This window comes from Dermacentor andersoni, chromosome 3 (assembly GCF_023375885.2).
Source record: "Dermacentor andersoni chromosome 3, qqDerAnde1_hic_scaffold, whole genome shotgun sequence".
Lineage (NCBI taxonomy): Eukaryota > Metazoa > Arthropoda > Arachnida > Ixodida > Ixodidae > Dermacentor > Dermacentor andersoni.
In genome coordinates this window covers 144,052,829-144,124,917 of record NC_092816.1, presented here as the reverse complement: position 1 = coordinate 144,124,917, position 72,089 = coordinate 144,052,829, and the positions used below count along the sequence as shown (strand labels likewise).

Genomic DNA, 72,089 nt, shown 5'->3' with positions numbered 1-72,089 from the left:
ATCTGGTGGAGGTGGACGTTCCCTGTACCTCGTCACGGAGCTTCGCAGTGGACGGTACGTCGAGCCTTCCTTCATGGCTCCCGGCAACGACAACCGGACTCCCCCGGCTCCGACACCTGCTGCCACTTCGACGACCTACATCACTCGCCCCGCTCCCCGTGATCCTGGCGTATTCTCGGGCAAAGATGGGGAAGGCGTCGATGACTGGATCAGCCTGTATGAACACGTCAGCGGCAATAAGCGGTGGGACCCTACTATTATGCTCACCAACGTAGTCTTTTACCTCGGTGGCCCACCGAGAGTTTGGTATCGCACGCACGAAGATGAGCTCACCAGTTGGGATTCACTTAAGACACATATTCGGGACTTGTTCGGCAACCCCTACGGTCACCAACTTTCCGCGCAGAAGGCGCTTTCCGGCCGTGTGCAGACGTCAACAGAGCCCTATGTCACGTACATTCAGGACGTCTTGGCTCTGTGCCGCAAAGTTGACACCCACATGACTGAGTCAGACAAGGTTGCCCACATCCTCAAAGGCATTGCCGATGACGCCTTCAACTTGCTCGTTTGCAACAACGTAGCGACGGTGGATGCTGTTATAAAAGAGTGCCGCCGCCTGGAACTCGCTAAAAGCCGACGTATTGACCAGCAGTTTGCCCGTCTGTCCAACACCCCAGCGACATCTTCCTGTGCCGACACTCCTCGTCCCAACAACACTGCCGATGTTACCAGGATCGTCCGGCGTGAGATCGAGGCCGCCTATCCGGCTGCCTTCGACTCCAGTCCCACCGACACATCTGCAGTCACGGTCTCACTGATCCAGGCAGTTGTCCGCCAAGAGTTCGAAAACATGGGTTTTCACACCATCTGCTCGGCCCATCGTCCTGAAACCCGGCCGGCTTCTTCGATTCCGCCCCGTCCCGCACCTTCTTACCCACCACGTTTCCGCAACCCATCTGAATGGCGCACTGCTGACGACAAGCCCATTTGTTTGCACTGCCATAGAATCGGGCACATTTCTCGGCACTGCCGCAGTCGCTGGAGTTCCCCGACCCGGTCTACTTATACCGCCTACTCTCGCCCCCCAGGTGGCCCTTCTCGTCCCTATGCCGCACGCTCCGATAACGCCGCCGCTGATTCTCCTGCACCGAACCGCTCCTATTCTCGTTCGCCTTCGGCCCAACAACGAGAATCTCGCTCTCCCCAGCCCCGTCGCTCCTATTCGCCGACTCCCTTCGGACGCCGCTCCCAGCCGGAAAACTAGACGTTGCAGCGCCTCGGGGTGACGCTGCATTGCTCCCTACGCCTCCGAATCCTCAACTGACGTTGCCCACTCATCTGAACCTTCTTGACGTGCACTCATAGACACTGGGGCGCATTTGTCCGTAATGAGCGCTGACCTTCGTAACCGGCTCAAGAAAATTCTCACGCCCGCCACGACGCCTGCTGTCCGTGTCGCCGATGGCGGAACAGCCCCCGTAATTGGTATGTGTACCGCCCGCGTCTCCTTCGCCGATCGCGCAACAATCGTGCTATTCACAGTCATCGCCCACTGTGACATCATCCTCGGCTTAGACTTCCTCTCCGCACATTCTGCTCTCATCGATTGTTCCGCCAGTACTCTCCGCCTTGACCTGCCTGTTCTGGATCCTGCTGAACCACACCCCAGTCACCTCAGTTCCGTCGACTTCGTTCGCTTGCCACCTTCGGCACTGACCTACGTTGACCTAATGTCTTCCCCACCAGTCCCCGACGGTCACTACATCGCGGCTCCTTACACACGGGATCACAGTACCTCATACAGTTTTATCTATTACGGCGAATAGCGTCTGCCTGCCAGTGGTCAACTTTGGCTTGATGACACAAGTGTTGCTACGCGGGATGTCTCTGGCCCAGCTTTGCTCATTCGCGGATCACTTGCAGTAGACGAGACTTCATCCGATGCTCCTCTACCATCGCAGTCGGCAAATTGTACCATCGCTGACTTACAGAAACTGATTGCGCCCGACTTGCCGTCCGAGCACGCTCGTGAACTCTACCGCGTTCTGTTTTGCTACCACGATATTTTTTATTTTAACGATCGCCCATTCGCCCAAACTACAGCTGTCAAACATCGAATTAATACTGGCGATGACCTTCCTATTCATCGCCGCCCGTATCGAGTGTCACCAGCTGAGCGTCAAGCTATTCCCGCTGAAGTTCGCAAAATGCTTGCCAAGAACATTATTGAACCATCATATGGTCCATGTGCGTCACCTGTTGTACTGGTCAAAAAGAAGGATGGCTCATGGCGCTTTTTCGTGGACTATCGGCACCTTAACAGGGTTACCAAAAAGGACGTGTATCCCCTACCTCGGATTGATGACGCCCTTGACTGCCTCCATGGTGCTCGCTATTTCTCCTCTATTGACCTTCGCTCCGGCTACTGGCAGATTGCCGTGGACGATCTCGACCGCGAGAAGACTGCTTTTGTAACACCCGATGGTCTTTATCAATTCAAAGTAATGCCGTTCGGTCTATATAACGCCCCTGCCACTTTTGAACGCATGATGGACTCCCTTCTTCACGGTTTCAAATGGTCCACGTGCCTGTGATACTTGGATGACGTTATCATATTCTCCCCAACGTTCGCTACGCACCTCGAGCGCCTCTCAGCAGTCCTGGACCTTTTTCGTCGAGCCGGTCTGGAACTCAACGCATCGAAGTGTCAATTCGGCCGTCGCCAGATTACCGTCCTTGGACATCTCGTTGACGCGAACGGAGTGCAACGGGACCCAGGCACGATCCATGCTGTTGCGCAATTCCCTGTTCCGAAGTGTGTCAAGCATGTGCGCAACTTCATCGGCCTTTATTCGTACTTCCGCTGTTTCGTGAGAAATTTCGCCGCCATAGCACGACTACTAACCGAGCTTTTGAGAAAAGACGCCCCTTTCCAGTAGGGCTATAACGAGGCCTCTGCATTCTCACATCTAATCGACATTCTCACAATGCCTCCCGTTCTGGCGCATTTCGATCCTTCTGCGCCTACCGAGGTCCGTACTGATGCCAGCGTTCACGGAATTGGCGCAGTGCTGGCACAACGCCAGCATGGCATGACCGTGTTATCGCTTACGCCAGCAGGCTCCTCTAACCCGCTGAGCGCAACTATTCCATCACTGAGCGTGAGTGTCTGGCCTTAGTTTGGGCGGTTGCGAAATTCCGCCCATACTTACATGGCCGACCCTTTTCCGTTGTCACAGACCATCACGCGCTTTGCTGGTTATGCTCACTGAAAGATCCTACAGGAAGACTTGGTCGCTGGGCCTTACTCCTCCAAGAATATTCGTATACTGTCACCTATAAATCTGGCCGTCTACACAAGGACGCTGACTGCCTGTCTCGCTACCCGGTCGACGAGCCTGACGACGCCGACAGTAGTAGCGCCAACGGCATTTTCTCTGTGTCTGCCTTCGCTAGCATCGCCGATGAGCAGTACCGATACCTATCGCTGCGAGCACTTATCGAGTGTCTGCGCTCAACACCTACCGACGCATCCGTTCGCCGATATGTCCACCAGGGCGGCATTCTGTATCGAAGGAACTTCCTCCCTGACGGCTCTGATCTTCTTCTTGTCGTTCCAAAACAGCTACGACAGACTGTGCTCTTTGAGATGCATGACGCACCCACTGCAGGACATCTTGGGGTAACCCGCACGTACGACCGCGTCCGCCGCCGCTTTTATTGGCCTGGTCTCGCTCGCTCCGTTCGACGCTATGTTGCTGCCTGTGATCCCTGCCAGCGTCGGAAAACACCTCAGGTGCTACCTGCCAGTCATCTCCAGCCTATCAACGTCCCTGTTGAACCGTTCTTTCGTGTTGGATTAGACTTCCTCGGTCCCTTTCCCACGTCATTCTCTGGGAACAAATAGGTGGCCGTCGCAACTGATAACACCACCCCATATGCTATCAGGCGGGCTCTCCCTACCAGCTGCGCCACTGGCTTTCTCTTGCGTGACATTATCTTGCTTCATGGCGGCCCGCGACAGCTGCTTACTGATCGTGGTCGAAACTTCCTCTGGAATGTTATCGCTGAGATTGTGCGTTCCTGCTCCATTCAACACAACCTGACTACCTCATACCATCCTCAAACCAATGGCCTGACAGAGCGGTTAAACCGTACTCTTACGGATATGCTGTCCAAGTACGTTTCCAAAGACCACCACCACTGGGACATTGCCCTTCCTTCCTAAATCGAGTGATGTTATTTTAGACACAATGTTAGCTCTGAACCTTGATCAAATTGTCTGTGAACCTACGTGCAACAGTGCTGTCTTGGACTTATTCTTTGTAAGCGATATGTTTTTAAATGGTGTTATTAGTACTGAACCTGGTGTGTCGGATCACAGCTTATTGTTTTTTTCTTGCTCTTGTCGACGGTCCGCAGGGCATTCGAGTACTCATTCAGTGTGCAATAATGACTTTGACCGCGCTGATGATACATCTATCACAGATTACATACACACTGCACTAAACCACACTACACATGATGATTTTCATGCCTTGTGGGCACAATTAAAAAAGGCAGTCATATTCTCCATTGAACAATATGTGCCATTCCGGAAGGTACGTAAGAACCGTAAAAACCCATAGATCTCTAGGGATATTATCCATATTAAACGTAGACTCAAGCGACTTAGAAAGCGTAGAGACGTAACACCCGAGAACTTTAAGGAACTGAAAAGAAATTTGGCAACTAAAGTAAATGAAGCGCAGACATATTCCTATCAAGTCACTCTCCCTGCATTCATTAGAGATGATCCTGCTAAATTTTGGAGATTTCTGGGGGAAGGCAATGAAGCGGTAAATGATATTAAACTGAACGGGAAATTCGAAACTGATGGCTTTATAATGTCGCAGGCTTTTAATATTTGTTTTCAGAGCGTTTCCTCTCCGCCAAGTGCTTACGTACACCAACCCGCTATGCTCGATGATGTGGACATTCCTATCGTGACAAGGGAAGGTGTCTTAGTTGTGTTAAGGAAGTTGAGCACCAGAAAGAGTATACGACTATAGGAGTGTAGGAAAATTGCACGCGTTATCCCCATCTTTAAAAGGGGAGATAGGTCAATAATTTCTAATTATAGGCCGATTTCTTTAACTTTTGTTTGTTGCAAGTTAGTAGAGCATATTGTGGCTCACAATATCCAGTGCTTTTTAGCAGATAATAACGTCTTATCTCCTTGCCAACTCGGCTTTCGGAAGGGAATGTCCACGACGACACAACTGGTAACAACTATTCACGGCTTTTTAGCAGCTCTAGATCATGCCGGGCAAATCGATATACTTCTGTTGGATTTTTCTAAAGCATTTGATAAGGTTCCGCACTGTAAACTACTTCTAAAATTAGATAACCTAGGATTGCCGCTATATCTTATTAAATGGGTTGAGGCATATTTAGCTAATAGAAAGCTGTTTGTTGAAATGAAATCTAGTGTATCTAGGATACTCAGCGTTACATCCGGTGTTCCCCAGGGGAGTGTTTTGGGGCCATTATTATTTCTTATATATGTAAATGATTTAGTGCAAGTAATCCCTGACTCAGTGTCTATTAAAATTTTGCGGACGATTGTATTGTGTTTAAAGAAATAACCTGTCATGAAGATCATAAGCTATTACAGTGAACTCTCAGCCACATTGAATGCTGGAGCGCAAAATGGGACATGGAACTAAACGTTAACAAAACAGTGTTATTAAATTTAACTCGGAAAACGAATCCTAGCGTGTTCACTTACACTATCCATGGCTCTAACATTATTATTATTATTATTATTTGTTTTGAACACATATACACATATACAAGGTATCAGGAAAGGGAAAGCGAGGAGCAGGCTGGCAACTGCCACCGGAAGGGGCACAACGCCTGCCTACTCCTCTGAAGGGAGGTGACAGAAACACATAAATGCAAGATAGGAAGGAGGGGAGGAAAAAGGAAAGAGGAAAGGAGAGCAACAGGACAAATCTAAAGACCAAAGTAGAACACTGCAACAGGTCAAATCTAAAGACTAAAGTAGAACTCTGCAGGCGGAGTTAAAGTGACGCCGCGTCGAACAGCCTCCACAATTATCAACCACATCCATGGCTAGTTCGCTATGCGGCTAATTGTGTTCTCCACGATGAGACGCCTAGTAAAGCTGCACGTAATCACCGTTTCACCGGTGGTCGGCCCACAATGTACACTATAAGGTGTTTGAACCCGCCACCTCCCATCTTCGAAAGAAGACGCGTTAGGGTACAGTATACTGATCACACACAGTAGACTCGGTCACTGAAGGTCACGCTACTACAGAATGTTGAATGTTCATGCTACAAACGTGAACAACGTGAAACAAACGTGAAACGAACACAGTAGAGTCGGTCACTGAAGGTCACGCTACTACAGAATGGTGAATGTTCATGCTACAAACGTGAACCTAAGTTAGTTAGTTCTATAAAGGTTAGTAGGGCGCGATGGGCCTGATCACGTTTAGATGCACAGCCACTGGGGTATAAACATTCCTCGAGTGTCGCACACCGCAGGCCAAGGAGATGATAGTTTCTCACTAGCGACATGCGCTGCGCACTGAAAGCGGGACACTCAAATATAAGGTGCTGAAGTGTCTCGCAGCAGCCACAAGACGTACACAATGGACTTTCCGCACGCCCTTGTCTGTATAAACGTTCGCGCACGTTCACGCAACCAACCCTCAGCTTGAGCAGTTGTGCTCTAGCGCGACGAGGCAAGCCTCGACCACGAACACGGGGCGGGAACGTTCCATTTGCGACGCGCTGATCTGGATGCCGCTTGAGTAGGTGGCGACGAATCAGCAGACGAGCGTCATCAAGCTTGCACAAGATTTCTGGGCAGTCACAGTTGTTATGAACGCAACTTGAAGCAAGCCGACCAGCCTCTTCATTTCCGGCGATTCCTACGTGTGAAGGTATCCATTGAGCAACGAGAGATACCCCACGTGATGTAATTTTGCTCGCAGAGTCATTAATGCTGCGCACAAGTGGACAATCAAGCTCACTGCGTTGTAACCTGCTAAGGGCAGCACGGGAGTCCGTAAAGATGACAACCTTCGATGTAATTAGCTCCTCTTGCACGTATTTCAGTGCAACATTAATCGCTGCTAGTTCCGCAGTTGTTGACGAAGTTGGATGAGGTATTTGAAAGATACGTCGTAGTTGAGTTGAAGGGCAGTAAAAAGCTGCAGAGGCGCCTTGACCGTCGTTGTGTACAGATGCATCTGTGAAAACTTGAAGATAATCTGGAAACTTTTCGAACAAATGATACTGAGCCAATTGGAATATTGCCGAAACAGCCATATCAGACTTTTTGTGCATGTCAGGGATTGTGAGGAAAATGGGGAATACGTGTTTCGTGATACCTTTTGGAGGCCGCGACGTATCTGAAGCAGCATGTTCAGAAATCGTAGTGATATCCATAAATAATGCCGCCATTTTTCCCATGCGAGATAATGGGCGGTGAGTCAGACGATCAAGGAGCGATTGACCATTCGATGTGCGGTGCAGACGCTCAATATGATATAGAGCTCTCTGATCTGCTTGCAGCCTCAGGGGTAACTGATGCGCTTCAGTAAGTAATGCAATAGATTGCGCCTCACGAGGTAATCCAAGCATTAGTCGAAGGGCAATGCGATGATCTCGCTCCAGTTGGGCCATCAAACTAGGTGGTATGTTCAAAATTGGTAATGCGTACAGTATGCCTGAGAGTACAGATGACTGGTACACCTGAAGAGCCGTTGTTTGGTCGCAACCAGCACCTCGAGCAGTCAAGGCGGCCACATACTTAAGAAGGGAGTGAGATTTGCGTCGTACAGATTTAACGGCAGGACGCCAAGAGATGCGATCATCCACAATTAACCCCAAATAACGGTGTTGACGCACCCAGTTTATAGGCGTTTCGTCAAGATACAGTCGGCTCATTGTTCGACGAGCGCGTTGTTTAGGGTGATATGCTATTGCAGCCGACTTAGCAGGTGATATGAGCAGGCCAACTTCACCCAAGTACTCCGAAGTAGCGTTGAGAGCTCTTTGCAAGCTTGCTCGAAGCCGCGGACCAAGGTGCGAAGGGCCGCTTATCCACAGAGCAATGTCGTCTGCGTAGACAGCTATGCTCACAGGGAAGTCAGTGTCTCGAGGCAAACGACTTGGAAGCGCGGCGAGTACCGCGTTAAACAAAAGCGGCAATAATACGCTGCCCTGTGGAACACCGCACTTCACATTTCGGTATTCACTAGTTACTCCTCCGACACGCACTTTCATCCGGCGCTCCGATAGAAAATTATGCACAAACTGGAGCAGACGACCCGAAATTCCCGCGGTTGCAAGAGCGAAAATAATCGCCTTATGCGGAACTGAATCGAAAGCTTGCTGTATGTCTAGGAAGAGCATGTAGGCGGAATACTTGTTTTCTTTAGCAAATTCGAGTGCTGAGACAAGGTCTGATATGCTGTCCAGAGCCGAACGGCGGCGACGAAAGCCACTCATAACATCAGGGAAAAAATTCAGCTCCTCTAGCCTGACATCTAAGCGAAACAAGACCATTCGCTCCTTTAACTTGATGATGTTTGAAGTTAGGGATATTGGTCGGTAGGACTTGAGGTGCCTTGTCGGACGCCCGGGCTTTAAAACTGGTATTACCACGGACGATTTCCACTCAGCAGGGATTACACCGGTTCTCCATACTTCATTATACTCGTCCAACATACGGTCATGAAAACTCTCATCAACGTTCCGCAATGCTTGGTACGTCACACCATCTGCGCCTGGAGCAGTGCGGCGTTTGGAGAGGCTCAGCGCGTGTCGCAGCTCCTCAAGAGTGAAATCTGCCTCGTCCATCTGGCAAGCTGGACCGTAGGAAGCGGTTACGGTGCTGTGACTTGTCAAAGAAGGAAGCTCGCTAATTGTGTGTGTCACTGGATGCAGAAGAGACGAAAATGTCTGCAAATGCCTCTGCTATTACTTTTGGTGACTGGCCAGTCGCTATGCTCAATGTAGCCGTAGGATTCTTGCAGATTTCAGGAGTGCGGACAGCCTTCAGTATGCGCCATACATTTCCAAAACCACTTCCAGTATGCAACGAACTACACAAAGCTTCCCAGCTCTTGCGACGAAGCTGTTTTGTATGCCGCCGTATGGCTGCATCAAGGCGATTGTGTATAGTCCAGTCGGTGCGTCGTTTAGAGCGCTGTGCCCAGTAACTAAATATAAGTATTTAGGGATTACTCTTTCTAGTGGTATGACATGGGAGGCGCACATCTCTGCAATTTGCGCAACAGCTTTTCGGAAACTATGTTTTTCAAGAAGGGAGCTTAGAAAGTCAACGGTGAATGTTGAACTTCAAGCCTACAATGCCCTTGTCAGACCTAAATTGGAGTATGCATCTGTTGTATGGGATCCCCACAGAAAAAAAGATATACACTGCTTAGAACGCCTGCAAAGGCAAGCAACCAAATTTATATTTAATAAATATAAAAGGCTGGATTTCCCAACTAAGCTCATGATTGCGCATAACATTCCCACACTAGCTGCACGCAGAAAAATCAGTCGACTATAATTCTTGCGTAAAATTTTGTCTGGAAAAATAAATATATCTGTACCCTGATATTGACAGTCCATCGCAAGAAGACCAACACGTAACACTCACAAACACTCCCTACAACCAATTTTTGCCAAAACAGAGGCTCTTAAACTGAGTTTCTTCCCACGCACAGTTTCGGATTGGAACAGTCTACCTGAGTTTTTTTTTTTGAGGCTGAAAACTTTGACGAAGCCCTTGAACTACACTTGTCTTAAATATCAACCTAGCCAAACTGTTATTATTTCTAGTGCAAGTGCTGCTGTAAATTATTTATGTGCTGTTCCTTTTACGTGTGTATGTGTGATAAATACCGTCCTAGTGAAACCGATGTATTATATTGTCGTGCAAATGTTGTTGGACATTATTTCTGTGCTGTTCTTTTCCCATTTCATTGTAATTCCACTCCTGCTTGGGCTTAATTGGCCTGCAGTATTGTGGAATAAATAAAAAAATATATATGTCACTTGACCAGCATATATATGACACCATAATGTGACCACGCCTTTATCTTCAAGCACAAATTGTTGACCGAGAAGTGCGTAATGTGGGTAATTTTACAACTTGAATACCAATTTCGTCACTTAACGTCGCTCCGTCCAATTCACCCTGTCTCACCATCACAGTATGCCTGACCCCGGTCCTAACATGACTGTATGAGCGCGATGGGATGCCAGCCTGAGAGTGGCCTTCTTGGCGTTTCCCAAGCGAGGTATTCAGCAGTCGGAACCACAGAGCTTCATACAATTGCTACTAGAGGTAACGGTGTTGCTAGCGTCCTCGGGAGCTGCACGCAGGGCAGTTCAGCCGCCATGGGAACGATGGGTAGTAGATGAATTTCCCCAAACTTCGTCCGTATTATTTTGGACGGATTCGTGACTTTGCAAAGTGATAATTGTAAATTATACAAATAAATTGTAAATAATTAAATAAACAATAACAACGTTGACGGACAGCAGGAAGCAGGATGGTGCTACAGAAGACCTGTATCACCAAATCTCGAAATGGGAACCTTTACGCCACGCACACACGGACAAGCGGAACCACTGCACTTAGCAGCGATTTTGCGTGCTCGTTGAGTTTTATTACCATCTCCTCTAAAAATGTATACCTTGCTTTGAAATGTATGCCCAACTTAGGCCCATAATAAAACGTACTCTAAACAAACTCACAAGAACAACTAAAGCCCCAAGCCCGAGGATCAGACAAATCATCCCTATGATGGCTGAACGAACGTAGAACCATAGTTCCCTCTAGTAATTGTAGGAAACTCTATGGTCGGAACATTTAAAACCATGTTGCGTTTCTAGACTGACACACAGTAAGACACACACACACACACACACACATATATATATATATATATATATATACTTTCAATATTTACAGAAAATGATTGATGACCTTAACAGAGAGAGCGCAAGAGAGGGGTTGAATATTAGTATGCAGAAAATAAAGATAATGATGGTGATCATCATCATCGTCAGCCTGTTTTATGTCCACTGCAGGACGAAGGCGTCTCCCCGCGTTCTCCAATTACCCCTGCACTGCGCCCACAGATTCCAACTAGCGTCCGCGAATTTGCTTATTTCATCGCTCCACCTTGTGTTCTGCCGTAGGTAATTTGCTACAAAGATCGTAATGAACCTGCCTGGAGGGAAGACTTGTCGCTCGTCACTCGCAATATGCTTCGGAATTGAACTAAGTATGAACAACGTATATATCGCTTTTCATGCAGGAGAGCGCTTATAACCAACTCTGCATCTCCTATGGTGCATGTAAGTTGGGGAAGGCGAGTTTTTCCTGAATTTTTTTACATCACTCAATTCATACAACAGCCTTCAAACTCCGGAAAGTGTCTCACAAAAAGCGGCCCCTGTTTCTACCTAAATCTCAAATATCTGCTATTTCATTTACATTTCTCAGGGAAGCAGGAAGCAGTCATTTTACATAAAGCTTCTGAACGAGCCGGGAAGGACGGTTTGAAATTTTATTTTTTATATAATTAAAAGGCACACCCTTCAATATTTTCTCTGCATATTGAACCTAACACACCCCACATTTTCTCAAAATATAAACTTCGTGAGTGACCTAGTGGTTTCAGAAACCGTGAAAAACGGGCATATAAAGTCACACATCGCTTATTGTCGCATTAGCTGCTTTCCTGTAATAACACATGGATGACACAATAGTAACAACTATGCACTACATTTTACGAGGCATGCGTTCGCAGAACAGTTCGAGAAACTGTTCAATTTCTTGCGCAACACAGTAAGACGATCAGACATACAGGGCACTGCTTTGAAGCCGATGCGTCAATAATGCTACGTGCAAGCAACCTTACGCATCCGCAGTAATGACTCTGGCAATACTTGAGAATTTTTATCAAATGTCGCATCAGCAATTTCGGTGACTGGTTCAAGAAGGAAAAGTAATACAGTATTTCTATCCCGAATTGGGTCTTTTAGTATAATAACATACTGTTTTAGTCGAGAGGCATGTAATTGAGTTTACGTTTGAAATATATCAGCCTTTGCTTAGACGGTTAAAACGTAGGGGCACACAATAAGAGCGCCAATGCGCCACGGAAGTTATGCTGCAATTGACTGATTCAATGTTTCGCACGACGGGCGATGCGTTTACAGCTAAAGCAAGGTAAACCGTTAGCTAGAACTTCTCGAACGATGTCGTACCTGTATGTGGGTGCGACATGTTTGCGCGGAGCAGCACGCCTGGCAACTGCTGCTACACAGAAGGAACACCGCCCAGGCAGCTGCCAGCGTCACGAGTGAGGGAAGGGGTGTAGCAGGGGTCGCGCTAGGAACAAGGAAGTTTAGCAACGGGAACGCGGCCGGTATAGTAAACAACATAGCAACAAAAAATGTTAACCTCAAGGTTATAGTGGTTGGGGACTATCACCTAGGTGGAGGCAGTGGAAAAGGAACAGGTCATGAACAATTAATTAAGAAATAAAAAGAAACTGAGAGAGAAACATTTTATGATATCTCAAGAGGACGCACTTTTCGGAGCAACGTCGGATTCCTTGCGCTAGAATTCCTTTGACGATGTTGTAACCGTACTTGAGGGGGAGACATGTTGGGGCTAAACAGCGCGCCTGGCAACTGGCGTTCGCAGAACGAACAAAACCCTGGCAGCTACCAACTTCGTGAGGGCTGCCAGGGGCGTAGCAGACAGAACTGGGCCGGTATAGTAAGCAGCACAGCAACGGAGAACGTTAACCACAGAGTGCGAGTGCCTGGGGACAATCTTTTTTGCGGAGGCAGTCATAAAGGCATGGGCCATGATAGACTAACTAAAAAAGACATATGAAAACAGGAGGGAAACATGTAATCATATCTCGCGGAGGAGCTCCATTCGAAGCAAGCTCAGGACGCCTTAGAATGCGCAGTTTTAAACAGAGATACACCAAGAAAGAAGAAGCATGCGCTTGCTGCGGCAAAGCAATGGAAGCGTTGGAACATGCTACATCAGAAAGTGATGATATTACACGATTGTAGGTTCAGGTACCACTGGCATTCTTGAAGGGCTGGGGTTCCGGTATAGCAGTTGGAAAGTAAACATGTCGGCCATAGAGATCAGCAAAAGGTGACTGGCGGTGTGCTGGCAGAGACGTCGGGAGACCACAAGAACGGTGGTGTACAAAAACAAGGTTGCCTATAATGGAACAGAAAGTTTGACGCTGGCCATATTTCTTGTCTTAAGATATGATATACGGAAAAATGAGATAAATTGATGTTTTGTACCAGTATTTACTTGTATCACTTCTTTAAAGGTGCCTTTCTAGCTATCAGAAATACTTTGTTTTGGCAAATCAGTTCAGCGCAAACCTGTAGGGTAGAGGACAGTAAAGATAAAATGGGGGATGACATTTTTTATTTTATTGAGTTTTCTAGTTTCATATTTCTTGATTACGGTGTTGCTGTGGAGGAATTCATTAGAAAATACTTCGGAAACTCCACTTATGTCCTAAATTAACCATTATAGACGTTGAATGTCTTTCTGTGCTTACGGTTTCCATACATTTTAATACGTGAACAATCTCGCACCAGTGGTTGAGGACATTTGTGTAACCACTTGGACAATAGTATCTTTCTTATATGTATGTTCATTATAACTAACTCTTTCAATTTCTTATTCCCTCTCCACTAGGCATCACCAAAAACATTAAAACTTACAAGATTTGAGAGCTTACTTTAGCATGGATCATGTACCAACACAAGCACGAACTCGAACGCATTTGCTTTGCCCGGATTCTTAAAACGACAGGTCGTATCAGCAAAGCCCTCATCGATATTCTCTTTCCTATCTTGTTTAGCTTCATCCTCATCTTATTCTGCCGCAGCGGGTCATGGTTCACAGCTTTCTTGCTCAGTGGCTACGACCTTGGGCTTCTAATCACGAGGCCACGGGATCGTATTCTGGCCACGGCGGCCGCATTTCGATAGGGTCCAAATGTCATAACAACCGTGTACTTAGATCTAGGTGCAGGTTAAAGAAGTCCAAGTGGTCAAAACTTCCGGAGTCCCCAATACGGCGTCCTTAATAATAGGATCGTGGCTTTGGTACGTAAAACCACGTAAATAAAAATTTTCTGACAGCTTTCTAAATTTTCAGTGGAGCGCTCAATCTTTCGCACTGTCGCCAAGATTGCAGCAAAACCAATAAATATGCGGTAAACGCTGGTGCGAGAAGGTATTCTGGTACGGCACCATGTTCTGCTTGAAGCCACGTTCCAGCTAATAATCCGTCTACGTGTTGTATGCTCACGTTGCGTAATCAGACCTTGAAGATGGCACTGTGTACAAAACCAAAATTTTCTACCTTGAGTTTGTACTCTTGTTACGTGGCAGTCGCATTAGCTGCTTTGCTGTAATAACACATTGATGACACAATATTAACAAATCTTCACTACTGCATACAAGGTATACGTTGGAGGAACGGCAATTTCTCGCCCCTACATAGTAACCCAATCATATCCCTACACCATTGCTGCTACCTTACCGAACCGCTGTAAGGACTCTGGGAATACTTAAGCATTTTTATCAAATGCCGCATAAGCAATTTCGGCGACTGGTTCAGGAAGTAAAACTAATACAGGATTTCTAATACAACATGGGTCTTTTAGTGTAAGACAATATTATTGCATTCGATGGAGATGTAACAGAGTTTGCGCTTGAAAGAGATCAGCCATTGCTTAGACGATAAAAACGTAAGGGCGCACAAAAAGTGGGACGGACAATCTGCCTTTGAAGTTATGCTGCAACTGATTTATTCAAAGTTTCAAACAACATTGCCCGGCGGGCGGTGCATTGGCACCAATAGCAAAGTCAAGCGTTTGCTAGAAGTTCCCTGATGATGTTGTACGTGTATGCAGGTGCGAAATGGTTGCGCGGAGCAGCACGCGTGGCAACTGGTGCTGGTCAGAAAGAACACCGCCCGGGCAGCTGCCAGCGTTGTGGGTGCCGAATGTGGCGTGGCAGGCGTCGCCTTAGAAACTAGGGAGCTTAGCAACCGGACCGCGGATGGTATAGTGAACAACATAGCAACAAAGAACTCTACCCCCAAGGTTAATTATAGTGGCTGGCGACAATCACCAAGGTGGAGGTCGTGGCAAAGGAACAGGTTATGAACAACTAATTAAGAATTAAAAGAGAATTCAAGAGAGAAACGTTTTATAATAACTCAAGAGAACGCTCTTTTCGGAGCGAGGTCAGGATGCGTTAGAACTCGCAGTTATAAATCGAGATACACCAAGATACAAGAAACATGGGCTTCCTGCGCTGAAGGTAGGGAAACGTTGAAACATGTAATGCTAGAAAGCGAAGATATCTACCCGGTTGTAGGTTTAGGTACGGCTGGCATTCCTGGTGGGCTGGGGTTCAAGGACAGCAGCGGGAAAGTAAACGTGTCGGCCATAGAGATCAGCAAAAGGCGATTGTAAGTTTGTTGGCAGAAACGCCGGGAGACCACAAGAACCATGGGTTACAAAAACTAAGTTCCCTATACTGCAAGATAAAGTTTGACACTGGCCATATTTGTCGTCTTACGATATTTGAGAAACGCGGCAAAATATAAAAAAATGACATTTACTACCAGTACTGAGATTTCCCACTTTTTTGTTTCTTTTTTTAATGGTGCCTTTCCGGCAATCAGAAACGCTTTATATTTTTCTAAATAAGTTCAGCGGAAACCCGTAAGATGGAGGATTACATTCTGGCTGAAATAGTGGATGACATTCTTTATTTTAGTGGGTTTTTTATTTTAATATTTCTTCATTACCATATTGCTGTGAAGAATTCATTAAAAATACTTCGGAAACTCCACTTCAGTCCTAAATTAACAATTATAGAAGTTAAGTGCTTTCCTCTGCTAAGGCTTTCCATTCATTTTAGTACGTGAACAATCCCGCATGAGTGGTTAAGGACATTTGTGTAACCGCGTGGACAACTGTTCGATGACGCTTCAAGTAGCCGTGGTAACACCCTTATCTTTCTTATATGTATGTTCATTATCACTAACTCTTTCAGTTTCTTCTTCCCTCTCCACTGGGCAACGCAAGAACATCAAAACTTACAAGATTTGTGAGTATACTTTAGCATGAAGCATGTACCAACACAAGCACAAACTCGAACGCATTTGGCTAGCCCAGATTCTTGAAAAGACAGGTCAAATCGTCAATGCACTCATCGATAGTCTCTTCCCTATCTTGTTAACTTTCCTCCTCATCCTATTTTGCCGGAGGGGGCCATGGTTCACAGCTTTCTTGCTCAGTGGCTATGGTGTTGTGCTGCTAATCAAGAGGTCACAGGATCGTATCCCGGCCACGGCGGCCGCAAGGTTTCGGCAGTTCGGCACTTCCCTCGTCCCGAAAACACCAAAGATTAGCGTAGTTTCCTACGCCTCGCTTCCTATTTTCGCCCATTCATACGAGGCTTCGCATCAATAGCGTCACCTCTGCACCAATTACTGGGTGCTAATGTTCCGTTTGTGTGGTCTCTCGAATGTGAATCTGCGTTGGCCCATCTGAAGCGCGTTCTCACATCTGAACCAGAACTACGCCATTCTGATGAAGCTGCTCCTACCCTCCGGCATACGAATGCTAGTGGTCACGGCATTGATGGAATTCTCCTACAGCGAGACCTTTAGGTGAGAGGGTCGTCGCATACGCAAGTCGCGTTCTGAGAAACGTCGAAAAGAATTACACTATCATGGAGCAGGAATCCCTAGCTATCATTTGGTCTGTGCAGAAGTTTCGACCTTATCTTCACGGCCGCCATCTTACGATCGTTACAGACCATCATGCATTATGCTGGCTTTCAACGCTGAAGAACTTGTCTGGACGACTTGGTCGGTGGATTCTTCGTCTGCAAGAATACGACTTTACTATTACCTACAAGTGCTGAAAAAAACACCAAGATGCAGACGCGCTTTCTCGCTGTCCCCTTCCTACGACACCATGCAATGAGCCTCCAACTACCATCCGTGAAAAGGTTTCGCATGATCCCTCCTCACATGCTTTGCTGTTGGCTGCAGTCGACGAGATGCCTCCACACGACAACAAATTCTTCCAAATCTCACCAACTTGCCGACTCTTACTGTCGGCACATCATAGACCACCTTGAAGGAGCTTCGCGTCCGCCTGACGCCCGCCTTCGTTGACAGTTGACGCAATTTAAGATTTTGAACTGCGTCCCGTACCATCATGTCTATCACCCTGACGGTCAACGCTGGGTTCCTGTCCTGCCACGCTCTATACGTGCTCATGTCCTGGAGGCTTCTCACTACGATATGACTGCTGGTCATATTGGTTTCCAGAAAACGTATGACCGCATCAAAGGTCACTTGTACTGGCCTGGATAATCGGCCAGTGTAGCGAGGTATGTCGCTTCCTGCACCCTATGTCAGCGTCGAAAGCTCCCTACATGAGCTCCAAGCGGACAACTGCAACCTGTTCCTTGTCCGTCGCAACAATTTGAAGTCGTTGGCATTGACCTGTATGGTCCTCTTCCTGTGACTCTCACCGGTAAACGATGGATTGTGACAGCCGTTGATCACTTGACACGCTACGCCGAAAAAACTTGTGTGAGTTCTGTCTCAGCCTCTGAAGTTGCTGCATTCATACTTCAATCCTTAATACTGCGTCACGGGGCGCCTCGCGTCCTCCTGAGCGACCGTGGAAAAGCATTCGTCTCGCAACTACTAGACAAAGTACTCAGAGCCTCCGGAACCACCCACAAGACTACCTCCAGTTACCATCCGCAAACCAACGGCCTCACAGAGCGATTTCATCGCACGCTGTGAGACATCCTAGCCATGTACATCGAACCGGATCACAGAAACTGGGACGCAATTTAGCCATTCGTGGCTTTTCCGTATAATACCACCGTTCAACGCATGACCGCTTACTCGCCATTCTACCTTGTCTACTATCGTTCGCCCTCTTCCTGTCTTGATGTCTTTTTCTTCGCGCCAACTGTCCATCAATGTCCATCCTTCTGTGAAGAATATGTGTCCTGCATTCTGCGTTGTCGCCAGCTCGCCCGCATCAACACCGAGCACGGCAACAGTACCGCAAGCAGCATTACGACACCTCTCTTCGCGTCCTGTGCTTCCGCCCTGGCGAGGAAGTGCTCCTCCGGACACCAGTTCGTGCTCCTGGCAGGTGTGACAAGTTTCAGCTTCGATTCATCGGCCCCTACAACATCTTGGAGCAGACTTCTCCGGTTATCTATCGCGTGGTACCAGTTATTGTTCCAAATGACCGCCGCTGCCGCGCCGCTGAGTTTGTCCGCGTTTCCCGTATGAAGCCTTTCACGAGGCGCTCGCCACCCCTTTGAATTGCGGCCAGGATGGCAGGTCTCGCGCAAGGCGACATTAGTGTGGAAATTTATCAGCTATTCTTTGTCATCTGTACATGATCATCATCATGTGGGGTTCATATGGGGTTCTTCTTCATCATCGCTTGTGGGACTGGCTATCGAGTGTGGTCCGTGCTGTGGGCGTGGTCGGTTCGTCGCATCTTTGACGCGGAATAAACGTCCTGATAACTGCTGCGTCACAATATATATATGTATATATATATATACTTGATCGGGCATTTCCCTCTTTCTCCTTCCCGCTTTCAATAATGTTTACTACCACCACCATAGTGGTGCTTTGTAGTTCGACAGCGTGGGGAGTGCGCTTGCCTGAAGCTTCCCCGCTTATACAATGCAGCTCACTAAAACAACCTGCCATGGGTGCACAGGTGGAATAAAAAAATTATGGGGTTTTACGTGCGACAACCACTTTCTGATTATGAGGCACGCCGTAGTGGAGGACTCCGGAAATTTTGACCACCTGGGGTTCTTTAACGTGCACCTAAATCTAAGCACACGGGTGTTTTCGCATTTCGCCCCCATGGAAATGTGGCCGCCGTGGCCGGGATTCGATCCCGCGATCTCGTGCTCAGCAGCCCAACACCATAGCCACTGAGCAACCACGGTGGGTCACAGGTGGAATAATTCAGTACAGTAATTAATACCAGCTCACTGCAGCCTGGTTGACGGCGCTTATATATTTGACAAAATTTTGGACTAGTTAACACACCTCGTGCAAATTTGACATTTTATGCGCTCATACTGTGGCAACGCATGGCGCCAAAATTATTACAGGAGGGTTGATGAGTCTACTTATGACGACATGTGTTGACGACGTGTGACTACAACACAGCGATGTCTCACAGCTTCGTCGTCTGATTCTGAAGGAATTCAAGCGATACCGCATTTTCCCGCAGTTAGCTTTCGCGTTAAGTATGCAGCCAGTTCTGATGTTTTTTATGAGCAACATTTTGCTTCAAGGAAAATCAAAATGGACAGCAGCTCAATGCAATATGAATCAATTAATCAAGTAAATTTTTATCATACATAATCAAAAAACAACCGCAAAAAAATCTTTGAATCCTTTCTCTTTAGTATCTGGCCCAACATAAAGTCTGACCATTATTCCTTATGATTGACCGTATGGCTAAATATATACAAATATGCCCTGTAAGGGACGCGCTTGCGCTGTACTTTTAGCAAGAAATTGGGGTAACACGGATTAGTTGGGGCACATAGCATAAGTTTCTATGTAGTTTCCACATTAGAGCACAAGTCCACCAGTATTTTTAAAAAACGTACACGTAAAAAAAAGTAGAAGTAGTTTGGCTTGCAATGCACGTTCTCGCTATGATTGCAATGATGAACACATCACTGTAAACACAGGATTCCTTCATTCAACCTTCATCTGACTTAGTTTTTCATTCAAAAGTCATATTACTCGTTAATTATTACGATAGCTATATTTTTCATTTCAAAGATGACGTAGTGCCATTTGGGGTTGTACATATGGCTGAGTAAACACATCCGTAGTATCAAGATGACAGGAAAAACTGCTCGCCATCCGTTCCTTCGCAATTCTCTACGATGCCGCTGTTGAGGATATGGACAGACATACTTTCTCTTACGAGCGCAAAGTGTGTATCATATAATTAGTGCAATAGGCGCACCATTGATCGCTATTATGAATAATGCATCCAAGGGATGGAAGCTTACCATTATATCTGATGAAGAGGCAAAACGCGAACTGTACCTTAACAATCTATTCTGCCTTCATTAAAACGGATGCCTTTTAGGGAAAGCGACATATACAATGATATTGGACAACTCACCCAGTGGGACAGTGAAGGAGACGGCAGAGGTTTCCATGTTCGGCCCTATGCTCAGACGGCGGAGTTGACGTCACATTCAATTGCATTGTCATCAAGGTTGACATATATATTGTCCTTTTGAAGCCACAGCCTCTTTGACGTTATCACATCTTTGATGTTCGAGACATAAATGTTTGACCAAAATATCACAGTTTCTCCATAACGGCGAAGCAATGAATGCAATAGCTACAAGTTAGAATATCAAACAGTGCAACACTCGTAGCTTCCACAGCAGTGCGAATTGAAGCCAACGTAAGCCGCCTAAGTAACTACAACGTGTTGTGCTAGGGGTCTTCGGTCTGACTCATGCCACCGGACAGTTTTATTCATGCTTATTAATTGAAGCCAGCATATTTGCTAGCTACTTTAGCACCACTTTTCCTATTCGGTTATGTTTCCAACCTCTTTCCTGGACCGATCGCGAAGGTAGTGTACAGGCGAGCCAGTAAAATTGCAGAATTTTTAGGTTCGAGCTCTGCTATTATTTTGAACTTTTAACATTTAGGTCTGAACATATTTAAGATCAAAAATATGCGCTGCCTAATCTTTGTTTCATGACATTTGTGGGCTGGCATTCTCAGATTTCTGAGGAATAACCTTATCAAGAATGTAAGACCTGGTATGAACAACTTCAGAGATAGAATGGTGTAGCAATAAAGCCGCATACGCGGCATGACATCTAGCATGGCATATAGAATACACATACGTAAATATATACGGAACTTCACGGCGAGAACTACGGCTAAAATTGGCTTTCTGTTTCCGTATAATTTCTGTCGCAAGCAAACAGAATAGTTTAGAGCTTCTTCATTATGCCCCGAAAAAAATGGAGAGTGCCGTACCTTCGAACATACTTGTGCAGTGTCCTTTGAAGCCTGTGAAGCTAAATTCGTGCATTTCAAATGAACTACTGATATGAATCGCAAGAGACAAATCACTCGATAAAAATTTAGCAGAGGCTATTATTACTGCTTAAGTTTGGGAATGCAAAGCGCTAGAGGCCTTTTGGTGAAACATATTTGATGGATGATTTCGACATGCATAAAAGTTCTTCTGCTGATTCGCTGTGCGCGTTTTTCTATATATTGGACGCACGCCTGCTCATCTGATATACTCATGACCGGCCATCGAGAGCCCATAGCAGTAGACAAAGCACCGGCTAAATGCGAAGCCCAAGTGACGCGCGGGTGGCAGCGCACTCATTTAGTACACTCAAAACGTGGCGCCACCTCCTCCCCTTTGGGTGCGCCGTCACGTGTCTAATGACGCGCGCACTACGCACACGTTAAGCCAACCAGAAGCCTGGACCACCATGGCGACAGGGAGCGCCCTCGTTACGCACCCGGAAGCCCGAGCTCGATTTCCACTTAGGCCGAAACATGCCAAATTTTGTTTTCAAAGCCGTTTATTTACTTTGTTTACAAGAACCTCTCTGAGAAAGCTGACGTCAATCGCAGTATTTTTGACGTGTTTTTATTCTTGACGCCTTCAGCCATTTTTGGTACCGTCGATCGGTCACGCCACCGACGCCGACGGATATTCGCGTAACGGGGCGAATACTGCTTTCGCATGAAAACAAGTACTGTGTGGAACACTGCCTGCGTTCTTATCAGTTTAATTTGTTCAAAACAAGCCCATAAGACAAAAAGTAAATACCCACCTAATCAATGCATTCCCTCACGAAACAAAGCGCACATGAAGTTGTGCTTTGGTTTTGAACAATTCGGTGCAATCATATTTCCCTCATATCAACAAAGAGCCTGAGCTCACACCATATTATATGCCATGGGATAATGCAGATAGCCTCAGCATAATAAATATCATTGTGTATTTGCTGACATTAAGCGCGGATTCTTTATTGTACTAGTTGCATCCAAAAAACAGCGCCAAATGTGAGCATAGCACAGAATATTTTAATAAAGGTTGCCACTCCTGATTTTTTGGTCATGCTTTCTCGTTCTTTAGTCGAACTGGTCAGCTTGTAGGAAAAAGAAAGCTTGACAGTACTTAACGGCCGGAAACGAAGGGCGTTACCAATAAGTGTGATAACAAAATTATGCAGATCTCGCGCACTGTAATAATCGATGTTAAGCGACAAATTTTGTAGTTAACTGACTCTAGCATCGTTATGGTTTCTGCAAAGCGCTACCAGATGCACTAATGCCTTAAAGCGTCACTTTTGTCCTAACTAGTTGCTCTATTTGGCGCTGTTCGTATCGCCCCCAATGAAGTAGTCCAGAGATGCACCAGAAGGTGGTTCAAATGGTAGAAGCACACGCAAAGCTGGTTGCGCTTTCATCATTGAGAGAGGGATGCAGGTGTTGGTACATAAACTTGCTTTTCTAAAGCAGCATCTGATGGTGTGGCACTCCGTGCATCACTAGTGCGAAATTAATTTAATAGAAATACTAAGCAACATCAATTAAAAGAAATGGTTCGCTAAAGTGCATAAATGTCGGTGCCTGAAAAGGGTGGATGCGGAATGGAGGATGAGATCAAGAAAGTTGACAAGTACAGTGTAATTGAAAGTCTAAATAGACAACCAGGGGTCATCAAAAACAAAGTGAGAGAAACAGTGACAAGGAATCGGATGCAATGAATGGAAACAAAAAATACACTGGAGCTTTACAAAAATGAAAAAAAAAAGAAATCAGGAGGGACACTTTGTATAATAGCGCAAGGGGCGGGTGCCTGGATATTTGAAGCCTGAGCTGGGAGTGTGAGGGCTAGAACACATCGTAAAATATATGTGCCACACGATAAGGTATGTATGTGCTACAAAAATGTCCGGGAACGACTTGACACGTAGTATTGGAATGCAAAGAAACTGAGTGAGCGATACCAGTAAGGTGTGTCCCCCTTGCAGAAGCGTTGGGATTCAAAGATGGAAGAATTAATTGTTCATCAATCGAAATGGCTAATAAACGATTAGATGTTTTTCTTCCTTTTGTTTGTGTCGCTTTGGCACTGTTACCAAGCGTACGATGAAAGTCATTTACGATTAACGTATTCGTGGAACAAAACCAGGGAAGAGAATGATAGAAACGGAGTCACTGCAAGTGTTGGGGTTAGTATAGTATAGGGATAAATATTATAAATGCGAAAGTTAAGATCGAGATCAGACAGGCAAAATAGTAGATAGCGATATATGTAGTAAAATATGAATCTGGGAAGGCGCATCGCTGTGGGCACGCCCCAATGCGTCCTTGCTTTCACAGTGCAATGCACTGAAGTAGGAAGGGGAATGCAGTGTTTGATTGCCAATAACTCGGCTTATGCTCAATGCATTCAAGTTCCCTTTGCGGCAAATTATTTCTTAAATAGCCTATTTTCACTTAAAATGCACTTCTCTACTTCAGTTTCAGTCATAGTGCTGGATTGACATGGACAAGAAAGACGACAGGATGTGCGCTATTTATCAACTTGATCGACGGAGCACTGACGTCACAGCTCCGTCGATTTCTCTGAGCCGAAAGGAAACGGCCTATCTGGAAAATGCTGGGTCGCGCGTGGGATGATATCTACTCCTGCGAGTCGGTATACGTACCATGCTTTTCTGAAATAAAATTCACTCGATAGCGCAAGTCCTGTCGTCTTTCTTGTCCGTGTCAATCCAGCGCTATACTTCAAGTGATGCAATAAACCAACTAGGCCAGAAATCTGTCCGTATGGATTTCTCCACAGCCATACAGAGTGGTTCAGGGCCCCTCTAAGAAGATGTGAGCCATTCATTGTCTTACGTGGCGACACATTTAATAACAAAGGTGATGTGCGAATGTGTGTGCGCCGCTATATCGCATGAAAGATGTGTCGGAGCGATGAACGCTGTTGCCCAAATGATGCATGTTGAAACGTCAGTGTATACGTATGAAGAAAAAAAAGTTAATACAATGAAAAATAAAAAAGTAAATAAAACAAATATACTAAAAGTAAGAAAAAAATACGAAACAAACAACCAACATGTGTTTTTGCCCTTATTGAATCAATACAGCGTAATCACTGTATGAAACTTTACATGGCTATTGAGCACAACAGGTTTAATGTCTTCCATCTTCACATGGTCGAAGGGCTCTGAATTTTTTATCTTTGCATCGACTGCGTTTACTATTTTTCGCGCACCACTGGGACCGTGGCCTTGCGTACAGTAGGGTTGTGTTTCGTGGGTTTCCTGTGGAAGCATCGTGATGCATTAAGATGAAGGTTTAGCTCGGGCCTATCTCCAATGCCAGCTGCTCAAACACATGTAAACCGTATGAATAGTTTGATGAGAAAACCGCTCGAGTAATTTCAATGAAAACTGTTGCACTTTCGAGAGAAAGTTAAAAGAAGAGACTGGCAGAAGAAGAAAGAAAGAAGTGACTGCAGCAAACAGAATTTTCATTTAGGCCATGAAATTTTTAGAAGAATTGCCGGGATTCGGTATATCAGAAAAAAAAATAGAAGTAGGAAGTTTACAAATGTGTAACTTAGCATCAAAGTCAACTATCGCATTTCTATAAGCTGCATTCATTGGAGCGTATAAGTCGGACAAATTTGGTGTATGAATTGGCGACTCATGTGAATTTCCTTATAATATCTGAAAATGTTTTACAAATGTCATTTTCGGAAGTTAGTGGTATATTTCAGGATGGCGTATAATATCATTTTTGTTCGCTCTAGATGAAATATTAGGTGCGGCTTACACAATTGCGATATCGTTTTTATTTGCTGAGGTACAGAGTTGTATACTTGAAGTTTTGTTTCTTAAAATTTCGCAATTTTGATGAATTTATGCAAACAAAGGTGCCAGCCTAAATAAAAAGAATTCTTTCTGAAATCATTACATTTTTATAGTTTCTGTAAGTTCAATATAACCCATCAATGTTGGTGGAGTGGTTGCTCACAAAAAAGGATTGCCTATCTCCTATATAGGAGCCTCCGAACAGAAGCTTCCCTTTAAGTGCGATGTATAATAATAAATGTGTCTTTGGGATATGTTTCTAAAACAGCTTGGGAAGGAAGAAGAGCAAGGAAAAGGAGCAGGCAAAGATGCTTATTAGAAGGGCGTCTGGTTGGCTAAACATCATTGAATGCTTACTTCTAGATTTCTATAACGATTCGAACAAATTTATTTAGTAAACGCTACTGCCGTGTGCACCAGAAACTTTCAAAGCGCTACGCTACAGAATGTCATACAGACGTGCTATTCTACTCTAATTATTCGAAATATACGGCCTAAATATATCAAGATATAACTTGACAATCTAAAAAACAACGCACACCCAGTGTGCTGCCTTACAGAATCCAGAAAAATTTTCAGCGAAGCTGACTCAGTCGAGCAATTGCAGTACGAATCTTAATTGCCTGTAATATTACCACACAGCCTAAAACTTTGCGCGCATATGATTTTGCAATGTATGCACGCTTGGACACGATGAAACCTAGTGTCACGTCTCGTTATCCAAAGACGCCTTAAAATATGAGTATAGCGCTTGCATAAAGGCATAAATAAAATATACTACTTACACTATTAAAAAAGCTTTAAGACTTTGCGGCTTATCTTGTCCAACAACAAAACTCGTCATCTGTCTTGCTTGCGTTTCCTTTGTTGGAAATGCAGCACTTGCTACTTTCGTGTAGACAATGCTGTGTCACGCTGATAACGCATAAGCCGTTCATTACTTCGAAGTACCGGGTTCGCAACGTTAAAGAAAGGATATGCGGGCAAAACATATGATTATTACTGTTGTGGGACAAGATACTAATCAAAGAGGGTAAACTTTTCTAAGGGTCTAAAATTTGCACGCGCGTAACCTGCACGATTTCTGAAGATATGAATTCGTTGCCTAGTTGAGCTTACCAAGGAAAATAAGGGTACCTACTACGTGCGTCGTATTACGTAGTAAAATAGAGAAAAAAGCAGTATTCGATCACTCTCTGCAGAGCTCATAATAAGCCCAGAGAATGTTGAGCTGGTGCTGCGGTGAAGCAACAATTAATTTTTTTCGTTATGCCAGTGTCGTCAGCTTCCGTCAATTGTACCAGTATCAAATCAGTGCATGATTAAAATTTAAAATAACCAGTATTTAAAGTATCTGTCAACGATTCCTTGTTCCAAAAACAAAAAGAGAAACGGCTGTAAGACGACGAAAGGCGAAACATGGTAAGTGCTAAGTGCCGGTTTAGCTTCTGAAGTCTCTTGAATTCTTACGAAGCTGCCTATTTTCTTATGTTTAACTGCGACTCAAGCAAGTTAGCCTTGAAGTTTGCAAGTGCGACACCACAGCGCGATAACGGAATAAATATTCAGCATTGATCTGTTCGCTGATCGTTGAGTTGTTTGTAGAGAAACGAAAAAAGGTGGCAAGGGTATTATTAAAGTCCTCTGTGACCTTGATGCCGGAACTAATTGGTGTAATGAAAGGCTCATGGAAATAAACGCTAACCGATGTAAATTTATACGCGTGTCATGAATTACTTGAACTTAATTTTTTATTCATTCATGAAGCACAGCACAATTAAGGCATTATTGTGTGCGGCAAACATCAACATCTTTTTGCGGTACACTACATCAGCAGGCAGTGAATTCATCAACGATTGTTCTTACAAAAAAAGAAAAGAACATGGAAAATGATGAGACCTGGAAACGCGTGGAAACATAATGCGGGGCCTTCTCATGAGCAGACTGCCGCATCATTATGAAAACATGTTAAGTCGTAACCTGTTTTGTCGTTAAAACAAAGGAATCACACGAAGCTCTTTTTTCTTTGCTGTTACACGTTCAAATCGGCCATATCTCCCCAGTACATTCCTTGACGCGACGGGCTGCGTTTTTCTAAGGCAATAATATGCACGCCAGAAAATGAATTCCACATGGGGAAAGCATACTCCAAAACTAGTAAAACACATGTTTTATCTGCGGTTTCTCGTAGCTAGGAATTATGTACACACTTTTTGGTACTTACGGCAATGCGGAGGCGTAATTGAATGGGAAAAATTTTAGAGAAATTACATTTCAAAATATGAGTCGAGGATCAACAAGCATCATCTGACTACGCCGAGAGTGTAGACCCTTGTAGCAACTTACGCGTTTATTGCACTTAGTCGGAACATTGGTGGTTAACACTCTCGGCGGGAATCGATTTAATCAATTCCAAAATGTTTAAGAGCACTGCGCACATGTCTAGTATATTTTTCTTTCATATCTTTCACCAATTATTATTATATGGAGTGGTGCTGTAGACTGCAAAATAGATGGGATAATTTCAGTACCAAAAAAAAAAAGGATCTTCCTCATCGCGCCGCCATTACCGTCCAATTTCCCTCACCAGTGTTAGTTCCATACTAATGGAGTATATAATTTATACTCATAATTATACCCCTATATTTTCATTCCTAATGAACATGATCTTCAGAAAGCCATGACCGGCGAGACTCAACTAACTCTCTTCGGCATTGACATCAGCTCACACTTGATCAAAACGTAACGATAAATGCCCTCTTCCTACATTTCCAAAAGGCTTTCGACAACGTTCGTCATGAACGGCTCTTCCTAAAACTATCGCGTCTTAATCTTAACCCTTGTGTTCTTCAATGGATTCCCAGCATTCTGACTCACCCTCAGCAGTTCGTCTACGCTAACCAATGCTCGTCTAATTGATTACCGCCCTTTCCGGCGCGCTGCAAGGCTCCTTCCTCGGGCTGCTACTGTTCTTAACATACATTACCGACTTACCAAGAGGCTGTTCTTCGAAAATTCGCTTATTCCCTGATTGCGTAATCTATCGTCCTATTACCAACGTCGCTGATTATCGTGCTCTCCACTCCGACCTTAATATCATTGAAACTTGGTGTAATAATTGACTAACGTCTCTCAACACCAATAAAAAGTTGCTATTTACTTTTCACCGTCGCCAATCATTTCAGCTAATTACATTATCACTGGTTCTGAAATATGTGCTGTGACTTCTTATAAGTACTTGGGTATTAACTTCTGCAGTAACATCTGTTGGTCCTCACACATTTGCAGCATTAGCAACCGTGCCATTCGTGCACAATGCTACATGCGCCGTAATATACGCCTCGTTCACCCTTTTGTAAAACTACCAGCATATTTAACAGTTTTTCGACCCAAATTGGAATACGCATGCTCAGCGTGGAACCTGGCAACTGCACTGGAATCGACACAGAATCGTGCGGCTAAGTTCATTCACTCCGACTACTCCTACCACACTAGCGTTACTAAATTTAGGTAACCTTAAATATTACCACAAAACAGCAAGACTGTGTGTTTTTCCAAGTTTTATCACTCGCTACTGCAACAGACCAACCTCACGCCTGCGCTTCGCATTTCATCCCAAAAAGACAAGTCCACCTGTGGAAACGTTGGCTCTCGCTTTTACATTGTTCTCGTTTTGCTCACCATCTTGATTTTCCATCTGCCGCCTTCCCCCTGTTTTCCCTCATCCCGTAATAGCCATTCAAAGGTTGTTTATCCCCCTCCATCTCGCACCGCCGCTCATCTGAACTTCGTTCGAACAGCGAGAGTGGAATCGTCTACCTGCTGAAGCGGTGCACCACTCCAGTCATTCATCGTTCAAGGCAATAATTCAAAGTATAACCAAGATATGGTTCCCCCTCACGAAAAACCCCAAATGGGGTATTTGAAGTATGAATAAATAAATCAATACTAAATGAAAATACACACTCATGCATGCCTTCCACCAAAGAGAGCAGTTTCTGGATCAAAAGTGAGTGATTCAAATGGAATGTCGTTCATTTCTAGTAGCAGGTATGACTCGCTGGCTGATAGCTCTAAGGGCTAGAAAAAAACATTGATATTTGTTAGGTGCTTTCTTTTAAAGCAGTGCAACTAACTGGCATCTGAATACGTATTCACAACACATCTGCACATGAGCTCGTCACTAAAAGACTTCGACTTCTGACCGAGAAAACAAGTGTGCAGGAGTTCACGAATTTATTCCGTGTGTCCTTTTCTGCAATAGTCAAGATTATGCAGAACGCACGACTGCAAAAACGCAGGTAAAGTGTTTGCACACAGTATAATCATTGTATGATGTAACGGCCTGGAACTGGCACATTGTTTTATGAAGTAACGTCATTTCTAATGTTGGACCTTCTCAACATATAGACGAGTTGCCACAAGAAAATGCTGTTGCAGATCTCCCAATGGAAAAGCAAGCAATTTGAAGTTTGAGGTAATGTGACAAAATTGCTAACATGAATTCAGCTGTGTGCACCCACTGTGTGGCTCCATTTACCATAAAAACAGGCTGTTCGCATTGTTCACGCTACATAAATGTAATTTGCCGCCTGAAAGATGACGTTGCTGTAAGACAAATCTTTCTGAGGGGTGTCTTTTGCTAATACCAATAGCATATTTAGACACGTAGGGTAAAATGATCACAGATCAACATCCAACACTCCTTCACTAAAAAACTGGGTAACACCACAAATACCTACACTTGGGAGAGATATGTGCAGCACTAGTACCTTTTCTCAGAATCTAGCTGAGACAGCAGTAAACCGATGGGTCTCAACATGCGACAAAAGTGATTTGAGCATTGCGCGCATGGTGTATTCGGTCCGCGCAGCAGAGAAACACTAAACACACACCACAGCAGCTATAAAAGCCGCATAAAACAAAAGGCAAGTTGGGCAAATAGTAATCCTAAACAAGCAGTTTCCCAAGCAGTCCAAGCTTCACGCGCTTCGACTTTGGGAAGACAGTGGGTAAGATTTTGTTAGCTACTTACATATTGTGGCGCACTGGAGAGTATCGCGAGCACTGCCGTGCGGAAAACCACAAAAGTGTATTGTAGTATAGCGATAACCAAAAGGCGATGACTTCAAGGTGGCCGATCACCGCTTTGCTGCGCACCAGCGCAGGTACCTCTTTTGTGTCGTGTAAAGGTACCTTACGCTACGAGAAACACTACGATGGTCGCCATAAGTCTCTCGCAAACACCATATAGACACACATGAGGGAGAACATGGAATAACCACGGAGAGCTGAAAATGAAAACGGGTGCCGTTACTCGTGCCGATGACAGTGGCGGTTCGCGGGCTTTGCCTACAGTTTCGTATTCAGTTGAGGGAAAACGAACAGAAAGGAAAACATGCTGCGGTCGAAACCACAAAGTCCTGCATGCTCCTGCTTCCGAAATAAAATGTTGGGGGCGTTCTCGCAGCGCGAAAGGACGTTTTGGTCGACGACACAAACGAACCGTCTATTATATAGCCTTGAAGGACTTCGCTGGCGTCCTATAAATGTATAATTTTGCAGGAAAAAAAAAGATTTTGACACTATATCTCTCAGTCCTAAATGCTTCTCACACAAGTACTCAATGTATGCTCGTTTACTTCCCACAGAGAGGGGAAATAAACTCAAAGAAAGTAACACAGAGAATTAGAAATAGAACTCTATTTACGCTAAGTGAGCGTTCTCGTAAACTCCCTCTTAAAATGATGTAAAATTGAGGCTCTCCCTACTTTTTAGTCCCCATTTTGCCAGTGGCAAGAATGGATGACGCTGAACATTTCTAGACCACTGTAAGGCAGCATGGTTGCATCCTTGTAGTCTCAAGTGAGGTCGTAGCCCTTAAAATTTTGGTTTACAGTGCACGGAAGGACACAACAGTCAGGACAAGGCTTTCCATTCTGTCTGGCATGCCATTTCGTGTTAGCAGCCTTACTCATATTCTCTTAGTGAATTACACGATGACCGAATGTAATAGTGTGGAACTACAGGCAACGCTACTCTGCTTAAGAATTAGCATATTGATAATTTCTTAGGGCTGACGTTACGAAGCAACACAAGGTCGGGATAGGCACCACAAAGAAATAACTGGGAACACTAAAAAGCCTGAACTGTGTTCATGTACATGCAAACCAAGATACGTTAAGGATTATGCTATTCGTCTTCTTGTGAACAAGGCCGTCGCGACTTAAAATCCAACCCACGAACTGATGGTTCTTCGTAGAATGCTGCTAAAACACTGCAGTGGATGAATCAAGAATAAACGTATCTCAAGGAAGGCAACTGGCAGACGTGCTTATCGGACCTACCTCTGATACAAGTAACTGGTCCGCAAGCAATAAATGTCAAAATTCTGGCACTTACTATGCGTATATCTTTTGTTATTTGATCCTAAAGATGCTCCTGTCTTCGACTGCGCAACTAATGAGATGAAGAAGAGAGTTCTTGCAGGGAATACGCCTTGCCAGCGTTATTTTGCAGCCTGCGTCAAAGCCAACCCCTTTTCGTCGCATTCCATTCTACAAGCATGAAACGTATTAAGAAACTGATCAAGTCTTTTCAAGGGGAGCTTGAGATGTTACGCTCGGTACTGTCATTTCTACACTCAGCGCTCGTATCGTTACGAATATTTAGGCCGTTCCTCTTCGCAATCACTATGCAAAGGCAGCAATACACTGAAAACGAATCAGGATTGCAGAAGCGCACCGAGTGCAACAGTGGCTTGGCGCGCTGTGTTCTGAGTCACGAGTTTGAAGTGGCCGATTCTAATCGCGGAACCTCATACATCGGATGGCATAGCAAGCCTATTAACGTGCAACAGGGAACACCGTGCCTTCCTGCTTCCGTGGGAAACGTTGCGTCATCGACGACCGTTTCCTGTTGTGTCGACCCAGGAGAAGGCACTCATGGTTTGGGTCTACGTCCGCTATGCGCAATAGTTCCGCGTTCTTGTCTATTGCTGGTCCGCTTCTTTCGAGCGCTTGCTTCCTTGTTTGTCGATTTTGTTTTTATTCGGTCAATCTGATCCCTTCTCGACACTTTCATTCCTTTTTATTTGATTTTCAATTTATACATCGTCATCCCCTTTTGAGCAATCCTTTCTTGGGGCTCAATTATTCAGCATCACTTCTTTCATAGTGACCGTCACATTGTTTGAGCGATGTCGCGGTTACTATTCTCACCAAATGCATGAAAGCACAGATATTGCTCCTTCATAACGGCGACGGACGTCAATATGCGAGAAGCACACACAACGCCCTTAGAACAAAAGTATTTCTAGCCGCGGTGAAAACAATGATATTGTGAGGAGCGTGCGTCATCTCAATACAGTTCCTCATTTTGTATCTTCGGCCAATGTAAGTGAGGCTGGTGCTGCGTTCGACGTTGCACCAATAGAGGTCTTGCTGGGCGTGAACAAATCGCACAGTAAGGCGTGCTCCAGCGCGCGGCGTGAAGCAGACGTATTTCATGCCCTTGGCGTGTCGGTCGTGGAGCTGTGAATTCGACGTTAGCGGTACTGTTTTGTGCTCAAATCTTTGTTCTTCTTAACCGGTAAGTGGTTCCTCTGCGTGTGTTGCGCTCACCGGGCACCCTAATTACCCACCCTGCTATTTGAACAACTTCAATACAGGATTTTGTGCTTACCGCGGCCTCGCTTAAACGCAAGAAAGTTAGCATATTTTGTCACATAGTTTTGTACAAATAGCATGGCTTCATCCTCGGCTTCATTGCTTGACTTCTTCGTTCAGAAGCAAAAAAAAAAAAAGAAAGAATATCCTTAAAGCAACATAACGAAAGACGTAAACTACGTCAGAGACGAAAGAAAGCTGTTGCCGAAACAAAGACTGGTTTTTATTTAGTTACAATTATACATACAGCTGAGGCTAGGGTCCGATTAGGGATGAAAGTCCAAATTACAGACATAGAGGAAATATCAACAATGAAACGCGGTTTTTAGTTTGTGTATTAACACTGGAACAGTAAGAAATATGTGAGAATGATATATAAAAATGCAACTGTGTTACAGCAACAGTGTTCAAAGAGATGTCTCGACTAATTCGTCCAAATCAGGTACCATGCATGGGAAGTATTGCTGCTTTGCAGTAACGGTGAAAAATAGCGCTGCAAGAAGCGCGAGTTATAAATTTCACTTTTCATCGGGGGCGCGTTATTAGCGGACGCGTGTCCCTGAATATTCAGAAGTATCAACAATTAGCCGCCTTTTTAGAACTTCCAGAGAAACATGGAATAAAAGGAGCGAATTGTATTTTTGAAGGATTGGGTTTATAAAAGAGAAGCTCATCGCAAAGCACAAGCAGCGACGTAGCGCTGTAAAGAACATTTTATGTTATCCCATGGGAATACTATGCAAGTGGCTTTATTTCGATACTAAGCCTCCAATTTGTAGAAAAACCAATGTTAAAAAACGCAAAAGCATCCTCGATGACACAATTCGCAACTTTCGAATTGTGTCAATGCCGGAATAAACCTCCCCTGCCACCTATCGGACGACTCCATCCAATTGAAATTTCCTCTGAATCGTTGTTTCGCACAGGGCTTTACCTGCTTGGTCCTTTTCTGACGACGACTAGAGGGAATAAGTGGATCACCATCGCTACTGGTTACCCGACGCGCTACGCGATAACAAAGGCGTTGCTGACTAGTTTCCCAACAGAAGTCGCCAATTTTCGCTTCCACGACGTCATTTTCCATCAGGCTCCACCTCGACAGTTACTTACAGACCGCGGACGCTCGTTCTTGTGTCGAGTTTTGGACAACCTCCTCCACTCTTGTGCCACTGAGCACAAGCTGTCCACCGCCTACAACCCACAAACTAACGGTCTCACGGAACGTCTCAACCGACGAATCACAGAGATGCTGTCGATGTACGTCACCAACGATCACCGCGACGGGGACGCCACGCTGGCCTACGTGGCGTTCTCGTATAACTCATCCTGACATGACAACGCAGGATATTCACCCCGTTATCTTTTATATGATTGTGACCCCACATTGTCGTTTGTCACAATCCTCCCTTTTGTGCCACGTGTTGCAACTGAGCACGCTAGTGAAGGCATCGAACGCACTCACATGGCACGCCAAGTCGCCCAATCTCGTTTATTAGCCTCGCAGCATACATAAAAAGAGCGTTACGACCGGTGTCATCGCGATGTTAAGTTCACGCCAGGTGCTTGGGTGCTCCTATTGTCACCATGTCGTCGAGTCGGCTTCTTACAGAAGCTACTGTCTCGCTACACAGGGCCATATGAAGTCCTACGTCATGTTAACGACGTAAATTACGAGATTTCACCACTACTGCTTGAATAATCCTCAAGTCCGACTCCTGTTGTTGTCGGCCTCATTTCCTGGCTGAAGCCATACTTCGCTCGAAAATCTTCGCCTACCATGCGCCGAGACGGCGCTTCACCACGCGGGAGTCCTGTTACTGAAGGACGAAAATAAGAGAGGAAGAAGATCGTGGGACGCTGGCTGCTATGTGTTGTTGGTGGTCGGCCATCTTTGCTACTCTGATTCATTATGTATATATATCGTAAATACAACCTTCTATACTCCCAAGAGCTCGGTAACAAGACTAATCAATATAAGAAGAGCCAAATTGGAAACGTAGCCTTTGTCCCAGCCAGAAATTTATTTAAATAAGAACATCAGCCCAGCCGAAGTCCCTGCCACGTTTCAGCGCGAAAACGTGAAACAATCAAGACACAAGCTGAAGAAATGCTTCGCGACGACGTCTTTCAGCCGTCCAAGAGCCCGTGGTCTTCACCCGTGGTGCTTGTAAAGAAGAAAGACGGTACCCCACGATTTTGCGTCGATTATAGGCGTCTCAACAGCGTCACGAAAAGAGACGTCTACCCGCTTCCGAGAATCGACGACACGTTAGAATTATGGGGTTTTACGTGCCAAAACCACTTTCTGATTATGACACGTTAGACCGACTGTGCGGTGCCAAGTATTTTTCGTCAATGGACCCCCGGAGCGGTTACTGGCAGATTGAAATCGACGAGAGGGACCGTGAGAAGACTGCCTTCACCACGCCGGACGGTCTTTACGAATTTAAAGTCATGCCATTCGGACTAAGCTCAGCACCGGCGACATTTCAGCGTGTCATGGACACCGTGTCGTCTGGGCTGAAATGGCAGATATGCCTCGTATATCTCGATGACGTAGTCGTTTTCGCATCCACCTTGGACGAGCGCCTCAACAGGCTGCAGACCGCGCTAGAGGCAATTAGGGCTTCGGGACTCACTCTGAAGCCAAAGAAATGTCGTTTCGCCTACGAAGAGCTCCTGTTCCTCGGCCACGTAGTTAATCGCGAAGGCGCGCGTCCGGACCCCATAAAGACGGCAGCCATCGAAAGTTTCCCGATACCCAGTGAAAGGAAAGCTGTCCGTAGACTTTTGGGGCTCTGTGCGTATTACAGGCGTTTTGTCCGAGATTTTTCTCGAATCGCAGAGCCTCTCACTCGCCTTACCAAAGCCGACGCGCTGTTCATATGGAAGAAGCCCCAAGAAGACGCTTTTCGCGAACTTCAATGACGCTTGCAGTCACTGCCAGTACTCGGCCATTTCGACGAGAGCGCTGACACCGAGATCCACACGGATGCAAGCGGCATGAGACTCGGTGCTGAGTTGATTCAAAAGAAGAACGGCCTGGAGCGAGCCATCGCCTACGCAAGCAGATCCCTGTCGAAAGCCGAATTTAACTATTCGACGACCGAAAAGGAATGCCTCGCTGTCGTTTGGGAGGTCACAAAATTTCGGCCGTATCTTCACCGGAAGCACTTCAAGGTCGTCAGTGACCACCACGCTCTGTGCTGGCTCGCTAACCTGAAAGACCCTTCAGGTCGCCTCGCTCGCTGGAGCCTGTGACTACAGGAGTTCGACGTCACCGCCGTGTATAAGTTAAGCCGAAAGCACACAGACGCCGACTGCCTTTCGAGAGCCCCTGTTGGATCCACCCCGCCCTGCGACGATGACGACGATGCCTTCATTGGGCTCATAAGCTCTAATACCTTCGCACAAGATCAAGGTGCGATCCTGATCTACGCTGTGTCGTTCAGAAATATCTCAAAGGGAAGACCCATTCAGTGCCAAAGGCGTTCAGACGCGCGCTTTCATTGCTGTGCCTGTGCGACAACGTGCTTGTGAAAAAAAAAACTTCACGCCGTACAAAGGGGCATATCTACTCGTCGTGTCAGTCAAGCTAAGGCAAGAGATTTTAGAAGCGTCCCACAATGTGCCGACAGCAGGGCATCTGGGATTCACTTGAATTCTCAGAAGGATTCAAGCAAAGTACTACTGGCCGGGCCTGAACGCAGACGTCGCGCACTACGTGAAAACCTGCCGCGATTGCTAACGTCGGAAAACACCGTCTACAAGGCGAGCCGACCTCCTGAAACCAATCGAGCCACCACGGAAACCATTCCAGCAGACAGGCATGGATCTGCTTGGCCCCTTCCCGACGTCTGCTTGAGGGAACAGGTGGATAGTGGTAGCAACGGACTATATGACGCGCTATGCCGAGACAACGGTGTTAGCATCGGGAAATGCAATCGAGGTCGTCAGATTCTTCATAAAGAACATCCTTCTCTGTCATGGTGCTCCCGAGGTCCTTATTACGGACAGAGGTACGGCATTCACAGCAGAACTTACGCGACAAATTCTACACTTGAGCCACACGAGCCATCGCCGCACTACAGCGTACCACCCGCAGACAAACGGCCTTACGGAGCGTTTGAATACAACGCTCGCCGACATGCTCGCTGTGTATGTCGACGTCGGGCACAAGACTTGGGACGAAGTCCTTCCGTACGTGACGTTCGCCTACAACACCGCGCCACTGGAGACAACGCAGATGACGCCATTCGAACTTGTCTTCGGTCGCCAAGTCGCCGCGATGCTTGATGCGATGTTGCCTCGCGTTGACGACGACAACATCCATGCGGACGTTGCCGGCTTCCTTCAACGCGCCGAGGAAGCTCGCCAGCTAGACCGAATGCACATTTAAGAGCAGTAAAACGTCGACGCCCGACTCTACAACCTACGAGGACGTGACCAAGAGTAAGAGTTGGTGACCGCGTTACAGTGTGGACACTGCTTAGTCGCCGCGGGCCTGGTGAGAAGCTCCTGCGCCGTTTCTTCGGGCCCTACAAGATAACTCGATGACTTGGACTGCTGGTCTACGAGGTTGTGCCCGATGGAGTGACACAGTCACAGCGACGTCGCACGCGACCTGAGATGGTGCACGTCGCGCGCCTCAAAAAATTTTTTGAGCGTTAGCGGACTAACAGACATTCTTTTTTTTCGTTTTCCATGGTTCATTGCATGCTTACAAGTTTCTTGTTTTCTTTAGCATCGGGGCGTTGCTTTTTCCCGGGAGGGTGGTGCCACGTGCGTTTATTTTGGCTTGTAGCGACACGAGACGCTACGTAGCTCGCGTCGCTGCGACGCGATCGGCGTCGCTTGACGGGTTTCGATCATGGTCACGAAACGTATAAATACGGGACCACCGCTTGCGCTGGCTCAGTCCGACGAACGCCCCAGACGCACTTGCTGCTTTCGACGTCACCGCGTTGTTCGCTTGATTTAGGGCACAAGTTCGCCCATTAAACTCTAAGTCTACCGCCGACGCAGTGTCCCTTTCTGTCTGCCTGCGTGCCAGGTAGATCACCGTCACCTACGTGACAATATCTATACGTTTTTTACACTTAGTACTTGTGAAACTTCCCTCTTCCCTCTACGCTTCGGAAGAATACCAATACCTCGACAGCGTTGCTGAGGTCTTCTTATTCTCGTATTATCTTTATTTCGGCATACCTAATGATATCATAGGACCAAATCACGCAGAAAGCGTAAATTATTTCCTGCATAATAAAGCTAGAAAGAAGAGGCCTGCTCAGAAAGACTGAATAGGCAGGCCCTTCTGGAAATTATTATGACGAAGTACTCCCATGCAACTTCATACCACACTCCGCTGTGCGTATACTAGAAACCGTAACGGCGCACTCAAGGATAGCACGGCTTCGGTGACGGTGCCGACGGTAAGGAGGCGACAGCGCATTCAGTGCTTATGCAGTTGCTCCAGCAATAAAAATTAATTAGATGAATTCAACGAGGCTCGGAAGGCATTTTGTCTTCATTCGCAGGCATATGGGGACATTAGAGGCCGCGTTGTCACTAGACGAAGTAGCGTAGCACACACGGTAGGTAGCCTTTATTAGCCAATGAATAGGCAATATGGCTAAAGAAAGACGCTGATCAGGAGAAGAAACGACTGGGCTTGTATTCACGCTCATTTCTCGAGCAATCACTTACGGCATCGGAAAGAGGAATATCAACGAGTTAATAGACATATATGAAAAGAAAATCCTTAAGCCATTCGTTGATCTTTTATGGAAGAGAACTGGCTGGTATTCTATTCGGCGGCACATTAAACGCCCGAACGAACACTGTACTACGCACAACTATAACTCAAGCGGTTAAAAGTAATGAAGTGCTGTAGATGTTGCAGATTGTCTACATGAATCACACGCAAGTATTTGTTGATATTGCTTGATTTCATGTGTTTTTTCTATGAGTTGTCATGGTATGCATATAAGTGGTGCTCATGTTATCACCCTTTGACGCTCAACGACGTGCTCTGGAAGTAGAATTATGTGCATTAGATAAAATAGTTAACTCGAAGAAAAAGATCTTGAAACCCTGGCCTATGCATTGTTGTTGACGAAAGGTTCCATGCAAAAGCCTCTCTGCACTTCCGGAAGGCTACTGTAGCGTACGGGCGCTTGTGACAGTGGGCAATCCTCGGCGACTGACTCTGCGAATGACTGACTGTATTGTTTTTCTCCTCTTTCTTTCTCGTATGTTTTTCTTCCGTCCCCCTCCCCAAGTGTAAGGTGGCTAACCGAGCACGTCCTTCGTTGACCTCTCTACCTTTCTCTTTTCGTTTCTCTGTCTGTCTCTCGTTCATTATATATTTACTGATGTAATTTTGATGTTCATTTTCATGGCCTCGGTTCAGTTCAGTGTCACCTTATGATACGCATCATCATGTTTTGTTCTTCCATTTTCATTTGGCGTACTCATTTTATTTAGGTGTAGCCACCGCCACACATGCGTAGGTTGCACAAGACGCCATTTCCCCCATAGTTGATTGGTCGCCATGCCAGCTGTAGGACTGTGTCCCACATAGCTTGAGAAATTTTGGGGGCCGACGTGAGCTTGGCGCGGAGAGAAAATTGTCACGTGTGAAGGCTCCACTTCATATTGACGGCCATTCGCTTACAGGCGGCGCTGTCACCGTGAGCCGGCTGCCACATTTCACGAATGTTGAAAATATAAATTATCTTTGTTGTTAGCCAATTGCGTCTCTTTTTTGTCCTTAAGAAGTCGCCTTGTCAGCCATTTGAGCCCATAGGCACGAACGCTTTTCGCTATTTTCCACCTCTTTCTGGGAGGTCACACAAGCCAAGTGCCTCAATGATGCTCTGACGAAACCCCTATGCCGTCGCACTCATTTGCTGTCACCTTAGACAAACCCAAGGCGTACCTTCTCTTGGTCTCCTACAGTGGAAACTGTAATGAACTCATTTTGAGAGCCGTTTCCGTTGGCCGTATTATGCGCCACCGCCGGTGTCCGGTATCCATCGCAGCTATCGCCAGGCTCCTACCCACTGCGGGGATTGGCCAAAATATGTTTAGATTTCCATGAGGCAGTAAAAAGTCACAGGCAGGCGTCATTCGTGCGCGAAATACCTGTGTGGCATACTTAATAAAAGCAAGCACACTAGGTGACTGTCACTGCGTCGTTTAAAGGGGATGCCAATAATTCATCGTTAGCACCGTATCGTGTCACTTGTCGCGCAATGTTAGATGCGCGCCGCGTAGCGCCGATACGCGCGCACTTTGCATTGCATTCGCATATTATTACACAGGGTCGCACGCCATCAAGCAGTTGCATAGGTAGCGGTACAAGGTAGTTTGTGTTTTGAATCACGTATGTGGCTCCTATCCACGTCGTGGGATTGGTGAAGAAATGAATGTATTGTCTTGAGGATGATAAATATTAAGGAAATGTATATAAATGCCTGAATCAGAAACATCTATAGCATACCTGATTAGATCAAGCAGGCTAGGTGACTGTCACCAGCCCATTTGAAGGGAATGCCAGTAAATCAACAACACCAGTGTCGTCAGCGTCCAAACTTGCCACTCATCGCGCGATGTGACATGCGCCCGCTAGCATCAATACATGCAAACTGGACATTGTGTTTGTGTTCGATTACACCAGGTTTGCCGACAGGTGGCAGCCGCATGTTGCATGTAGCGGGCCAGGGATAAGTCAAGCAGGCTTGGGGATTATTTGTCGTCGCTCTGTAATAAAGGGGATGCAAATAAATCATTATCATCGTCATCAACATCATCTTATCGTGCCACGGGTCAAGGGGGGTGATATACGACGCGTAGCCTCTATACTTGTGTTTTCACTTCGCTACACTTTATGGCGCTTGTGTTGTCTACACCTAACGCCATCCTGGTTTGTGCGCGCTTGACGATGATCAACCGTACTCTTTGGCGCCTCCTCTCCTCGGAAGATACGAACCGATGCTGAAAAAGCGAATCGTAGAGCTGCGTGCGGCTGCTAGCCGGCATCATCGGGCTCAGCAGGCCGCTGTGAACAGAGCAGCACAAGCCGCAGCTCGCCGTAGACTATGCGCGGACAGTTCATATTGTTCTCGCTAAAACGACGACAAAAGACGCCGCCAGCAAATACCCTGCAGTGCTTTCTGTTGAAAATGGAGCTGCTGTAGAGCAGCTCTTCCAGTTTACGCTGTGACTGTGCTGGGTGTGCCGCAGAGGCCTGTCACTTGTGTGTTTTACCTCCATTTGTTCTCTTTCGGCAGCCAAATAATGCCCAAATCACCATTGCAACTTTGTTGATGGGATCGAGAAAATCGTTCTGTTCGATAGTGCACGAGGATGTCAACACTTTGTCAATGGCTGCAGTGTGCTTGGGAATGGCGGAACCGTATCCGGCAGTTTCGTGCAGTGACGTGCGTCCAACCTGTGTATAGGTGTCAAACTTCCCTATTTATATTAAGAGAGTAAGCAGAAGCTAACTGCATAGGGACTGTGGCACAGCATCATAATAATTACGCCCATCGCTCTGAGAAGGCATATCTCACCGATCTCCAATTACCCTTGCCTAATGTCAGCTGACTTTCACATGCCCACAGCAATGTTAGAGATAGTGCTATTTCACACACAACTTAGCTGATACACCCCCTAGTTGATTGCCTTCCCCGGGTACCCTTGCTATCTGGCACCCATTCTGTCACTCTAGCAGGCAACTGCTTATCTTCCTCACGCATTACATGTCGGGCCCAGCTCAATTTCCTCTTCATGTCAACCGGAATACTAGGCTACCCTCGTCTGCTCTCCAATACTCACCGGTCTATTACCGTCCGTTAACGTGAGCCTTAACATTTATCGCTCCATCGCTTGCTGCGCAGTCCTTGAATCATTCTCAAGCTGCTTTTGTAAACCTGCTAGGTATTGCCCCATAGATTAGTACCGGTAGGTAATACCTTTCCAGTAGACTGGCAAGCTTCTGGTCATAACTTGTTAATGCCCACTGCATGTACCCTAACTCGTTTTCTATTCTGTAAACTTCCTCCTCGTGCTCAGGTTCCCTACTTGCGTTTAGGTTGGAAAGTTTTACACAATCCTTCAAGGATTCGAGAGGCAGACCGCCTATAACGAATTCTCGTTGCTTTTCCAAAAGTTAGTGATTCGCAGTCACCCAATTGGTAGCATGGAGTAGCTGTTCAGTATCGGGTTTCTATGCACAAGGCCTCGAGGTCGAACCCTCGTAGAGGCCACTACATTTCCAGATTTGGAGGGGCGGCTGTAAAGTGTAAAAAGAGGCACGATTTGTTCAGGTGTGACCAAATTCGGAAGACCCCCTTCACTGAGCTACAAAAAGAAACTCTCTCGCCAGAACATGAAATGGCTTCCCTGGTGCGGTATCTCAGGGATGTATCTTCCTATGGCGCCTAAAATATATTTCTTGCGGTATGATTTGCGTACCATTTCTCTGTTTCAGCCGGCTAGAATCTCAATAGGAACGTAGGTACAGTGGAAAAATGGACTGGAGCGTGGCAAGCATCAGCCTAATGATTTTGTATTCGGCTTCAAGTGCGAGCGGTGTCGAGGCTGCTGTCGTTGCTCCACCTGGCTTAGCCCAAGCCGAAGAACGCATGAAGGAGCTCGTGGACCTCTTCTCCGACATCAGATGTGAGCCAATCCCTTGTTTTCACTCGCGCGGTATGGTTACATGGGACCAGTACAAAGAACTCCCTGCTGGTAGTTGTTTCTATAACGACTGTGTGGCTCACGCACTGTATTGCTCTTAGTTGTAAATGAACCGTTCGAAATGCTTTAGGCTCGCGGTTAGACATGAAAATGATGCGTGTGTACTAAAGGCATGACGGTGACCTATCCTTGTATTTACATCAGAAGGAGAAGAATTTGTCGGCACAGACGGTATGTGTTCTTAGGGAGTTTTTTGCTGCCGCTGCGGCACATGGTTTGCCGCTAAACGCCGGTTCACATTTAGCGTTACATGCACCTTTCCTAGGCCTGACATGCATGGCTATTCCGCTGATGCGCTTGAAGCCTTGAACAATGGTCAGTCCTGATATGCACATATTGGTACAAATGCTCCGACAGTGCATTGAACTTCTCATTTTTAGTTTTTACAGCGAAATTTTTACTCCTCGGGTTCCGTGGAATTTTCGTGTCCGTCAACAAATCTGCGTGGGCAAAAACTAAGCTCCCAAATTTGATGCAAAATTGCTTCTTTGTGTTAAAAGCTTATAGATAGCATCACTTGGATATGTATTTTCCGTAGATTAGTTATCAATACGCACCATTTTCAAAATCAGTAGACTCTCATGTAGGTAACATATCTTTTGCTTGCTTACGGCGGTAAGAGTCATTGCTTAACGGGGTATGAGTGATTGATTGTCGTAAGTGATGGACAAATTTCTTGTTGGTTAGGCATAGAAATGCTTACACATTTAATACCAGAGGTGAAATGAGAACGTGTGTGCGTAAGTACTGTCACGATCACTACCGATCAAGACAATAAAGGTGTCTGTACCTTTTCTTCAAAATTCTGTGTCACTTTTGTGTCATGCGCTAAACAGCTTCGCTGGTCATCCACTTTCACAGAGTGGAATTGTATGGTATGGTATGGTAAAACTTTAATGAAGTCCGGCAGGTCGTGAGTCTTCACGAAGCGGGCCGCTCCCACGTGGAAACCAGAAGGCCGAGCCTCTCGGCCGCATCGTGGGCCTGCTGGACAGCCCAGAGTTGGTCAGCCAGAAGAGGGCTGCGGAGAACCGCCTCCCATCTGGCCGAGCTGTTAGCGATGATAGTGCGTGACCGGGCACACCGCCAGAGCATGTGGTCTAACGTGGCTATTTCTTCACAATCGTGGCAGGTAGCATTGGTGTAAGTATCCGGATAGATTTTATGTAAAAGCGACGGATTGGGATAAGTATTCGTTTGTAGTAGACGGAGCGTTAATGCTTGAGCTCTATTGAGGCGCGGATGAGGAACAAAGTAGGTTCTAAGGCTGAGATAGTAGTGTTTAGTAATCTCGTTGTAGGTGGAGGGCGTGTCCCTGTTCTCTGGGAAGTCGGCTTCTGATGGGTCGAGGGTAGCGCGGTGGGCAAGTTCACGCGCAGCCCCGTGAGCCGACTCGTTGAGGTTGGGAGGAGCACCCTTTATCTGACCCTGGTGTGCGGGACACCAATAAATGAAGTGGTGCGTGATTGCCTTGAACCCAATAAGTCTGAGGGCCTGTTTGGAAATGGTGCCTTTTTCAAATGCTCTGACTGCAGATCTTGAATCACTATAGATGACATCCCGTGAGCTATCCAGCAGGGCTAGTGCAATAGCGATTTGTTCAGCTATTTCGGAGTCCTTCGTCCGAACCGAGGCAGCATTGGCGATTCCTTGCCGACCATCAACAGCGACGATGGTGAACGCCCGACGTCCCTTACAAGAAGCGGCATCAACAAAGCTGACCTGTCGCTGATCACTGTGTATTTGCCTAAGGAGGTTGGCCGCCCTTGCCCTCCTTCTACCGCGATTATGATCGGGGTGCATGTTCCTAGGTATTGGCGCGACCGTAATGTTCTCACGAATCGACGGAGGAACGTCAGAGAACTCCTCCGCTACTATATCGGGGTGATATCCGAGTTCCTGCAAGATGGATCTCCCTGCCTTCGTTGTGAGGCGAGTTAGCTGTGCGCGCTCCTGGGCCTCTGCAATCTCTTCAAGAGTATTATGAATGCCAAGCTGCATTAAGCGCTCTGTACAAGTGTATACGGGTAACCCGAGAACCCGCTTAGCAATCTTCCTAAGCTGTGCATTCAATTTATCTCGCTCTGCCCGTTTCCATCGATGCATGGCTGCCACGTATCTAAAGTGGCACAGAACGAAGGCATGCATTAGTCGAATGAGGTTATCCTCCTTGAGCCCGTGGTGCCGATTTGATACCCTCCAAACTAAACGAACAGCACTTTCAGTTTTAGCAATTAGCTTGCGTATAGTCTTGCCATTTGTACCCCCTGACTCAACGATCATGCCCAAGATTTTGATTGAATTGACTCTGGGTATACGGCAACCGTTTCTTGTGTATAGGGTAATGTCTCTGTCTTCCAACGATGTCCACCCCTTGGGCCTTGGACCGCGTTTCTTGGGACTATACAGCAAAAGTACCGACTTCAAGGGGGAGAGTGGAATGGCTCATGATTTTTTTGCTCTTAGATGTTTATTTGATAAATACTGTAGACTGTATTTGCATCGTGAAGGAATGACTTCGAGAAGAAATAGGGTTATCAAAATTCGCAAATATGATGCAACGGCGCTTACTGAAACTTAAGACGGCTGGTCGACCTAACTATCAGGAAAGCAGATCTGTCAGGATAACTCTATGGTGAACACGGATGTACCTGAAGTACGCAGGAAAGAGCACTCGTAGAAAATAAAAACGGAGGAGAATGCTGAAAACAGAGACGCCTTGAGTCCCTTCAAACATCAGGTGCCTAAATATGTTAGAGATAACGAGGTTGACTTCTGAAAAAAAAAAGGGGTTTCGTAAATTAAACTTTATTTATAAGCACCTATGTTATGCTATCTTGTCGAGCTTAGAGCATCAGTGCCAAGTGCATATTGAAAGGCACCTTGATACCCATTTAATGCAGGGGGAAAAAAAGCTTCATTTGACTGAAAATTTGAAAGAGCGCTGTTGTAGCATTTGTGAGCTCGTCTTTCGCAGGCAGTATGCGGCCCCGCCATTGCGCCGACCATTTCCAGGCCGGTCAGACGGTGAGTGGCCTGTACAAAATATTTCTTGGCAAAGACGACGTCACAGGAAAAGTTGTCTACTGCGACATGGACACAGACGGAGGAGGCTGGATGGTGCGTACCGCCATTCCTTGCGTTTTAAATGGCGTGCGCCGCTTCTGGATTTGGACTCCGCTGTAATAGGAAGATAACATTACAGCCGTACCGCTGCTGATACCAGCTGTCATGAATGCGCGTGCGCGGAGTTTATTCGGCTCCGATACGTTTACTGGAGCGGATCCCACGAGTTACTCTGACGCGTATCAACATTCCAGTATTCAGGTGGCCCGCTTTGCTTCCAATTCGTTCCTGTTACTTTCTCACTTTTTTTTTAATTTAGAAGTTTGCCCAATGACACAAACAAACAAATATATATACAAGCCGCTGTTGGGCGATATCGATCCGCATTGACTAAGAAATTAATGTTCAAATCAGACATCACTATAAGTTTATTCGTACACTGCGGGCAAAATATATGCGCGCTGTTCTCCTTCTTATTGATAATAATTGTTTGTGTTGACGTTCCTGCGCCTAGAGAGACTGCCTCAAATGCATCCCATCGATGCATTTGCAAAATGCAAGATGAATGCAATGCAAATGCATTGCAAAAGCATCGATTCCACCTAGCAGATGGCTCCAGAGCGCTGCAATATTTCTTAATGGGATCGCTCAATCTCTAGAAAGCAAATCGACACACCTAACCGCCTCCGAGCTTGGACTGTTCTGAGATTGTCAAGCTATCGACGCAGACACAAATCTAAGCTAACATCACGCAATGAACTAGACTAAGTCAGCAGCTTATGAAATGAATGCCGAACCAGACTGCTATGGTGTGCAAAATCTACGGTACACTCCAGAAATAACTAGACGCGAGGGGTTATTGGTGTGCGGTAGGTGAAGGCAAGCTGCCAAATAACTATGCATCTTAAGTATCCCCTATTATCGGTGTACTATGTGTCGCACGTAATTTGTGGAAAACTTAAAGAAAATTGTATGCAAGTAAAGTGTAGTCGGAGAAAACCAAAGTAATGGTGGCCGTCGCTTGGAACAAATCAGAGTATTGTTTGTATTTTTCCTAATGAATAATGGGTCAGTGGTTAAATTAGCTATTCAGCTAGTGGAATAAGGGATTCAGATCAAGAGTGTAAGTGAGAAAAGTATTCGCCTTCTCAAAAAATTCGCGAACCAACTTTCTGCTGCCTAATAGGAGCTAAATGAAGTTTTTCTTTTTTCAAGCCTGAAAGAAGGCCCGCGAAACACGCAAAAAATAGCTGTGAGAAACACGAAAGCCACCGAAAAACACACTAAAGAGTGCCGTGCGAATTTCCTCGCGGCAATTCAACAGAATAGTGTAACATTTCACCGTAACGATATGTTGACTAGCTCCAGGCATAATTTCTTGTTTGTATGCCTTATAAAATATGTCAAAGTTCTGTAGCAAAGGTGGCTTAATCAGATTGAGCGCGTATAGTGAGCGGCGTTGCGCGTTCTCCAATATAAAAAAAACACCAATGGCTGCTGTGGGATGCAGCGTTAGACGTGAATAAATAATTGTGCAAAAACTAGCCATCATGATTGACAATATGAGGGAGCAGTGGAATTCTCCTCGAAAGATATTCATTTTCATTTTCCCTCTTGCAAGCGTCGTATCTCGCACAAAGTTTCTAATTCGTTCACACTGCGTCGCGCTCGCTACACACACCGACACTTTTCCGTTAGACCCCAGGTTGGCGAAGTCAGCCTTCAATGTTACAAAAAAATCCGTGAACGATGGGGATCCATACTGTCTTGCGGAATCCCAGGGTTCTTACTGATAGTCTACGGTCAAGCACATGCATATGATGTGCCAGAATAGCTCCTTGAGACTTCTGGTGCGTGCGTTATGTGCAAGTTTGACAGCAACCTTTTTGAGACGATGTGTCATACTGCACTGTCTTCGGGATCAGCCCATGGCTGTGATGTGAGTGCTATTGCTCTTTCTGTGCGAAAGCTCGTCGAGCAAAGTGTAAATTTCTCACGAAAAGCTTTGGTAGTGTTTGCGGTTCTTAACCGTCACTGTCACATGGCAAAACACTGTGATGCTGACGCATTGCTGTCAGATGTCTGGCTAAAGCCCGTTCTACTAACCTCTATAGTGCAATGATCGCTACATCTTAAAGCAATGAAGCCATGTTCTCTGTGTGTGTTGTGCAGGTCATTCAGAGGCGAGGGCAGTTTGGCAACAGCGTTTACTACTTCTACCGCAACTGGACGGAGTATGCCACCGGCTTTGGCGACCCTGCCAAAGAATACTGGCTCGGTAAGCGTATGTCGCAGGCCTGATGTGTCTCACATCACAATAAAAAAAGCGCTCTTGTTCAAACGTTGGCACATGATTGAGGCGCACTGCTGCTTTGTTTTCTGGCTTTCCCGGCAATTGTAGGCACATCACAATTTGAAATGTAGCCATAGATCAGTTTAGTCGAAGAAAAGATAAACGTCAAAGGAAAGAATATAAATCTATTTTCAGTGGTATCCTTCGTTTTATTATCTAGCTTTTCTTCACGGAGTTAGCTCCTGCCGCTTGGTTGTTTCGTGGTTGCCTTAGGTTGGCCGTATATCAACATGCGCTCTTATGTTTTAGTCCCTGCGCCAAGCGATAAGATAGTGAGCAGGTTTACTATTTCGTGCTGGTAATACAGAGACGCCAGTTCTCTTCGTTGAAATAAAACCGAAATACGCAAAATACTTCGCAACATATACGCACACCACGGCTGATAATGCGCGACGCATGTTTGCGCCCCCGAGAGATATTTCCGCGTACTGTACTTACCAATGCACTGAAGGCCTTCCCTGGCGCCCTTATATGAACGGACATTGTGTAAATTTCAGAAAGTATGATCTAAAACGTTTCAAATCATTGCGCAGCACGCGACAGCAATACTTCCAAGCAGCGCCGCACCGGATCTGCACAAGCCCGAGAGGAGGAAAGGCTCGCTGCGTACGCTTTCCTCCTCGCCCGATGAAAAAGTTTATATGACAGGAGCGAGTCAGAGTGGAAAGGCGATGGGAGAAACTCATTTTCACTACACAGCGTCGAATGAGCACAATGCCCTCTGGAGTTCCCTGGGCGTCGCCACGTTAGCCTCTAGACATCTGTAGTTATCCCTGACTCCTATCAGAAGCATTTGAACAAACTACAGCGCTTCCCTGTCTACTAAGGTGCTAGTCAAGAGGGGCTATAGATAGAACTGTAGTGAGAAGGGAGGAGAAGAGGCCATTCCCATACAAGGGAGGGAGCGGGAGGCGACGCCAGACGGCAGAGACACCGTACTACTTACCATACGACAGCGGTTGCGGGGAAACTGGATAAACTTAAGTTCAAGGTATGGTAAAGTACGTTGCTGCTATTTCTGAAAAATATACACCATGCACATATGTCAAGCGGACAAACTACGATGGACATGCAGAAGCAGAGCCGCAATAATTAAAGCGCACTGCAGGGTCCAGGCGGCACTGCGGCACTATGGAAGCGGTCGACCGTCAAATCAACGATTCTGTACCCGCTGCGGTAGCTTTCCAGCTATGGGATTGCTAGAGGTCGCGGATTTGATCTCAACTGCGGCAGCCACATTTGGTAAGGGGCGAAATAGAAAACGCACGCGCACTTAGATTTTGGCACACATTAAAGAGCATCACGGTGTCAAAAATTATTCCGGAGTGCATCGCTACGGCGTGCCTCATAATCCTTGTGGTTTTGGCACGTACATCCCCATAATTGAATTCCTGTTTGATACTTCTGCCACAGTAGGATGTGCTATGTGAGGCAATGACAACGCTGAATCCTCTCAGCGATTATGAAATATGTTGCACAACAACGCCTCAAGCAAGCACCTCTCCCGGTGTGTTGTGCGTACCACGCAGTAAACAGCCGTGGTGCACGCAACGTAACGCATAACCTCAATTCACCACTCTCGTGTTAGACTAAACGTTGAAGAAATTAAGCCTTAGCCGCCAAAATCACCACTAACTATCGTCAATCAAAGCTTCCAGCACGGGAAGCTTCGCTTACATCAATTCGCACAGTGCTTGGGATATGAATATTTTTTGCCACAACTGGCTTCGATGCCACTCATCATGCCAGCGTTCCCATACTTCCTTTTGCGCTCGTACCACTGCTCGCGCTTTCGTCGTCGTCTTCATTCACAGCTGCCTCAAGTGCCGCTCATCATGCTCGCGTTGCCATACTGCCCATGACTCTGCGAAGGCGCTGACAGCACGGACCTACTACCGCTCTGTGCGGTGATTTCGGTCTAAAAGTCCTTGCCTCAATACATCGCGAAATGGAAAGTCGTATAAAGCTGCGCTCAAATTTTGTATTAGGGAGTAGCGTAATCGTAAAAATTTTTTTCCCTAACGGTGAAGAATTTTCCTGAAAGGTGGCGCTTGGGCTGAGCAGTTCCCCCATGTCTTGCAAGCCCAGATCCGCGTGCAGCCAACAACATTCTTGTTCCATTCCTCCTACTTGTCATTGTTTTAAATGCTTCGGTTGACTGTTGCTGTACGTCCTTCATTGCACTCAATGGAATTCGCAAACTCGACCAGCAATGAACACATTTGTGCGAGAAAATGAAGTTCTTGTGGATTAGCACGCAAGGAGAACTTCACAATGAATGGTGGTGGCCTCGGAGTTACAGCCTCTACAGAACACTACATTCAGCGTGGTAAATCCTCTCTGGCGTCGCAGTGGTTGTAAGCAAAAGAAGATGCTGATATTGGACCGAGATCAGTGTAAACATTCGCCGTGTGGGCGCAGTGGCTATGGTGTTGAGCTACTAAGTCCGAGGGTGCGGGATTGAATCCCGTCCGTAACAGCAGGATCTCAATTTCCGTGACATGCAAAAACGCCAATATAACGTTCACGTGATGTACGCGGTTTTAGGAGTTACAGTCAGACAGATAGTGTGTACCCGCTTTTGCTAGGACTAGAAGTTCAACCCACCTAAATAAACCTTTTCGCCGTTTCTTTCTTTTTTTCTTTTTTGCTATATCCGTTTTATGCTTTCCACCAACGTTGTGTGCGTCCCAGCTATGGACATAAATGACAAAAAAGTCGCCGTTTCCACGAAAGGCGAAGCATCGATTGCTATAGAACATTTCTCGTTAGCTAGTTATTCCGAGCAAGGATAATTCTTTTATCGGCCGTATAATCTTGTAAATATCGACACACCAATTTAACAAGCATGGTGTCATGCGTCCACACGTGAACACGAACACATGTTATTCGATGACAAAGAAACTCGTTGCCAATACGCTGGAGTGACGAAGCACGGCAGCAGCAGTGAGCGAATTCACCTATGTGCTGCGTCTCTCACCAACGCAAACAAAGCCGGGAAAACAGATCGCACGGCGGACTATGTCTACGTCGCGATGACTTTCAACGTACAACGGCCCGGGCAGACGCGCGTGGCCCTCCGTGCCGCCAGAAGTTGAACGCCCCTCCCCCTCTCCCCCACCCTCTTCCCGGATATTTGTGTGCGACGGAATACGGCGGGCTCCGTCCCCGCTTTCTCTGCTTGCGTGCACGAGATTGAGGCGCGATCGCCGGCTCGCTCTCACGCGCTTTCACTCGTACACACGGCACACAGCGCGTGGCGACAATTTCATCGCCGTTGGATTTTATACGGAACTTCACGGTGACACCGACTGCAGAAATGCGGCAGGAGTGTCCATATAATCCAATAAAAAATACGCAGTTCCGAGACGGGATCAATTCTGGGCACTCTGCGCGGAGTTTGCTACTCTACCACCGCGCCAATCCTGCGCTTGCAGTGCAGCTGCGGAAACATGCCCTATACAAGCGTCCTAGCGCACGTGGAGTTACGTGATCTGAGATGCGCGCTGCGTAGCCTCGATACGTGCACTCTTTGCGTTGCAATTCATTATTATTGCGCCAGGTGGCAAGTCATGTAGCAATCGCATAGTTAGCGGTATAAGGCAGACATATATGTTTTGAGGAAGAAAAAGATCTGTACACAAATGCTAGCATTTAAAATACGTATAGCATACCTGATTAAATTAGGTAGGCTAGGTGACAATTTGTAAGCCTCTCGTTTCAAAGGGGATACCAAGAAATCATCATCAGCTGCAGCAGCATGTTTCTACAGCGCTTGCTAGGTGGTGCGGAAACGTGTTCGATGTACGTGTCATAGCGCACGAGGAGTCGCGCGTTGTGAGATGCGCGCCATGTAGCGGCGATATGTGCGCACGTTGCATTGCCGTTTCACATTATTCTACCAGGTGGCATGGCACTAAACAATTGCATGGATAGCGCTACAAGGTAGATGGAGAGGTTTCAAGAAGAAAACGAAGTTTAAGGCGATTTACTGTATATACTCCTGTAACGGCCACAATATTTTTCCGATGTCTGGCGCGAAATCCGGGGGCGCGGCATTGACACGGAGAAAAATACAAATGTTTTCGTAAATATTTTCGATGGTACCTGCATTTATTGAACTGCAGCACTCGTTTGTAATGGCTCTGGAAATTCTTGGCTATTCCCGTTGCGCGTCACCGGCTGGAGGGAGTAAATGGTCACGCCCCAAAGAACAGCGACGGCAGTGCCTGCAAGGCAGCCGCGGAATCTTGGAGGCTGCGCTTTTGCTACTTGGAGGCGTTGAAAACTCGGCACGGCCTGCCTTGTTTTGTCACCGAATAAAAAAGATGCAGAATTCCAGCAGCACACAACAGAAAACACTGCCAACATTCGTGCAACTAAAGGATGCGGCTTATTCACGGCTTATATTTCGATATATTCTTGGGGGGAATTTTTTTTTTACAAACTTCTTTGTGCTGCTTTTAGATGGGTGCGGCCATTGCACGAGTATATACGTTATATAAAGATACTAGAACCTGTGCTTACTTCTCGGTGTACGTTATGGTGCTTCCACGCAAGATACGAACCACTGCTGAAGAAACGAATCGTAGAGCTGCGCATGCGGCTGTTACCAGGCAACAGCGGGCTCAGCAGACCACTGCGCAGGGAGAATTGCAAGCCCCAGTACGCCGATGACGGGTGGACAGTTAGGTTCATTCTCGTGAAAACTACGCGACAAGGCTTCGCTCGGATGACCCTCTAGTGCATGCTGCCTACAGTGGAGCTCCAGTCGAGCCGCTCCTCCAGCTTACGCTGTGACTGTGCTGCATGCGCCGCTCAGGCCTGTAACTCCTTTTTGACGTTGGTAGCACGTCGTCCAAAAAGTATTGGCAGCTAATAAGCTTATTTGTGAAAACGGTCGATTTACTTGGATAAAACATTGAATTTGTTGAAAGAAGAAATACTTCTTAAACGTACGTCTAAACGTACTTCTTAAAGCGTGAGTTTGTGAGTATGATGTTCAGCCGAAACGGCCGTATATTTATGGCGGGCGTATTGCAGGAATTACTTGTTTACCGAGCAGTGCGTCTACGTTGCAAAACAAGATGTGGTCAAACTCAATCCTGAGCACGACACTACGGTTGCTCATATAGACCGCGAGTTATATTGAGACGTCGAACCCTATATTTGATATCTCTAAGGGAATGACCACTTCAACTTTGCACAATATCAGTTTCTTTCATGTTAGCATTGTGAAGTCATGGGGCACATGCGAGAAGCTCCACACCCAAGTTTAGTTTCTTTGTTTTTTTGCGCCATTGCTCTTTGGCACCGAGTGTATAGGTTTTATGCACTGTCCTACTCGGTCGATCGTAATGGTGCAAAAGAATAGGAAAGCAAGAAAGAAACAGGCAAATAGCACGCAGTTTCTTCTTTCTCCCTTCCCTTGCTAACCTTTCGTTTCACAAACATCAACAGCTATGCAACAACTAGCCCAAACTCGTACTTTGCTTTCCTACTTTGTTATTCAAACCACTGGGCTGGAGGGACGGCTCTAGAGATCTAACCACGTTGTGAATTTGTATATGCGCACCTCCTTCTCACATCATCATCATCATCATCATCATCATCATCCCTTTTGCTCCCCGTCTCTTTTCCCCAGTGTAGTGTAGCAAGCCAGAGCAAGTTATAGTTCAGTTCGACCTTTATGGCTTTCTGTACATAAATTTATCTCTGCCTCTCTTTTTTGATTCTTCTTTTTGTAACTTTGTCCGAAACAGGCAACAGAGCCCTGCATACTTTGACGTCGACTGCAGAAAGCATGGAACTGAAGGTTGTTTTGACGAATCACACCGGTGAAAACATCTCTGTCCTCTACGAAAGCTTCAAGGTCGGCTCGGAGAAAGGGCACTTCAATTTGTTGATGGGAAGCTTCTTGGGTCCTCGTGGTAAGAATACATATATTTATATCTAAGCCAAAAGGAGTGTATCAAGAAAATAGGCGCTTCATTTAGAATTCCAGCGCTCATATGTAGTTTTTCTTATTTCGAGTAACTTTTTTTAGACCGCAAGTTAGCACTATGCTGCGCCGGCCAATAGTGAGGGAAACATTTCAGACATGAAAAGATTAATTTTCGAGATGACAATTTACTCAAGTTCAACGGCAGTACTCTGCTGATACGCCAACCATCTACAGCGCCTGCACTCAGATGGACATGCAGCTAATGAATCGTTACTTACACCAATCACTAGCCGTGCTCTCAGTCACCGCAGTAGGTCAAGTTGCTCTAGCTCAAGTTACGCATCGGGTGTCTAAATGTCACATATCGCCTTCATCGACAAGGACGTGCGCCGAGACTATCGTGCCTCGCTTTTAGGCACTCCAGCGATGCAATTGCGCACTTTTTAGAATGTCCCACTCTCTGTAACTGTATCTCTGTGTTGCCGAGAACGACTCAACAACATACTTTTGGGCGACCTGCGCTTACTGATACATATATTGATATATTCTTACCAAGGGTCCTGTGTCTACTCGCTAATACCCAGGACATTTGTGGCGCAGCCGGTTAACGTGTAGGGTTGCTATCCTTGAGGGACCCTTGTGACGGGGGTTCGATTCAGCTCAGCGTGCGAGATGTAAGGGATCTTTTTCGTTATTGTAGAGCGCCACACTCCAGGTAGCACATACGTGTCACCAAAGTTGGCGTAAAAGACATTCATTGAAGGGCGGCACACATCTACTGGAATATACCCGGTGACCCAAGTTGACATTAAAGATGTTCATTGGGGACCACCAGAGACAGAGTGGCACATTCTCAGCACTCAAAATGGTCAAGGAGCTTCTTCGAACTGCGGCACCTACCCAGTCCCGCGTCTAGAGTGAACCATGTCATCGTGATAGAAGTACCTGGAAGAGCGGCATATATGTACACACTGCCAGATACTCAGCAACCCGAGTTGGTGTGATAGTTGGTTTCGAACCCGTTACCTCAGCAAAGCATCCCGATGCCCTACTCCTTCAACCACTGAATACCCAGTGACCAAGGTACGCGGAAAAACGGTTACGTACGTTGATACCTACACATACATACATGCATACATACATACATACATACATACATACATAGAAAGCCCGCAGAAAGTGCCTGAAGGAGGTTAAGAATGCTAACAAATTAATATATCAAGCAGAACTCACCCACAATCGCTGTCCCACCCTCCGATTAGCGGAAATGTGTGATCTATGAGCCTCGTACGGCACTCGTGCTGACATTTCATGCTTTTCTTTGGATACACTGGAGCTTCTCGTGAAGCCACCAGGAGGTCATGGCAGATGCGCAGTGACTCAAGTTGGCGTCCAAGAGATTTACTGAAGAGCGTCGCATACGTAGTGGCACATAAACTGTAGCACGTAGCCATATTATTGGCCCATATTTTAAAATGCGCTACATTTGGGATCAGGCCACACATTTGGTAGAACAGCTAGATAGCTGGCAAGAAAACTAATCTGACAATGCCAAGATTGCTATTTCAAGTTAAACATAAATAAATGACGTATAATAGCCGAACGGAGCATTGATAATACAAAAAATAAGGCTACATTTTTCATTCTCCCATAAAAGGTTTTGTCTCACCGCTACAGTACGGTCGAGAAATATGTCCTGGATAAAGGATTGAGATGCTCGCCGCAAAAATCAGAATTACTTCTATACCGACCGACACGCATGGGCCGTAAGAGTTCTACGGATAAACCAAATATCACGCTTTATGTAAATGGCAACCAAATACCCATTGTCGACAGCATTAGAGTCCTCGGACTCCACGTATCTGCGAACGGTAACAACAGGGAAACAATCAGAATACTATAAAACAGCGCACAGCAAACAATGATAATAATCAAGAGAATATAGCAAATCACCATAATAGGATGAACGAGAACAATCTGGTACGACTACTCCAGGCATTTGTCATTACCCGCATAGTATATGTCACCCCTTACCTGAATCTCCAAGTAGCCGAAAAGACAAATATCGAAGGCATCATTAGACGTCATTCAAACAAGGCATAGGTTTGCCGATAAACACATCGAATGACAGGCTCCTAGCCTTAGGTGTCCACAACACACTCGTAGAACTCATAGAAGCCCATACGATAGCGCAGTACGAAAGACTCACACAAACACCTACTGGCAGGCACATACTTAACAAGCTTAGAGTAACATACGCATCACAGTATGGCACTAAAGTTGACATTCCCCACGACATAAGGAAGCAGCTTATTATCCCAACGCTACCCAAAAACATGCATCCCAAACACCACAGGGAAAGGCGGGATTAAAGGGCAAGGGCTATACAGATTCCAACGTTCTCAGGACGTGGTGTACGTCGATTAGGCAGAGTACACGACTAAGAATATGTCTATTGTTGTGGTGAACTCGGAAGGTGATCTTAATGTCAGCGGAATGTATTAAAGCAAAACAGAGCCGAGGTTGCTGAGGAATCAGCCATTGCTCTCGCAGTGGCTTCCACAGTGGCCACGACAATAGTCAGTGATTCTAAAACCGCCGTATTAAATTAAGCAAAGGGGTGAATTGCGCCGGAATCACAACGAATCCTGGCAAACTTCCATGGTCAGCGGGTTATGATATCATCTGGGCGCATGCGCACTCCTTCCTCCCCGGCAACATCATGGCTCGAGGACTCGCAAGCCGAGCCACCAGAGCGACGCGACTGGGGCTGACAGGGGACTGGATGGTTGGCTAAAGCGAGATAACTAGCCATTACAGATTGGGGAGGGTGCGTTTTCCTTCCGCACACCCGTCACTTAATAAGCAGCAGGCGGTGGCATGGCGCCTCCTTCAAACGATTACGTATCGGAATCCGGATACTTATAAGCATTATTACCCACACCACTATTCGGCCAAATGTAAATTTTGTCAAGAAAGGGCGGATCTGGATCACATTATCTGGGCGCGCCCTCGGGCGCCCCGATACGGCCATAAAATGCAGGATCCGAAGCAGTGGGAGACCGTGTTGCTCAGCTGGGCCCCGAAGACCAACTTTTGGCCGTCCAGCAGGCCGAGGATGCCACTAGAGCTCAAGGGCTTCTGGCCGCCGTCTAGACGGGGTTGGCCCCCCCCACCAATCTTCCGGCTATATAAAGTTATCTCTCTCTCTCTCTCAGCACTACAGTGGCTTCGCCAGACTGCGATTCTGGCGCATCATAGTATTGGTAAAACGTTCTTGTGATTCCGAGACACTCTTTCGCGTTTGGATCTCTAGTTATTCTTGTTTTTTTCTCACAAAGAAACTAGTTAAGGATTATGGTTAAGGTTTTCGGATTATTTATCACTTTGATTTAGCCATGCCTAAGCAACGCATAAGAGTCCTCGGCTACAAACTGCGTTGCCCTGTACGTAGCGTAGTATATGATGCGCAGTGAAAACAAGGGGAATGCGGGTGATGGAAATTCGAGATGATGAGCAAAATGAGAATAACAAGAAAGCAGGAGCTAACGTTTCTACAAGTGGATTTGTCTTTATCAAGGTGACATATGCTCTCCTGGACACGGCGTATATAGGTAAGTTCCTTCTAAAGGGCAGAGAGGGTAAGGCGAGTAGGCAAAACAGCGAGCCAGGGTGTGTTAGAGTTGAGGGTGTAGCATTAAAAAGATGTATGTGCCACTCAACGTCGGAGGAGGAAAGTGTGGTAACGCCGTGCATGTGCCGATGGTTGACACACGGCCGGTGATACACGTCAACCTGCAGACACACGGTGTTACCGCGCTGTCCTCCTCCGATGTTGAGTAGCGCCTCCTTCTATCAACTCTACACCTTTGCCGTTAACGCACCCTCCACTGTTGCCTTACACACCCGTCTTACCATCCTGCTTTCATCTTGTTTTGGTTTCGCTCATACTATAAAACAGACTGAAGTGCTACATGAAGGTCCAGCTAGTACCTTTATATTGAAATTTCGCGCTGGAAATCCAGCTGCTGTACATTGGTATGTCATCATGAGCATATCTATTTTCTCCTATTCAGCTGACTGCCACGAAGTAAAAGGTGTCGAGACTCGCGAAGTTCACTATTGGCTCTTCGAGGTTGAAATATAGTCAATCTTTTGCGATAAAAGAGCGCCTCGCTTAGCGCAAATGCCGCGAAAAACCATGACGCCATGGCGAGCAGCCGCGTGAGCTTCGAAGTGGCATCGTCAGCAGCTTGGTTTGATTGATTGTTTTTTTGTGTTTTGTCTGGATCATCAATGCTCCCCTAGTGATAGGAGTGGTATTGGTATTGTACAAGTGTAAAATACTAAAGTTGCTAAGCTCATCATCTTGACTGTCCCTCTTTAAACCTAATTGTACACGAACTGAGCATATTTGTCTTCAATTTCGTTGTGCATACTACGCTACGCAGGTTTGCAACTGTATCGGTGGGAAACGTACCTGCCATGCCACATCTATGATCGCGCTTAGATTTTGCTTTCAATATCTAGCGGACAAACGTAGATGTTGCGGCTGCTAATCTCAAATGCGATCTATCCCCGGATTGGTATATGTTCATCCGCCACCAGGTGGCGGAACAGCCACATCCTTGTTTAATTTTTATCTGTTTATCTGCTTTTCTGTGTTCTGGTGGTTTTGCATTGGCGTAATGGCTAAATTAGTTTGGTCAATAGGCATCGTGCTTATAATTGCACGCAAATTTTCACGAAAGGTGGGTGGTATTCCAGAAAGGGAAAAGAATAGGAGGTGGTGTTTTGTACAAAACTGTTGGGCTTCCTGCTGCCTGTCAAGTGACAACATTTGAGTGAATTCATAAAAACGGTGATTAATGATGATATTGGTTGTTGGGCTGCTTTGAAAACGCTTCTCCCCACTGAAAGAAGCTTAATTATTCTACGAAACGCAATACGCAGGCTGGGACTCGCTCTACAATTGCAACCACAGCAAATTTTCCACTTTCGACCAGGACCACGACAATACGGAATACCACTGTGCTGGGAAGTACCGCGGCGGCTGGTGGTATAACAATTGTCACTCGGCTAACCTAAACGGTCTCAATTTGAACGGCCCGCACGACAGCTACGCCGACGGCATCGAGTGGAGCATCCGGAATGGCGTAGGTTCCCTGTACCACTACTCTTATCCCAGTGTGATGATGATGATACGACCAGTCACACTGAATAAAAATCACGAGACTGGGTACCTTTAAGGACCTGAAGCTTTGCAAAACAAGAATTGTAAAGGTGTTTTGGCAGGCTTTTGTCTAAATACTTTGTGGACGCTTTAGGGGCACATTTTCCAGCCATCTGCACATATAAAACTTTGTATCAGAAAATGTTGTCAGAAATCTATCACAACATTGTCTATTCCGTATTAAAGTTCTTCCTCCGTAGTGTTTCTTTGAAAATGCGACTTTGTTTGGGGGGCCATGTTGCACTCACTCATGAGGTATAATTCAAGCTTAAAACGCAATATGTATTATACAACCCGACTGAACAGGAACGCTTCCAAGTGTCCCGACTTCTATTGTCTTCGCTTTTGGAATGTACCTTGTGCGACCTGACATATACATAGGGCGGTTAATCCGCATACAGCCGTAATATGCGTTACCATTAAGGTACTACCACCGCATTTGTGTCGCTGTTATGTTCTTAAGCAACGTTAACTTAACGCCTGAGATTGACAATCCTCAGCGTTCAGGCGTTGAAACGGCGAAACTAGGGGCGCAATTGGTGCTTCTGCTCTACGTACAGCACTTCTGGAGCTGCATTATTACAGCAGCTTACACAGGGTCTTTGGCTGTATTTGTTGACGCTGCATTTCCCCTCCTGGTAAAACAGAGCCGTGTTCCACTTATCTGCATATGCCTATACGTGGCCCTGAACAGGTCTGTCTTATGATTTCTCAACTTACCCGCAGCAAAGAACGTAGATAGCTACGGCTTGGCATTTCTTCTCATAGAAATCTTCCAAAGAAGCACACTTCTGATAATTATCACGCTACGGAACTTGTAGACTTACTAAAACGGAGGTACACCAGGGAAACAATAGTTGAGGCAGTATAGTGAGCTGAGTGTTTATTTAAAAATTCCACTGCTTTTATATCTTCTAATGCGCCAAATTCCTGTGTTTATGCTCTTGTTCACAAGTATACTTTAACAATATGTTATTGCATTGTTATTCTTTATGTAACGATATTAAGCGGGAACATTTTATACACGTGTGGACTGCTTTAAGCGCTGTATCTGCGTAAAGAATACAGTTGCAAGCCTCATAGAATACATGTTTGACAGGAGTGGCCATATCCTTTGTATGCTTTTTGCAAATAAAGTTTATTTGCTTCTATGGTCGTGAAAGAGCCAATGCACATATTTTACGGTGTAGATGTTGCTCTTTGAGCTTTGTTTCTAGCTCTGGACAGCGTAATACGTGGCGCAGTCTACTAGAACATCGAAGGGGTTTGCGATACGCCTGTTTTTCACTGACAGAACCAATGCAATAAAATTCATGGATTGACACTGTATCGTAGATGGGCGTGCACTCTGTACTTGACGGCATTTTCTTAGTGTCGAGAGGTCTTCTCCTTTTAGTCACGAATCTTTCAGAGAGTAGAGCACCCCAGCGAGTGGTCACACAGCTCAGGAAATACAGCCACAATAGGGGAAGAGAAAGGAGGCATATCGGTGTTGGTGGCTACGAACATTCGAGCAGAAGATAGAGGCATATCTTCAGAAAGAGTGCCACAAAATGGAGTCAGCACAAACTTTCCACAGGTACAATCAATAACTGCGTCGTGAGATGAGAGCAAGTCAGGTCCGAGAATGACGGCACGAGCAGAGCGGGGAAGAACAACAAGCTCAATCTAGTATAAACTGTCTTGTATGACGACATGGACGGTGCACGTCGCTAAAGGAAAATTGCCTTAGCACTTGCTATGCGGAGCGGAATGGCAGAAAACAGCGTCGCGACTTTTTGGAGCGTACGACGAAGCTGGTCGGCAATCACGGACACTGCGGAATTCGTATCGGCAAGCGCGTGAGCGGCGAGACCTTGTGCATAAAGTTCATTGACGCTTGCGCAGAATAAACAAAGCCTTGAGCACTCCGATGAGATGTCAGTTCTTGCCTCCGGAACGGCGCCTTCTTAGTTTTCTTCAACAGTTGGAGGGCGGCGGATAATGGAAGGCAGTAAACGTCGGCAATGAGATGGAGACCGACGAGTGGTGAATATTCAGGGAAGAGGGGAAGAGGAAGCGAAGTGGGGAACTGGTGAAGCATAGCGGCAGAGGGAGTCAGGAGCCTTTCCTAGCGGTTTCGCAGTATCGGTAGGGTATCAGTCCCGCTGGTGGCCCAACCGTGAAACGTGGCCAACAAAGCCACGGGTGAAGCAGGTGGGCCAGTTGCCTTGGCTACGCCATAGATTGTGAACAGGGGCTCAGGTTGGGGTGTACAATGCTGAGCCAAGCGTAGGGGTTGCTGAGGCGCGCAGAAATCGCTTCGGTGCGTGCAGTTCACAGCTGCAGAAGGCGAAGTGTAGAATCCACTTGTCGGCATGTAGTGCGCAACTGCAGGTGTCTTGGACTGGCTAGGACGACAGCGTACGTGAGCGGAACCGGCTCTTGAGGTGGCTGATTAGCGAGAGGTAGTGAGTCGCTGATTTGTTCATGTATGACCCATGGTAGTTCCAGAGAGAGAGGACTGCGACGACCGGGGTAGCAGGCAGAAGTAACATCTGGCGCGCGACTTCCTCTGGAACGAATTGTTTGACTTGGTCGAGAAACGAGGAATGGGCGGAACTGTCGGTTAGGACCGAAATAGTGTCGTCAGGTGCGACAGCTGGGCGCGTATTAAGGCGTTGCATGTGGAGCTCATCATAGCTCTCACACAGCGTAACGACGTGGTTAACCGTGTGAGGATTTGTAGCGAACGCTTCGGAAGGCCCAATACTCCATGCCCTCCAGCTTTTCAGCTTTGAGCATAGTGGCATTATTGCACCGCCAAAGTCAACTGCATCTTCCATGTAGCTGATGAAGTTTTCACCCCCTTGATCAGCGCGACGGCGCAAGCGCTGTTATGCGCGAAGCTTACGCAAAGCAGGGCAACCGAAGACTTATTCGAAACAATTCGTAAATTCCGTCCAGGTGTAAAAAGGGATTCATGATTCCAGAACTAGAGATTAGCGTCTCCCGAAACATAGAAGATGACATTAGTCAGTTTGGCTTGGTCATTCGATTCGTTATGAGCACTAATGCCATCTTATGAAGCGAGCCAATCTTCCGCATCTTGATAGTCGGTGCGGTAGAAGACAGGAGGATATCGTTTGCGTAGAGCACCAGAACACACGGTGGGCGATGCCTGGGGTGGGTCGGGCGGCACGGCGTCCATAGGCATGGCAGAAACGGAAGGGAGCGTGCAGTTGCAGAGTTTCAGGTCGTCATAGCGCCCAGCACCTCCACCAAATTGTCGAAAGGTGTTCTGGTTTATTTAATGAAGCTCTCACAGAGTAGATGACCGCAGCGATAGGTCGCACAGCTCAGGCAACACATGCACAAGACTTTGACCAACCTTGTCATCGTTCACTTTCTCGAAGCAATTTATACTGCTCGTTCTACTCCAGTACGTTGGAATTAAGATTTAAATTGACTTATTCAGAATAGGTTACTGGTTATTAAGACCAACAATTTACAGAAGGGCGTCCCATAGTCGATGACTGTCTCGGGACCTCCTGTTATTTATAAGTATGCTTTTTCTAAAGCAACGAAGAGCACCGATTATCATTATTATCTTACGCTTTCTGCGATGCACTTGACAACAATCTCAAAATTCTGTGAAAAAAAAGAAGTGTTCTTGCACATGGACGTCACCTATGTAGTTCTTCATTGCAGTACATGAAAGCCGAAGACATGAATAAAGAATCCCCATTCAAGAGTGAATAAAATCCGATCTTTTCTTTACCATAGTACTGACGAATATTGCTGAAGTTGAAAAAGCACTATCACACGCCTTTCGCACACAAAATAATAACATTTGGCAATACAGAGATTGGGAAATACATGTAAGGTGTTTCAATTTCGCAGTACAGATAAGGCTCTCGAAATGCCGAACTTGGCGTAAATAATAATACTTTAGCGTAATGAAAAAGATAAAAAGAATTGTTTACATTGTATAATTCTACTTCTACCAACCATCATATTGTTCTTCAAAAAACACACTTCGCTTTCGCACAGTAAATTGCACTCACAAAACAAAGAGACTGAATATAGTCAAGTTGCATAATTTTATCCTACACTTATGAGAAGCCAGTGGGCGTTGTGCTTGAGGTCGAAGGGTTAGCACAATGTGATTAAGAAGCTTCAGTGCTTTTTCAAGTGTTGGATGAATCTGTTCCAGCTTACCGAAAGCAATCACTCATGACAGCTGTCTTCGCTCTATTTATCTGGCGTCGCAAATCGCCCTGACCGAAAGGTTTATTTTAAAAAAACTGCAACATTACATTTCCACGCTGGAAATAGGTTTCACGAAATAATCACGTGCAGTACTTCCCTTGCAGAATTGTGGTCATTCGGAATAAGCACATGGTGGTTATATCTAAAGGCACGTCCGAACTAGCGGAAAAAAATGTACCCGGCATGCGACAGCTGGCAGAAAACAGCCGAGGGGGAACATTTTTCATGCGTCGTCGCGAATGCGTCTCAGCAATTTTCGCAGCATTCTGCTCGCCGACGATCGGGGAATTCCATGACATGGCCGATTCATTCATGCGGGCAATTGCCACGAGCAGCTGCAACACTCTGCAAGCATGACATAGCTCCGCAGCACTGATTCCAGCTGAAAGCAAATCTATGAGACGCTTGCCGCGGCGGTAAGCACGATTATAAGAATGTGGCCATACTCTCAATGGAACGCCCATCTCAACAGCGGAAACCCTACGAGTTCTAGCGCTACAGATCCGCAGACATGGGTCCAGGCTAAGCACGCTCCGGCGACTGCAGGGGACGCTGTCACAGCTCACGCATCTCGTTAGGAGAGTTGCAAAGCATAGAAGTGCCCTTAAAGAACGAGACACGCTACACGTGGTGCAAGCGCTGCTTACCAGCTGAATAACATATGGCACGCCCTACGTCGCACTGAGGAATACAGAGATAGAAAAACTTGCCATTCTAATGCGCAAAGCCATCAAAATTGTCCTGGGACTCCCTTGCATGGCATCGACTACGGCACTTCTCAACATGGACGTGCACAGCAACTTGCAAGAACTATGGAACAAGGCATCGTCATCTGCACGTGCACACGAGGCAACAAGTGCGCATGTCTCAGCCCTAAGGTGCCCACAAGAGCAAGGTATAAATACTCGAACACTTAACAATCAAATAATTCCTCGTTCCATCATGCCTGCTTGCTACATGATGTCAGAAATGGGAAACAGAGTTGAGCATCATCGTTAGTATCGACAGCGTAGCCTCCCTCGTTAAAAACTCCCCAGCAGGGACCGCCGCGAAAGCTTGATAAGCATGGCATCGGCAATAATTTCACCGCGGGAACCACTAGACTCAACAGGAGACGTTTTTCAGAGCTGGCCCATCTGGAAGCAAGTCTTCGACCTGTATGCAGCGGCAACAAAGCTGAAAGAAAAAGTAAAGAAGGTTCAAATGGCAACGTTACCAATGGCAATGTGTGAAGAAATAAGGCGATCATTTCATACTTTCACGCTTGAGAATTGCGACAAGCACGACATGAAGACTCTCATTGAAAAGTTTGAGGCTCACTTCAAGCCAATAACCGAACTGACATTCAACGAGTTTCAACGCTTGCACAACAACGCGAATTTGGCGCACTAGAATACCGAATGCTGCGGCAGCAGAATTATTTCTAAAGTAAATGACACAGTTCTGCAAAAGTGCAGAAGTGAGCCATGCAAGTAAACAAGGAAAGGAACGTTTGAATAAAGTACAGGACACACGCCTACTGGAATAAATGCAGTGAAATGAAAAGCCAGCATTTGCTTTAGATGCGGCTGCGATAAACATACGAGTAGAAACTATACGCTCTGTATAAGAAATATAACAATTACACAGGCCGCAGCCATTTCGTACGCAGATGTCAAAGGTCACAATCACGACAGTGCAGCGAAGCATGAAATGGGCAAGTAGTTCAGATAACACACGACGAAGAACTGTTCCCTCAAACACTTAAAGTCAATACTGTACATGGGCTTCATCGCTGGTCTTCGCCAATATTTAATTCTGCAATAAAGAAATTTCTCCGGCCACCATATCCCGGTGCTATGTCGTCGGAAGCGTGTACGTGGACATAAAGTGTGTAAAATTATTTTAACGCGATTTTTTCCGATACTCTTGCACCAGCACTAAAATTTTGAAAATTAGCAAATATATTTGCCGCTCAAAGCACTGCTGTAAATCTTTATGTTTGAGAAATGCAATACTGATAAGTTGTAATACAACCAATGTGTGCATTAAACATACTTTGCCTGTGGCATTCATCTGTGCCGCAAACGTGAGGTATGCCACGCCGACGAGTGCCAAAGTAATCGTAGGTTTAACTGCTCAAGTATTGTGTGTCAGTGCCACTTGTATCACTACATTGAGAGGAAGTCACATTATTACGAAACTTACGATGGGCAGCTAGGTTTCTCTTCTTTAACATTTTCTGTTTCGTGCTCCCATATTCTTGCCTGATTCAAAAATAAAGGGTGATTGCAGTAAGTACGATAAGGATAGCTATAGGGTCTTCTTGGTACGGCATATCTTATTTTGTTGTATCGCAAGCGGAACAAGGACAACAGAAAGGCACATCTGACACACGCAGCGCTAACTTTCAACAACATATTTATTTCTCGTTCTCGTCACTATATTTAGTCTCGAACCGTCATGCAGCATGTGAAAAATTTCGGTATAAAATGAACAAAAAATATAAACTTGGAACCACACGTGAGCAGTTCCTTCACTCACATATTCACAGACATGCACGCGTTCAGCGCGAAAAAAGATAATTAAGCTCTTTTGAGGATAATGTAATGGAAGGTTTACGGACGCATGCGTCGCCGAATATTGATATGTGTCCAGCTTCTATTATCACGCGCGTCATATCACACCTGCTTCTACTCATGATGTCTGTTTCTTTAAATCTAAGTTTGCATTTTGCATCTCTGGCAATAGATGGCAAGAAAGCCGTCAGCGGCCAAGTTGTTTACTTTGTTATTGCGTCCACACCCGAGTGGAATGCGGTATACCACACCCGCGATGCAATCAATGAATTTGTTTTTATGTTCTTTTTCGCATGCGGTACGTGCGATTCTTTCTGGCCTTGCGTTTTTACACAGGCTGACCAACTTATTAGGCGCCAAAAATACAACGTTGATGCCACTCCTTCCAGCAATATTTTTTAATCTATGGGAGAACCCGTGCATGTAGGGGATGACAGCAACCTTTCTTCTGTTCGTGTGAGTGCTTGAACCATGCACCTGCTCCGAACTGCTTTGATGTGCCTTAAGCAGTCGTGCGACTGACACAAGCACGTGGCTCAGGTAACCAGCGCAGCTTACAGGCGAGGCTTGCCGTCCGAAGCTATCGTGCATTAGGTGCTAGCACGATTTTTTCAGTGCTTCGCAAAACGCATCTTCGCGATTCCCCTCTTCACAAGATTTGTATGCGCACAATAATATGGTAAAAGTGGCTCACTTGCCATAGGTTCGTAACATCAGCAGGTTTTGTTATCGGTGAGCAGAAACCTGATGTCAAGGAATCTAATCCTCCCGTCACATGGCACTTCAAAGGTCACTTCTATTGGATTAAGATAGTCACGAATAGCGATAAAAACAGGAGCACCTTCATTAGTAAAATAAGTGGATTTACAGTGAATGAGAACTAACAAGTCGTCAAGTTTGTATTTTCGGCATCTCATAAATTCGTCAGCCCATGTAGAAACACAAGGCCAGAAATAATCGCACGTACCACATGCGAAAAAGAGCATAAAAACGAATTCATTGATTGCATCGCGGGTGTAGTATACCGCATTCCACTCGGGTGTGGACGATCCTACATTGGTCAAACAGGGCGATGCATAAATTACAGTCTACGAGAACACAATAACAAAGTAAACAACTTGGCCGCTGACGGCTTTCTTGCCATCCATTGCCAGAGATGCAAATGCAAACCTAGATTTAAAGAGACAGACATCATGAGTAGAAGCAGGTGTGAGAGGACGCGCTTCATAATAGAAGCGGGACACATCTCAACATTCGGCGACCCATGCGTCCGTAAACCTTCCATTTAATTATGCTCAAAAGAGCTCAATTATCTTTGTTCGCGCTGCACGTGTACATGTCTGTGAATATGTGAGTCAAGTAACTGCATACCTGTGGTTCCAAGTTCATATTCTTTTTCATTTTGTACCGACATTTTACAGGTGCTGTATGCCGGTTCGAGGGTGTATATATAGTGACGACAACGGGGAATAAATCATTTGTTGAAAGTTAGCGCTGCGTCTATAAGATGTGCCTTTCTGTTGTCCTTGTTCAGCTTACATATCTCTACATAACTCCTAAATTTATCATGCAAAGCCCTCTTGATAGACGACATTTGTTGAACAATTTGCCGTGCTGTAGATTACTCAAAAGAAAATGCCCTACTTGAGTATTTTAGCTTGATGTACAACCAGAATTAGGAACCTATCTATTACATACACAAGTACGAAAGAATTACAAAAAACTGGACATCAACGCAGATATAAATTGTAATAGCATCAGTCAATGTTGAGAATTCCAAGAGAAAGGAACTGGTAAAAAAACAGGTATTCAAGATATGAATTATAATAAAAGGAATATTTGCTCAGAATCCTAAGAGGCAAATAGAATGACAAGCCCTGGGCACACTCGCACAGTTCGATAAGTGGACACAGCAAGTAATGCTGTTTTGATCGATGGCAGCCGAACTACAGCTGCGAAAGAGGGGAAACAAGTAGACGAGTCACGAAAGGTCGCAGGCTGGCTGCACAGCAGGTTGCCTTGATCTCCGGACTCATTTAAGATTGACGAGTGGAGCCTGGTTCTGCGTTGTTTTCAAGATGCCTGGTCCGAGTGCACGTCCCAGCTTGGGTAAAATTTCTCGGCAACCTTAAAAATACAAGCCAATATGTATAAGTACAAAAATACGTTTCACCGCAGGACAAATTGGAAACATACCTTCTACACCTAGCAAATTATGAAAACAGACACAAGTTAGCAGACTCAAGGTAAATAAGTATGCAAAAGATGTAAATAAACGTGACAAACTGTTTATAGGATGGAACGCTTGTTATTTTTTTCTTGCATGGATCAATAAATGCACCTTACACTGTACATTACTTGGCTCTCAGTATGCCCAATTTTTTAAAGTATGTTATTCCATACCAACCATCCCAAACTAGCGTTTGAGTACTAACGATTTCTTTTTGAAAAATGGGAGGCCCTTCAATATAAGACAAATCTTCATTTTAAAAAATACTTCTAGTGATATTTTACTGGTGTAAGCACTAAGTGAAATTTGTGATAAGGCACCAAAGTATGCATAATAAAAGGCATAGTTGAAAAACTGATTCTATGGTTATGAAAGCAGGACAAATTTTGTTTCAGAAGAATGATGAGAAGCCTTATACAAAAATTGAATTATATATCATATATTATATATTATGCTTATTGGCACAGAGGTGTGGATGAACTTGCAAAAGAAAAAACAGTTTGGCCTATGTTTATCCGCATATTTACCATTAATGCTGTCGTAGTAAAGGTATCCCAAATGCCACGTCTGCGAATACATTGTATATATTTTTAAATCGGCAAAGCTTTATGAAACTACTTTTTTATGTTAGGGAAAAAATAATGAATAACTGGTTTGCAAATAGTGTCAAAATTTGCATCGTAATACATCTAATCGGCATAGCCTCTTGGTAGCTAAGACAAAATGCATGACATTGAGCACTCCTGCACCGATATCAAGGAGTGTAAACTGGTACCAATTTAATTCCTTCATTGCTCAGTGGCTACAAGCCGCTTCAGTCAAGAAGGCGCTGGTGGATTACATCGATTTTACCACCCATGTTGTTCTGTGCTACATGCCTGCTTGGCATCATCACTAAGGCCGCGCACTCTCTAGTGGACGTAGTCGGGACAGAATGTGACGAGAGGCAGGAGCAGGATCCGCCATGCTGTACTTGCAACAACATTGCACAATTGTTCTTAGTCCTACTATGCCGCAATTTTTCGTGAATAATGCAGCAATTTACTGCGTAACAAGGCTACCATAAGAAATGAAGGTAAATAGCTAGGTCCTACAACACAACTAGAACCGCAACAAAAACTAAGCTGCCATCATGTTTGTCAAAATGCAAGTAAAGACAAAAAAGAACGTGCAACCGAGCTGTGCCTGGAAGCTCCGCTGGAACCTGAGCTTATGCCAACAAGTGATCTGCTGGTCGACCGCAAACCTGCCATCATAAAACGACATTGTATATTTTTACAGCATAATCTCTTATATGCTCATTTCAACAGCTATATAGAGTCGCGATGGCGTCTGCCGCCGACGCCGGTGTCCGGTGTAAGTAGTGCATCTCTCCTGGAAAAGAAAAAAAATACATAGTTCCAGATGGATTCGACTTTTTATTCTGTGTGCAGCGGAAATATGCGCTGTAAACGCATCCTAGCGCGCGAGTTCACACAAATATGCCATGAGCACCGCGTAGTGTCTAAACGTGCACGGCTTTCATTGCAGTTGGTTGTTGTTACAACAGGTAGAACTCTATGTAGCAGATGCATAAATACCGGTAGAAGGCAGTTAAAGGTCTAAGGAAGAAAAAGAGGAAAATATATATTGTCCACCTGATGAAATAAAGCTGGCTAGGTGACTATGTCACCGGCCCGTTTCAAATAGGATTCCAATAAATCAACATTAGCATCGTGTCGCGCGACTTGCCTTGTGATGTGAGGTGCGCACCATGTAGCGTCTATAAGCGCACGTATTGCATTACGATTGCGTATTATTGCACCAGGAGGCACGCCATGTAGCACAGGCCCAGGTAATGATGCAAGGCTTTTAAAGAAGGTATGAGGAAGAAAAAGGAAAATTTTAGAGATGTATAAATATTCTGGTAATTAAAAACACCTATGGCATACCTGAAGTATGCTGTTTTTCACCGTCCTATTTTAAAGGCAATCCCATTAAATCATCGTCATTATTACCGTCGCGTACTGCAATTTGAAATGCCCGCCGCGTAGGCACAAACTTGCATTGCAGTTCCATTATATCTGACTATGTGTCCCTATATGTAACATTTTAACATAGAAGTTGCATGTGGCATGTAGCTAGACCTGGTTAACTCAAGCAGGTCAAGTGAATATTTGTCACTATCCCGTTTGAATGGGCCGCTAAAACCACAATCATCATCATCATCATCACCGGCAACTCGCCGTGCGACAGTCAACAGAGAGAAAACAAGGATAGGAAAGGCAGGGAGGTCAACCAGAAGAGCGTCGGGTTTGCTACCCCACAGTGGGGGTGGGGAAAGGGGAATAGAAAGAGGATAAAAGAGAGAGAGTAAGCACTGAGTGTATGTGGGCGGGACACTATACACAAGGACACTATAAACGGTCTCTTAAGCCGGTGCACTTCAAGTATTACACTAGTGCACGAATCGCTTTTGGAGCCGGTGACGGGTGTGGCCACGGTCGGAGTATCTTTGAGTCCAGTCGGTGTAAAGTTGCCCGCAGAGAGATGCGTTGGACATCGTAGCGAGGGCAGGTACACAATAGGTGCTCAATGGTTTCCTCGCACCCACAGGAGTCGCACATCGCGCTCTCGGCCATTCCCAAACGATAGGAGCGTGCGTTCGTGAACGCCACTCCCAGCCACAAGCGGCACAGACGGGTGAAAAGATGTGACATGTGCGCCGCGTAGTCTGGATAACTGTGTCTACATTTAACTACACGTTTTGGCGCCTCATCGCAATGTACGAACTGCTGCTGAAGAAGTAAATCGCAGAGCAACGCGCGCGGCTGCAACCAGGCAAGATTGGGCTGAGCAGACCGCTGTGCAGAAAGCAGGAGAAGCCGCAGCTCGCCGTTGACGCCAGGCCGACAGTGCAGATCGTTCTCACGAAAATGACACGAAGAAGCTTTGCCGCGTAGATCCTATAGGGCGTGGTGCCGAAAATGGAGCTCCTATTGAGGCGTTGCTCTGGCTTACGCTGTGACTGGGATTCGTGTGCAGCGCAAGCCAGTGGCTGTTTAACCTGCATTATTAGAAGCTACACTATTCCAAGTTCCAGATCCCTTAACATAAGTACGACTAAATCACCAACGTAATTCAAATAATGATTTGCTGTGGTTGTTAATACAACAATGTGCAAGGTGTGAATGAAGCTGGCCAACAAGTTATTGAAAAATAACATGTTATAATTGTTTTTTTGCCGGTTTCTTGCTCTAGCACAAAATAGATAACTTTCACATTCTTGACATTTGACCCGGCCAATTTTGATTACATAATGCATAATACTTCACCAAGCGCAGTAATACTTCATTTTAACGGTAAACAGTGCTAAACGAGGAGTGTCACTAGAGCCAACGGTTCAACAAGATGAGTTGTCTCCTTCTCTTTGTCAAAAGATTAGCGCCAGCGATTCTCCTTATTCTACGGCTCTTCATCATTTCACGTCTCTGTCTTCATGTACACAGTCAACCACAGAAGTTTATGGACCACGGCACCTCACAAAACGTTCAATTGCTGAGCAGCCTGAAACAGTAGTAAGTAAAACCGAACATCACAATCTAGTACACATAGACTGGTAAAGTCTGTAAATGCGAATACTAGGCCGCATTATGAGGCAGCGCACACATTCTGCTTTTTTTTCAGACCTCGTGTTCCGTAAAATTTCGTGGTTAAATATACCTCTGTCCTTTCAGTCTTGTTCCAATGCCGTTGTAATAACTGGGAATTAGCAAACGTAGCTAACGAGAAATTTGGATTTGTTGGTAGATAGCGACAGAGTAGATTCGCAACATTGCGACACGGACAAAGGAGGCTTGTGTGTCTTGTCTCCTCCAGCCACGTCTCATCTTAGCGCTATTACGCTGTCTAACGTAACTGAAAAAAGACTGGAATGAGGTGAACGAAATTGCAA

At 45.8% G+C, this 72,089-nt stretch overlaps 1 protein-coding gene across 1 annotated transcript; it reads left to right on the top strand.

Moving 5' to 3' along the window:
• The first annotated feature begins 32,605 nt into the window (after nucleotides 1-32,605).
• Nucleotides 32,606-59,317, top strand: LOC129383139 (techylectin-5A-like). Its single transcript, XM_055067459.2, has 6 exons — nucleotides 32,606-32,678; nucleotides 42,252-42,442; nucleotides 45,498-45,640; nucleotides 47,759-47,864; nucleotides 53,702-53,869; nucleotides 58,837-59,317. The coding sequence occupies exons 2-6, from the start codon at nucleotides 42,292-42,294 to the stop codon at nucleotides 59,130-59,132; spliced, it is 864 nt and encodes a 287-aa protein (XP_054923434.2). The 5' UTR covers nucleotides 32,606-32,678; nucleotides 42,252-42,291; the 3' UTR covers nucleotides 59,133-59,317.
• Nucleotides 59,318-72,089: the final 12,772 nt, after the last annotated feature.

Coding starts and splice junctions, on each gene's coding strand:
- LOC129383139 (XM_055067459.2), top strand. CDS start 42,292: ATGGACTGGAGCGTGGCAAGCATCAGCCTAATGATTTTGTATTCGGCT. Junction 42,443..45,497: donor CCTCTTCTCCGACATCAGAT/GTGAGCCAATCC, acceptor CGTCTTTCGCAG/GCAGTATGCGGCCCCGCCAT. Junction 45,641..47,758: donor CAGACGGAGGAGGCTGGATG/GTGCGTACCGCC, acceptor TGTGTTGTGCAG/GTCATTCAGAGGCGAGGGCA.